This window comes from Monodelphis domestica, chromosome 5, assembly GCF_027887165.1.
Source record: "Monodelphis domestica isolate mMonDom1 chromosome 5, mMonDom1.pri, whole genome shotgun sequence".
Classification (NCBI taxonomy): Eukaryota; Metazoa; Chordata; class Mammalia; order Didelphimorphia; family Didelphidae; genus Monodelphis; species Monodelphis domestica.
In genome coordinates, this window is record NC_077231.1 from 107,437,343 (window position 1) to 107,493,848 (window position 56,506).

Sequence of the window (56,506 nt, forward strand, 5' to 3'; positions counted from 1 at the left end):
TGAAGGACCCGTACTCCTGGAAGTTGTTTCTTTCCATAGTGCCTGATGGTGACATTAGACTAATTAGACATTAGACTGGGGGTAAAATGGTAAGAAAGAGGAGGAAAGATCTCTAGAAGCTGAGGCCGATGGCAAGAGTATCCGGGATTCCTGTACGTCGCTCTCTACTAAGGCGAGTTCTTCTGGATGCTGGCCCAGAAATGCTTTAGGATTAGGAGAGATGGATGAGGAAACTTTGGAAGAGAGGGAGAGGGTGGAGATGTCGCTTTCTCCTTATCTCTACCCAGTTCTACCCAGAGCTAAATCAAAAGCAAAAGTGAAAGTGAATGCCACAGTTCCCCCCACCCCGAGGTCCACCCACCCGCAAGCTGCTCTCTAGCTCTTTATTCCCCTTGCTAGGGCTCTCTGGTCAAGTCCTTTGCTTTGCCCTCCAGCCAGAGAAAGTCGGAGCCCCTGAGATTGCTGCCTCCTAGGAGCGGTGTATGGTGGTGCGTGGGCTAGAGAGGGCACGCAGTTAGCTAACCTGAGGTGGCGCTCTGGCGTTCGGACTCTGGAGACACTGTGTGTATGACGAGGAGGGCAGAGGCGGGAAGCCTCAACTTAATGGCATACTGCAGCCAGTTTCTGCGCTGTTGGGTCATCTCCCTGCCCCTGCTGCGGCTACAGCTCCTCCTCCTATTGCTGCCGCCTCTGCTGCTCCTGCTATCGCCGTCCGGCGCTTTGCGAGGTAAGCAGAGGAGAGTGCAACAAGCCCTTCGGGAGAGATCGTGGAGGGATACTTTCTGGAAAGTGGGGGGGCCGTCCGGTCCCTGGAAATGAAGGGGATTGTAGTTTAAACAGTGAGTTTGGGGAAGGGATTCCTGGGAGCTGCAAGGGGCATCCAGCCTTCCCTGACCCGGGTTCCGGAATGCATTTTGCCAGAGGCGGCTCCACTAGTCCCCCACTCCAACTGCCGGGAAGAGCCTGGGAGGAGTAGCCTCTTTATCTCTAGGAACTCGAGGGCAGGATAAGGTAGGGAGCTCCCGGGAAAGCAAAGAAAGAGAACTAGTCACGGGCTCAGGCAGAGAGCTGTCTGCTCAGCTTAGACCAAGGCAGGTCTAAGATACCTCTTCTAGTCTGTGGCAACTTCTTGGCTGCTCAGATGTTTTGTCTGTTCGACTTTCAGTTTCAGATCCTCCTAATTTCTTGACTGGGGTTTTCATTTCTCGGTCATGTGTGTAATTGTTGGATTAGCTACCAAGTGTTTGAGGAAGTTAGAAAGAACGAAGATCTACCAGCATTGGAAGGGTTGGAAAAATGAGAAACCTCTGCTTGTTGGGAACGGATGAATGGGATCTCGTTCCTTAAGAGAAGAACCTTCCATACTGGATACTGAGGAAGGGAGTATAATCGAGGACATCATAAAAATCAAATCATTAAACATTTATTATGCGCCTACTATGAGCCAGTAGAAAGGAAGAATACTTGCTGTGGAAGCAGGATAACTTGATCCTAGACTCTGTGCACGCCTCTGCATTCATTGGAAACTCATTTCCCTCTTTTATGAATGCTCCTCAGGAACTTAGAGAAAATACAGAAGTAGAACAAATACAGAAGTTGAGGTTCCTGAGGTTCCTGGAAGCCCTTGAGCCTAAAGGAAGTCCCTGGAATTGCAAGATTAAACGCTCAGACTGGAATTGGGGAAGAGGAAAGAGTTGTAGGGAATGAGCCTGGAGATTCCAGTTTCGGTTGGTAGAGATGCCTTGTAAGAGCTTCTCCTCTTGGCAGAAGCAGCCGTTGTGACTGTTGCAAGATGGTGCCCCGTGTTGGGCAATTCAGGGTAAAAGAATGGAGAAGGCTGTATTCCTTTCTTGAGAAAAGAACTGGGGGAGAGAGGTAGGAGGTGTGGCCAGAATTGACCTTTGACTTTGACCAGCCTTTTGAGAGTTGCGAAAGATTTAATTTTCCATTCTACCTTCCTGAGTGCCTCTAACAGTGAAGCATTTTCTACATAATCTGCACTATTTCTTTAAGCAACTTCTGTCTCCTGCTTTTGTCTCCTATTAACTCTGATCATTATTTCATTGTGATTTCACATCTACTATTAATTGCTGGGGAGGAGAGAGTGTAGTGGAAGACACCAGTAACTAGTTTGGTATACACAGAATCAATGAGTCGGAGGTTTTGACCTTTTACTAGAATGCTAAGGATCCCCTAACTGGTCCATGAGCAGGCTATGAGAGAATTTTATGGTTTTTACTATTATTAATAACTTTCAGGAGCTCCCAAATAGCAAAAATAGTTGAACTATTTGACTCAAGTACATGCAAGCCCTGAGTTGCTAACATGGTCTTTGATAAACCAGATTCATTTGATTTAAAACACAGGTGCCTCTGGGGAAATTCCAATTTCCTTAGCTAGTGGGGAGCAGAGAAATAGAGACCTGGGTGTAAGGAAGGGCATGCCTCTTGGGATAACCAATGGGGGGAAAAGGTGTGGTCTAAAAAAGAATCTATCCTGCCCACATTCCTAAGGTGGGAGGGAACCAGAAGAGGAAGTGGCTTTTCCTTTTACTTTCATTTCCTTTTGCTTTCGTTTTACATCTGAAACTTCTAAATAGTGGCATTTGCTGGTTATATATTCAAAAGGGAGAGAGGGAAAGCTTGGGCACATTCTAAGGAAAAACTTCATATTTTTGTTGAGGAAAAATATTGGAGGCAGAGAGGAATGAATAATGGGGAAATGTGTGTCTAGAAAAGGTGAGGAAGCAGTCAGAAATAGGTTGTGTTCTGTTTCAGACCAATATAAGGGTATTCAAGAATATGTGGCTTTCAACTCTTTCAGGGAAGAATAGGTGGAAAAAATAAATGTAGATGACCATGTTTAAAAAAAACAAACTTGTTTATTCTGATATGAAATTGTAGCTAGAAAGACCAAAGCAAAAATAAGTCTTTTCTTCACTGCATAAGCATAAACATTGGGGGTGTGGGGGGAGTGTGTGTTCACAATTGCTCTCAGGGTTTACATAGATTAGCACTCAAGCACTTTGCTTTGAAGGGTGCCCAAAGTCTTTTCTCTGAGGCTGACCACCTATTTCATACTGCTGTTGACTTCCATGATATCTCACCTGTTCCTTTTGCTGGTGATTCTGTTCTAGTCCAGCATTGAAATGAAGGTACACTTACAGGCTTTCTTCTTTTCGTTGTTGTTCATTTGTTCAATGGTGTCCAACTCGTTATGACCCAGGTCCATGGAATTTTCTTGGCAACTGTAAGGATAATTTTAGGGTTGTGACCTAAAATCTAAATTCATTGGTTGACAGAGAAAAATCCCAAATAAAATACCCAAGTCAGTCTGGAAATTTATGGTAATTTTAATTAATATAGAGGGAAGGATTTTTAGGAGAAAGAGGGAAGAGGATATAGGATTTCTCCCGTCTGGCCTGTGCCAGGCAGAGTTCAAGATCTCAGCCACTAGGTCTCTGAAGATTAGAGGCTTCTAAGAGGATAAGAGTTTAGAAAGTAAAGGAGGAAAACTCAGCCAGAAACTCACCACCAAACCGGGCCATAACTGTAGCCATGCCAAGATGCCAAAAGGCCCAACACACTGCCACCAGCCACCTCTCCACCGCCAAAGGTTCCAGAGAGAGGAAGTGATGTGAAATATATAGACCTTTTACTCTTGTGTCCCCTCCTCTAAATTTTCATGTCTACCAATCACATCAGAGGCTTGTCTCCTGGACTGCCCATTCTTTAGTTCTCATCTTCTTTGATTAGATTATATCTTTTGAGTTACTTAACACTTCTTTGTTAAGTTCACCTTTTGTTAGTTACTTAACCTTTTTGTGATTAATTTACCCTTTATAGTTACTTAACACCTTTTTGTATTAAGATCTAAAAATAGACTTAGCCTAAAGTTCTAGCTTCACTATAAAGTAAGAACTAAGTACCTTCATTGTTCAATCAGGAGATTACAATGTCATCTTCACCATAAAGTAAGATCTAAGTAGGGTGGAATAATCTAAATTTCACACAAATATACTGAGGTGTTTTGCCATTTCTTTCTCCAGTGTATCCCAGTTTTACAGATGAGAAACTGAGACAAATAGGGATTCAGTGACTTGCCCAGGGACACACAGCTAGTAAGTGTCTGGGGACAAATTTGAACTAAAGTCTTCATGACTTCAGGCTACCTAGCTGCCTCTTGGTTTTTTTTTTCTATCCATCCTATTGTTGTTCAGGCTCCATGACAAGGAGTTTACCTAATAATAATTGAGTTATATTGCATTAGCTGCATCAGCTCTTTGCTTTATCTTTGTTCATTTAAGTTTAACTTAAAAGAGGTAATCTAATGAGCAGAAAATTGTTATAGGACCTCAACTAGTACCACTGCACAGCTCTGTGAAGGTTCCACAGCTATATGCTCTAACACAGTAGAGATAACCTTTAAGGTGACTATAGGATATATGATGAAGGCTTCGATATTTTTCTCTGTTCCTTGAACTATCCAATAGCTGAAGTAGATTAACTCATTAAACATAAACCTGCATTCCCATGAGAAAGTCAGAGAACTCAGAGGCTGGAATTCAAAATAACATATGGTTAAATGTATGTGAGGAAACGACTCCATGATAACAATGGAGACTTAAATACAGTATAGTTAAATATAATAACAACGGGCTATACTGAACATTCTGCACATAATGCTAATGGCATATCTGCTTCTGTGAGATAAGGCTTGCTTGCTTTTGCCAAGAAAACCCTATAAGAAAAATATACATGGTATTTTTGTAAGCCCATCTGCTTCCTGCATGTCTGTAATCCTACAAAAGCTGCCTGTAACTTCAGCTCAGTGCATCTTTCAGTAGGAAAGACTGTCCTGGCCAGTAGACTAACTTATTAATCAATAGATTAATAAATATATACAGGTTCCATTAAATTGAACTTCTGGGTGTCTGGACTCATTATATGAAGTGCCCCACTTCATAGCTATGAAAGTTTCATAGCAAGTAAAGAAGTAAACATAAGGCCTACAATAGCTACATAGCATTATGATGAATCATGTTATTGTGGGGGACTTGAGGTGAACCCCCTGGGTTTGGGAAGGGTACCTTTTGCAAGAATGCAAGACTCCATGACTTAGCTTAAAAATAAAAAGAGAAATTTATTCATTTAGAACTCATGTTGAATTTGGCTGGGAAGATAGCATAGATGGAAAGCTGTCCCCTAGAGGACTTCAAGTCTGGGATCTGTATACTCCACAACAGTTGATATGTGGGTATGCACTCAAGCACAGTGGAGAGGGAGTGGGGATTGGTCATCTGACCAGGTCTGCCTGAAGACATAGGGGGTGACCCTCATAGTTTAGGGGACAGATAGATGTCCTAGATACAATATGATGGTATTAAGACATAGTCTGGAGGTATATCTCTATGTTGTAAGGGCCAGAATGCAAAGGGTTAAAATTAAAGGGTTGGACAAAATTATTAAGAGTATGGTCACAAGAAATATAATCCTCAAGTCAGAATGAACTTTTATGGTAGTTTATTTACAAAAAGATAAAAAGTAAAAGTAAGAAAACAGAAAGAGGATAGGTTAAGATATCTAACTTAACACATCAAGTATTTTGCTCCGGCCCCTGGTTCAACCCAGGCAGCGCTAATTAGTTCTCAACTGGAGGGGCCTCAGTCTTGAGCAGAGGGCCCAGTGATGAATAAAGCAAGGGCTCCAGCCATGAAGCCTCTCTCAAGAGGGGAGGCCTTTCCTGAGGCTAGTCCCTCCAGAAAATCCAGGAAAGGAGGATTTAAGAACAATCTCACTAACTCCAAGGTCACAGGTCCAGTAAGCAGATTCTTCACTAGCTTCCAATATGAACACAGAACTCCAAAGAACAATGAGCCAGTCCCACTCAGGAAGTTGTAACTCCTTTTAAAGATGCTTCTTTGCATCACTTCCTGTGCCTTCCTCTACTTTTACATGGACCAATTATAGTCTATAGTTTTTCTTAGGACTACCCAGGGGGCAGTCAGTGGGTTCTGATTCGTCACCCACTTTCACACACATGGGTCACAGACCTCTCCCCACTTAAGGATACTTTTATATGCTTCTGGTGATTGAATCTTAAAAGGGGCAGGGGAGAGTTAATCCCCATCTTCACAATCCCCCTTATGATCATTTCAGAGACTAGTCTCCCCAGTTGATAATTTAACATCTTGTTATATATAATCATCTTGTACCTCTAAAAATCTTCTAACTACAGTTGCATACAATAGTGCACCTTCTAAGAGGAAACTACAATAGTTAGAGATAAGAGAGAAATAGAAGAGAGATAATGCAAACCAATGTTTTACTAGGTGCATTGACAAAAAACCAATTGGGGATAGTCCCCTTTGACATAAGAGTGTACATTCAAAATTAATGTTCAACCCCCTTCAGTTCAATCAATTGCACCCCAAAGTTCATTTTAGACCTTTTTGATGCAGTGTAGGTTTCTGCAGGCATCTTTCTCCATCTCAAAACCTAAAGGACCAATCCTCTCAGGGTCTTATCAGATGTTATGGGTTAGTAGTCACAAGGATGTAAGGGAGCAAAGGAATTTTCCTGCTTACAGTTAGGCCTAAAACACTTCTATAATTTGGGGGTACAATGTCCCATTTCAATGTCAAAGTTGACAAAGTTCGGTTCAGTCCCTTCCTGACCACTAGCACAGTGAAGAAAGTTCTAGTTTTGTAAATATTCTTTAATGGAGTTCTGACAAAGGATGGAAACAAAGTTTCTAAAACCCACTAAGACTGTGCTTTCTCATCAAAAGTGCGAGACTTCATAAGAGAAGTCATTATCTCTACCATTTTAGACAAAATTCCATCTCTTCCATTTTTAAGGATCTTCAGGAGAACAGGCTTGTCAAAACATGAACAATCTATCTCAATAGCTGTTTCAGAACTCAACAGTCCTCTTGAGACTCAAGGATAAAGGCCATAAGGCATATTGCTTTTGCTTTTTCCTTCTCTATGCATTTTAAACCACATCCAGTCTTCCTTTCCCCTGCCTTCTCACTTCTTCAAAGGCATGAGCTGTAATCAAGTTACCTAATACATAGGAGAAATGTTTCAAAGCTCTGTTAAGGGAGAAAAAGAAAAGAAGAAAAGAGTTAGTGAGAATGCATAGAAGCATACTTCATTGTCAATGAAACAATATAAAAAACAACACATCCACACCTCTTGTTCTTGTGAATTTCTTTCAGTAAATCCTTGAAAAATGATCTATCTAATGTTCTTTGTGTCTTCCTTTGATTACTTTGGTATTTCATGGATTACTGGCATAGCCTCTGAGAACCTATGCCAGCAAAGCTCTAGAACAGTGATGGAGAACCTTTTAAGGATGGAGTGCCAGGCCCCACCCCCAAAACCAGGTGCCATGCCCATGCCCCACCCAGATCACATTCTATGCCCCTTCCCCCACTGAGCGCTGGGTATGCCCTGCCCCTCCTTACTCCACTGTGATGTAATCAGGCTTGGGGAGAGGGAAAGGGACACAAGCACTCTGCTCCCCTCTAGTTAAGTGAGCTATGATCCCCTGAAACCTAGAAAAAAAAAAAACACAGCTTACCGGAAAACCCCTTATTTATAGGAAAATATAACCCTCAGGTTAAAGGACATCATCCTAACACATTCACCCCATCCTGTTCCAGGGTAGAAGTCAGGTTTTAATCTAGATGCAGGGCTGATTGCTATCTTTGACCAGCCAGTGTACTGTTTTCCAGAACTTCTAGCCCACCTGTTTTCCCTCAGACAGGCACCTCTTTGAAAGCAAAATGAACAGGCTAGTAAGTGAGAGGACTAAGAATGCAAATTAAGCCCAAATTTGCTTGTGAAAGAAACTGGGGAAGGGATCTGTAGAACACAGAAGAAAGAGGCTATTAGCCTAGCCTCAGGTTCATAAAACTTATTCCAAAATCAAAATACAGTTTTGAACATTTTTAAAGTACAAACTCAAAAGACATCCCAAAATCTCCAAAATACTTTGCATAGCAAAGACACTGGTTGCTTCTGATAGTTAAGACTTAAGTTGTTTCTTCCTCACTCAGGCCAAAGGTCATTAAATAGCCCTTGTATTCTGAAGGGGTGGGGCAATCTTGTCTTGAAAGGGATGCTGTCTTGAAAAGACCTTCTTACTAACTCTTACTGGGGAGAGGGGAGGAGAGCAATCCCAGTCCTGCCTGCCTCCAGCTTTCTAGCTAGGAACTCTGTCGAACTCTGCTGCAGGTTCCAGGAGCACTGGGTCCTTGGCATGTGTGCCCACAGAGAGGTCTAGGTGTGCCATCTCTGGCACGTGTGTCATAGGTTTGCCATCATGGCTCTAAGAGGTTCTATCATGCCAAATATGTTTTTTAAAAAAATACTGCAAACAGACTAAATCTATTTTCCAAGGAACAATGCTACCAAGAAAGACTTGATCCTTAGTGGGCTGGTCCACAGATGATCAATTTTTAGACCATGGCAATCTGAAACCTATGAAGTATTCCTCACTTTCACTACCACAGAATTGAACCATCCCTCATTTTCTGATCATGTATCCTTACTCATATAAAGGTATGCTCTGTTTTGATATTAGCAAAATTGAAGATTGTAAGAGGTAAAGGCAGAGGCAATAAAATGTAAATCTTTCAGGTAAAAAAAGAAGCTTTACACTCCTTGCAAAGATGTAACTCAATTGCTTATGAAAAAGCAAGCAAACAATGAACTTGCCCCAGGGCATAAACTGTGTTAGTACCTTTGCCCCAAGATATTCCTTTTATTTTTTTTTTATTTTATATAAGACCCAACAAGTCTCTGGGAAAGCCCTGTGTAGAGGGAGTTTCATCCCCTCCCCCTCCTGGATTGCTAACCTGGTTCATCCCATTTTGCTGGCACTGAGTCCATGAACATGAATAAAAAGGTGTGAGTGTGACCCGAACTGCTGATTTCCCTGAATGCAGCCAGGGAGACAGAGAGAGAATCTTGTGGGATGATCTAGGCATGGTCAGACTGAGAGTAGAAAAGAGACTTTAAATGTATGCCTATCTGCTTTCTCTATTTCAAGTGATTAAAATAAACTCTATGGCAATAAGTATCTGGAGTTTTTAATTTAAATCTAAAAGTCCTATTTCAGGAACTAAGACTAGAAAGATGAGTAAGCCAAAGACACCAACAACCAGTGATAATTATTGCAGATCTAATGATCTTCCAAAAGAATAACTGTAATAAGTGCAGAGACAAAAAAAAGTAGTTTTTTTCAGAACTACATGAATCCTTGAAGAAATAAAGCAAGAGATTAGATAGATAGATAGATAGATAGATAGATAGATAGATAGATAGGAAAGAAGTGGAAGAATAGTGTAGAAGGGAAAGTGGTAAGCATATCCCCCCAAAAGTTGGAAAACCACAATGAACTAAGGAAAAATCAATGGCAATATGAAATATCAAGAACTACTAGATCAAAAACAAAAGATTGAAAAAGTAGAAGAAAATGTAAGATATAAAAAAAATTGAATGAAAACAGTTCAAGCACAGACCATTTAAGAATCTCTGGACTCCCTAAAAGCTATTTCAAAGATACTATGCTGCAAAGAGACAAAAAAGGAACACAAATACCAAGGAACGACAATCAGGACCACATAAGACCTGATATCATCTACTACTAAAAGAAATGCAATCTTGGAATATAATATTCTAATAGACAAAATATGTAGACTTAAGATAAAAAATAACTTACCCTACAAACCTTCAGGAGGTGAAAACTTAAACTTCAGAAGGTGAGAAATCAATCCCACAGACACTGCCTCCTGGGCAGAGCTAGATAATTTGGAAACTGTGATTAGCCCCAGTGAAGAGGGGCAGGGAAAAGAAGTCACCATAAAAGCAAGCCCCAAACTCCCTCAGAGCATATTGCCTTTGAGAAGATAGTCTGAAGAGATTGTCTTCTGGAGATAGTCTTCTGCCTGGGGAAAGTCTTCAAGGGAGCTTTGCTGGAGACTGCAGCTTGGATTGTGGGCTTGGAGCTTGGCTTCAACTCTTAGACTCTGACTCCTGGACTACTTTGTTGGGTGAATGAAAGGCTGACTCCTTTCCTAGTTTCCTAAGAGACTAGCTTCCATCTTGGAGGAGGCTTCAGTGGTTACTCACTACCAGCCTTCCTGGTTGAGAGTTAATTAATCTCTGCCTGGATTAAGCAGACCTGAAGTAAACATGTAAATTGATAGGATAGATAACCTCTCTAACCCCCTCACATTTCTCTTCTTTATTGTTTCTTCTCTATTTGTATATATTTGTAAATAAATTTCTGACTCAAGATATTATAAATACTGGCAACCACATAATTTCATATAATCATTGTCCAACCGTTAATTTTAATCTTTACAACATGAATCATGTAACCATGGAAAAATATTTTAAATTAATTAACTAATTCATTTTTAAAATTCCAATATTGATAGTATTGACATTTTTATTTAAAATCCTAAGCACAGATCCCTGGGACAGTCTACTAGAAACCTTCTGCCAAGCTAATATTAAACCATTAATGAATACTCTGAGTCAGGCATCTAACCATTCATAGTTCTATGTTATTGCCAACATCCCTATATCTTCTCCAAAGGAAAAGTATGAGCTTCTTCACCAAAATCTTTGCTAAAATCTAGGTAAACTAGATCTACAGCAATCATCCTCTATATCCATTTATTAGTATTATCAAAAGAGGAAATAAGGTTAATCTGACAATAACATCTTGATGAAGTCACATAGGATCTTTGTAGATATTCATCAACTGTCTCTTTAATTATCCTTTCTAGAATTTTCCCATGAATAAAAGTCAAATTCACTGGTCTATATTTGCAGATTTTCTTCACTACCTTTAAAAAGGGGGGGGGGGGGGGAAGAAAGCATTTTCCCTTTTCCAGTCTTACTGTTCCTCTCCCATTATCTGCAAACCTTCAAATATAACTGACAGTAGCTAAATAATCACATCTTCCAGTTGTTTTTTTCCAGTTTGAGAGGGTGTTATTCATTTGGATCAGGTGACTCCCATGTCTACTAGATCTTGTTTCACTATCTTCTTCCTGATCTTGGGATTCACTTTCTGTTAGCCATTTTTCATTCAGTCATGTCCAGTGCACTTGTCTTTGGCAGAGAAAATAGCAAGAGCTGAGCAAGAAGAGACCTGCCTTCTCCCTCTTGTCATTTACCACTGTCATACTCACCCCAAGCAAAGGCTTTATCCTGTTTTTTTCTTCCAAGTGAGGATAATGTCTGAGGGAATGTCTCTGTGAATGGCAGAGATTAGTGGAGTATTATGGGGGAAGATGAACTGGAGGAACCTATTAGCCATCAGTGAAGATAGATATGAAGAAGGCAGAAAAGCTTGAAGAGTTAAGTAGGCATAAAATTCCTTTTACAGATTGAAAGAATGTTTCCACACAAAAAAAGGCACTGAATTTAGAGTCAGGGAACTGTGAATCTTAAAAATTCTCAGATCCTACTTCAGAAGATTTGGTTAAGACCATTCCCCATTTTAAACAATGAAGGGACTTAGTCAGGAATGTATGTGAGAACTTTACATTACTCCACCCATACTTAGACAGTGCCTTAGGGGGAGATAAAGTTGTAAACTCCCTACTGAACAATGAAAAAAGTACTTAACCCATACTTATAGTGAGGCAAAAGCCTTAAGCTAAGTCTATTTTTAGGAAGGTGCTAAGTACCTATGAAGGTCAGGCAACTTGCAAACTTGTAAGGGACAAGCCTTAACAAAAGAGGTGTGAGGTTTTAGTCTACTCAGGTGTGAATTACTCAAAAGTTTAGTCTACTCAGGTGCGAATTAAGAATGATCTGTCCTTTGGAAAACGTCTACTGTGATTGGTAGATGTGAGAACTTAGGGGAGGTGATATAGGAGAAAATTTTCTTTAAAAGGAGCTGTCTGAACCAGTTCAAAGGAAGTCAGGAGAATGCAGCCTCGGTGGCTGAACTTAGTTGAGCTTGCCAAAGCTGAACTGGTGAGTCTCTGAACACTAGAGTCTTGCTTGGACAAATCTTGTCATGAGTTGATAAAAGACTGACTGATCTCTCTCTTAAGGCTTAAGCCTTAAGGCTGGCCTAAGCTGGTCTAGCCCTTTTCCTACTATTCCCTCTTACTCTGTTTCTCTCCCTTTCTTTAATTCCTTCATTTGTATTAATTAAAATCCCCATAAAAACCCAGCTGACTTGGGTATATTTCATATTTGGGAATTTTTCCCCGGCAACCACTTTATATTTGATTTAACTCAAGACGCTATCTTGAAACCATATTTCTGCAGTCACAATTTAAGGCAACCACTCTTTTATCTGTAACAGTTTATGCTTAACACTCTTTTAACTGTACAGAACCCAGGTTCAAATCCTGGTTTTTCCACTTATGATCTGAGTGACCTTGAGGAAGTCATCTAACCTCTCCCAGTCTTCATTTTCCTCATCTATAAAAGGGGGCAATTAAGTTAGATGACCTCTCAGGTTCCTTCTGACTCTAGGTCATCTGAGTCCATGCAGTTCACATCTTGATTTCCTACATCACCTCTCTGCAAGAGAGCTGAGTGGGAGGTACAGAGCTTGCCAGAGCTTCCACAGTCTCTTTCTACTCAGATAAAATTCACTTATTGATCTTGCCTGGTTGAATCCAGTAAAAATTTTATCTGTGGCCATGGATACGACCCCATGGCCCAAGAGGATAAGCCAATGATATCAACAGAGACTGTAGAAACAAATGTGTAGGGTTTAGTCATTAAATACTGGGTGCCACTGTTTTGGGTATCTTTGTTTCTTTGGGTATTTGTATTCCCAGCACATAGTAGGTACATAATGTTTACTACTAAGGGAACCGCGTCAGACTTTTCATAACACCAGCTTTCCTACCTTGCATTACTATGATAGAGTATACAAGTTTCGAATATTGCCAAGATCCTACAAATGGCCACTTTGTGGGAACTCGTAGCCATTTCTATTACATAAAATGGGAAGCAATATTAACTTCTTTCATTTTTCTTTACTGTAAGCTCTCTGAGGGCATGGACTTTGTATTCCTCTCAATATCTTGCAATGATAAGTGCTCAGTAAGCATTTCTATAGCACTTTCAAGTTTGCAAAGTGCTTTCCTGTGAGAGGCTCAGTACAATTGTTATTATCCCTATTTTAAAGGTGCAGAAATAGAGACACTTGGAGATCAAGTGATTCTAATTGAAACTAGTGTCTGAACAGGGTTTTAACCTCCATGACTTACTCTCTAGTTTATTGTGCCACAAGAAGAGCAAATATGAAGGGCTTGCCATTACCCCAGCTTTCCCTGTGCTTATGCTTCCAGAAGTGTGAAGTCACCAATGTGCTAAAATGGGGTGGTGAGATACTTGGAAAGACCTTGGTACCATAGAGGTTTTCTCAAAACTAGACCTTCCCGAGCCTGGGGCGCTTGTCTTAATGGGCCAATAGAAACAGTGGCCCAGAGTATTCCATCTTCCTTCTTCTCTGTATTTTTCCAGAAGTGACATGCCCAACTCCAAGATCTGTTGAACATGCGGACATTCAGGTTAAGAGTTACAATGTGAACTCCAGGGAGCGCTATGTGTGTCATTCAGGCTTCAAACGTAAAGCCGGGACATCCAGCCTTACTGAGTGTATTCTTGAGCAGAACTCGAACATTGCCCACTGGACAGAACCCAATCTGAAATGCATCAGTAAGTGGCCCCTCTTCCAACAATTTTCCTGGGTCCGTGGTGGAGGGCATATCAAAAACTATGAATCACTGAATGATGGTTTAGAAAGAATTCTTTCTTTGACCTAGAGGCCTGAATTGACTAATTAAGACTGTGGTCAACATCTTCTCCCCCGCTGCATGCATTACATGTCCTTGCCATGAAGTGTTAATAGCACTGAACTAGGTAGGTAGAATTAAGGAGAAAGAGCAATTGTGTCCCGAAAATGTCAACTAAGACTCATTCTAACCAGTTCAGCCGTCCTCTTGCTATGAGGTCGGAGATAATGCTGTCCCACATCCTGTCCCATTGAGTTTACTTGCACGTTAATGGTTCCAAAGTGCTTAGAACACTTAAACATGGACTAGAAAAAAAAATTAGCCTAGGCACAAAGCCAGGAAGAAACCCACTGCAGACTGTGCATCCCTCTGTGATACAGACTGGATAAGATTTCTTTGAACCCAGATAAAGAAGAGGTTCCTGTTTGGACCAGAAGTGCCAGGAAGGTTTCACAGAGCCAAGAAGCCGTTATCAGAGATATAAGTTGCTAAGGAAAGGGAACAGAGGTAGGATTCTGGATTTTGCTCGGTGTATGAGTCATTATGAAAGCAATTAAGGAACAAATGAAAAGACCTGGTCTTTTCAAACAATAGGAGAATTCAGAGCTTTCTAGTTTCATAGAGTCCCACATGATTTTTTTCTACCCTTTACCTTCCGTCTTAGAATTGATAATATGTATTAGTGGCAAGGCAGAAGAGCAGTAAGGGCTAGGCACTTGGGGAGCTAGGAGTGTCCAAGGCCACATTTGAACCCAGGATCTCCCATCTTCAGATCTAGCTCTCTATCCACTGAACTATCTAGCTGCCCTTGAGTCTTAAAACAATTTGCAGGACACATAGTCTTTACAATGGGTTTTTATGTACTGGTAAAAGAGATCAGATCTTTCTCATTGTTTCTCCTAAATGACTGACAATTGGACAGCTCCCTATTACCATTAGTAGCATTACCATCAAAGGAAATTGCCATCTATATGTTATGGCAGACATCCAAAATAATAAAATTCTATAATCTGAGATAGAGGAATTTCAAGGCAATCTCTAGTTTATTACCTCTAAGGTTGCCAGCCTAAAAAAAAAAGTCACTACCTCTTTCTTAAAAAGAAAAAATAAGCAACAAAAGCATTTACATTTCCAATCTGCCATAAATCCAAACTTCAGCCATAAATTTCATCCAATTATCTTCTCTAGGAGATCCCTCCCTGGTTCACCAAAAGCCACCTTCCTCAACAATGTCAACAAAGGAGCTTCTCACCTCTTCTGAGAAAGGTAGGAATGTCTGAATCAGATGCTGTTGTAGGACTTTTTTTCTCTAGCTACCATCTTTATTCTTAGATCTACAAAATGCATAGATTGTGACTAGGAAACTTAGCAGACTTTTAAAAAGGTAGCTACAACTAAAACCTAAAAGAGAAGTCTAACATCTCAATTTCATTTCCTTAAAACCAAGGGAACTTAACAGATGTTTCATATCTTGATTCTATGTTTCATAAGTGGCATCATTTTTAAGTGACATGCTTAATGACAAATCAAACCCAAGTATCTCAAATCCAACATCAGATTAAAGATAATTGGCTTATTATTATGATGTTGTATGTGGTAACAAATGCTACTGCATTTCAGTTGGGCCTAGGGTAATCTTCCATCTTGGTTTCTTTAGAGCTGTTCATTCTAAGAATAAGTTCTGTTCCGCAATGATGAATTCCTAAATAATACACTCAATTTTTAGCTAGTCAAACTCTTACTTTACAGTGAACTCTAGGTTAGTTAGAAATGAATTATGGTATTTGAGTATCTTCCAGGTGCTTTGTTTCTTCTGCTATCTTTTTTTTTTAGCTATTTTACTATTCATTAGTACATTCACCAAAGAATATATGGGGAAGATGAGAAGAGTTAAGTCTTTTTCAGTTAACAGTAAAGAGTTTTGGGTTGTTTGTTGTTGTTGTTTTTTTAATGAAGAAAGATATTAGCATATAGAATAAAGGTAAATTTGAGAAATAGCCATGGATTTCACTTTTGCTATATCACCTACATTCCCAGCCATATCCTTATGTGTGTTTTTTTTAGTGTTAAAATTTTTTATTTAATTAATTTGGAATATGTTTCCCTGGTTACATGATTCATGTTCTTTCTCTCCCCTCCTCTACCCCCCTCCTGTAGCCAATGTGCAATCCCACTGGGTTTTACATGTGTCATTGCATAGCCTTATGTCTTGTAACAGTTAAAATTTGGGGGGAAACTGAGGCAGGTAGAAATTAGTTTCTCTCTAGAAGTATTATATTTTTAGAGGTTTATTTAAGATAAGGAATTTAGGAAAATACAAGTAAGAAAGGCACGTGCTAGGCCCAGAGAGCCTATTCACGACCACTCACATCTTGCCTGCTAGGTAGAGAGCCATGTGTGCTCTGAAGCGGAAGTAGGAAAAGAGACCCAGTAGCCTTTACAGTCAGGTTAAATAGAGATTTTTGACCTCTCCCATGTGGAAATCTCAGTGGGATTTGAGGGCATTCTGGGAGCTAACAAAGAATCCTGGGGATTGGAGTCCTGGATTCAAAACTCCATTTTTACAGTCTTGATAAAAAATGTGCAGCTTTCTTGGGGCAGTGAGGTAGCTCAATGGATGGAGAGCCAGGCCTAGAGGCAGATCAAAGGGGTGTTGTCTGTGATGGTTCCAAGAACATGACATGGAGGCAGCTGGGTGACTCAGTGGATTGAGAACCAAGCCTAGAGATGGGAGGTCCTAGGTTCAAATCTGGCCTCAGACACTTCCTAGCTGTGTGACCCTGGGAAAGTCACTTGACCCCCCCATTGCCTAACCCTTTCCACTCTTCTGCCTTGGAGCCAATACACAGTATTGACTCCAAGATGGAAGCTAAGGGTTTAAAAAAAAATCCACTTTCATGGTAGGATAAGCAAGCAAATATGAGGCCATCACCATTCGGTGCTATATTATGAAAGTAGTTTATGATGTTGCCATATTAAAAAGTACTTTATGTATTAAAATGCAATTCCTTTTGTGGAAACTGGAAATAAAATAACCCATAATACTGGCATTTTGTAATTGTATGCTACACAAGAATGGTCACGGGAGGTCTTCCAACCCATGGTTATCTCTCTACCACAAGATTATAAAAGGGTTAAAGTACTTAACTCTCTGAGTCTCCTTCTGAATATAGCAGGTAGTCTTGACCTCCTGGCCAGCTAAGGGTTTCCCTTATTTTAAGGTTTTGAACAAAATTTAGAAGTTAAAAACCTGAATCTAAGGCATCTTTTGTAAATATAGTTAAATTTTTTTAAAATACATCTTCCCAGATATTTTGCTTCTTTATGCATACCTAAATCTACTAAAGTCTTTGTTTGGGATATTTTCTTTACATTGTGGTAGTCTAAATAACATCAGATTCTCTCTACTTCCCAGGTTTGTGGTAGTCATTCCTAAAAAGTTATACCTCCAGAGATGTTCCAAAAGGTTATTTTTAAGGACCAACGGTTAATATTAGATTAGTGATCTAACAGGTCTAGACTCTTGATTATTGGATTAAGTTTCTACATCAGGCATCACCTCAATGCCTGATATATACACAGATTAAAAAAAACAAAACTTGTTTTAAAGTATTTATTTTCTCAATATCTCAGGCTTCACTGTAGAACCAGAAGCTTCCACATCACCCAAGTCAGACACCACAGTGACAACAGAGACAGTCATGGTGTCAACCTCTATCTTCTTCTCATCAACCACATATACAGCATCTCCAGCATTAGCAGGTACGATCTTGAAGCCAGTCTCCAAGGAGATATCATCAGAACCACCTTCTGCAACAGTCATAACAACCCGAAACTGGTCCTTCACAGTCTTGGCTCAAACAACAGCACAGACCATGGAACAATCCTCCCCCAGTACCCATGGGATCATAACAGGTTAGCCACTGACTCCTCTCCACTTGAAGAAAGATTAGCTCCACATTTCTTGTCATTTGAGTTTGGTCTGAGAGCTAGGACAATGCAATTTTTGCATGTTGTTGTTATATTCAAGGGTAGAGTCAATGCTGCATTAGCTGTCCCCCTTTGGCACCTGGGTACTCCCACAGTTTACAGTCTTTATTCTAGGTAATAATCCCAGCCAACTCCACTGGAAAGGGAGCATATGTCTTCCCAAACCAAAAAGTCTTTCTTTATTAACCTTCATGGCAAGACTGTTTCTAGAATAAGATTGAGCTGTAAAGTGTAGCATCTACTTAGTGACCCCCCAACTACAGGAGAATAAAAGCTATTTCCCAATGTCTAGGAAAGAACTCTTCATATTTTAGTCATTTGTTACATTTGTATTTGTATTGTTACATTTGCTTTGTATCTCAAATGGGAAGTAGATTTGGAGTCTTAACCCTTTCATGCCATATTGCCACAGCTCTTCTTATCCCAAAGTCTGGCCCCCCTTCCAAGTGAGTCAGATTATTTATCCTTTCAGAATAAATGTGGTGACAACAACCTTACGTTTCCAAAAAATTAAAGAGTTCAATATCTAACTTTGCTTATTCTTTTCCTATGCCTCTTTGGTTAAAGGTCAGTGGAGGGGAAACACTTGCTTTAACAGCCTAAGGGTTGAAGAGTGAACATTTCTCATCCTTTTCCTCTTCCTTTGCAGTTGCCCATTATTCTGTCATGGCGTGTGTCATAGGTAAGTGCCCTTCAGCTGAAGCTCATTGATTGCTCCTTAATAGTGGCTACTCTTTATTTGATAGCATCATTATTGATGTAAACATCTATATCCTCGAAATGGCAGTTTGCTAGCATGGACAGAATGGAAATGAACATCATCCCTGCAAGGACAAAGGATTATCTTAAAGCTTCATCAAAATTTGTCCTTAATAGAAGACAACATTTGCCCAGAACCTGGTGGGAGAAAACTCATTCATTCAACAAATATTTATGTTGTGCTGTGTCCAAAGCATTGTACTAGTTGCTATAGGGAATACAAAATCAAAAACAGATGGTCTTTGCCCTCAAGTTTACACTTTAGTAGGGAATTGGTAAATGGAAACATCAAAACGGGACCAGTAATCAAAATCCTTAGTGGGAAATAAAGGTGAAAGTAAAGCATAGATGATTAAGGTACCTTATACCAGAATCTCCACCTTCCCTTTTTTTTCCTGCAGAAAGACATCTTATCAAACTAAAAATGGTTTTAATGTTTCTCAAAAACCAAAAGTTTCCCAGTAATTTTAGAACTGATTTCTAAAAGTAGGCATAAAAAGTATCAAAAAGAATTGAGGCAGGACAAATATGGAATATCTTCATAGTTTGACCAGAGGAGTAGCTTAATTAAAAAAAAAAAGTTAGACAATGATATTTTGACATAAAATTTGATGATTAGGACAAATGATGACCACAACATTTAAGATATTATTGTTATATTTTGCTATAGTATTCTTTTTGTCCTTCCTATGTATATAGATTGTTTTGGAGGCTGGGGCATTGTTTGTATTTTGAAGTAGATTATTAATATGGGTCATATTTTATCTGATAAAAAATACAGTAGGTCTAGGCATGTGAAAATCTAAAAATGAATTCCAATAAATAATGGATCCAACCTGGTAGAAAGAACATGCCCAAGTTAGAATTCTACTGGTATTGTTTTCAAGAACCAGGGTCACCTCCAAATAACAGTGTAGCATCATAAAAGAAAATTCAGCTACAGATAAAATGGAAAGGTCTAGAAATTCTAAGGGTACAGTAATAAATCAGTTAGCAAGGCCAAGAGGTCTTTAAGTTAAAGGAACTTAAAAGGTTACCTAAAAATGAGAAAATTTAAAGTTAACAAAGTTGTGTCAAAGCCAATATTTTTTAAATTTTCAATTAAAAAGAATTTTTGTATTAAACTAGCCCACCAACTACCTCATTGATCAAATTAAAAAATAAGCCCCCAAATTAGAACCTTCAAAACATTCCTCCATTATGTCTATGCATTAGAAATAAACCACCTCTCTTATCAGGAGGTATGTCTCATTCCAATTGCATTCTTTTGGATTTGTGGTCTATCACTGCTTTGATCAGAGTTCTGAAGTGTTTCAAAGTTCTTTTTCTCTTATTATGTGGTTTTCATTTTCTAAATGGTTCTCTTAGTTCTGCTCACTTTGCTCTGTATCACTTCATAAAGGTCTTCCCAGTTTCCTGTGAAATTGCCCATTTTATAATTTCTTTTGGCATAATGTTCTATCATATTATATGTGACAATGTATTTAGTCATTTCTCAACAGGAGAATATCTTCTTAGTTTCCAGTTTAGGATTACTTGCGTACATATATAATATGAGTATGTATACACACATATATAAATGTAGAGAGATGGGGAACTGCAATAAATATTTTTACATATAGATTTTTTCCTCTTTCTTTGAACTCTTTGGGGGATAGGTTCATTATTGGTATAGGTAAGGTCAAAGGGCGTGCACAGTTTGGTAACTTTCTAGACCAAATTCCAAATACTTCTACTAACTAGTTCTACTAACTAATCTATCTATTACATGCATAACTGTGTCCTCCTTGTCATCTTTGTCAGACTGATTGGCAGAACCTCAAAATTACTCTATTTGCATATCTAATTATTTGTGACTTAGAACATTTTTTTGTGATCATTGATAACTTTTTTTAACTTTCTTTGAAAACTGTCTGATTACATCCTTTCACATTTTATCCATTAGGAAAGACTCTAGTCTTATAAATTTGAATAAATTCTTCATGTTTAAATCAGATATGAGACCTTTAACAGAGAAATATTGCAAAAAAATTTTCTCAGGTATCTGGTTTCCACGTAATATGTACTACATTAGGTTTGCTTGTGCAAAACCTTTTTAATTTTACATAACCAGAACTGTTCTCTCTATCACTGGTTTAATCATGAACTCTATGATCTATATTGTGAGATTTAAAATAGTGAAGCCCATAAACTGTAGTGAGTTAAAATGGTGGAAGATATAAATTGTGATAGATATAAGAGAGGGTGAGTAAATTTGACTGCAGAAATATGTTTCACTACAGTGTCTTGGTTTTTAAATCAAATATAAGGTAGTCGCCAGGGAAATATTCCCAATTATTCAAATACCCAAGTCAACTGGGTTTTATAGAGATTTTAATTAACAATATAATGAGTAATCAAAGAAAGAGAGAGTAAGAAAGGAATAAGTATGAAGGGCCTCAAGCCAATATGGCCTAGACCTGAGTCTTAAGAGAGAAATCAGTCAGTTTTTTAACACTCACCACAAGGTCTGACTAAACAAGGATTCTAGTAACACCAGGCCAGCTCCATCTCAGCTGACTTCACCAGAGAGAGATCCAGCGAGACCTCCTTAGAGATTGTCCTCCAAGAGCTTCCCTTCTCCAGAGCCTCTCTCAAGAGATTCTTCCCAAGCGATCCTCATCAGAGATTCTCCAAAAGGATTTCTCCAAAAGGATATCTCCTCAAGAGATTCTGCTTTTTCTTATATAGGGGTTTTTCTCCCATGTCACCTCCCCTAAGTCCCTACATCTACCAATCACTGTAGACGCTTTCCAAAGGACTGCCCATCTAAATTCCTGCTAAGTCGACCAATCTCCTCAGTAAGTCTGAATCAGAAAAAATGCTGCTGTGTCGACCAAATCTCCTCAGTAAGTCTGAACGAGAGAAAATGCAGCTGAGTCAACTAATCTCATCAAGAGAAAACTTGCTTGACCCTTTTAGGTACCTAGCATCTCATTGTATCAATTCTAAAAACAGGCCTGGCTCAAAGAACTCCTTGCCCCACCATATGCATGGATTCCAAGTACTTTCTTTGTTTAGCAAGGAGTTTTCTGCCCTAAAGCAGTCTTAAGTATGGGTGGAATAGAGGTCCTCCCATTTCTGATCCTGGAGAGTTCTCACATCAAAATGGGGAATGTTTCTCAGTAGGGAATTTGTTCCAATTAAGAATTCCCCGATGGGGAAATGTTTAACATTCACAAGTCTGAGAGATTTCAAGATTTACAATCCCCCCTGATGACCATTGGGAGACTAGTCTCCCCATTGATCATTTAACATAATCAATTTGTAATCCTAAATGAACTTCTAACTATAGATATACACGATATTCAAATTTTCTAAGAGAAATTAGAATAGTGAACTTTGTGGTCGCCATGTATTAAGATTAAAATTTAGGAATATGGGGAGAGACTGAGGCAGGTAGAAATTAGTTTCTCTCTGCAAGGAGTATTATATTTTTTTAGAGGTTTATTAAAGGTTAAAGATTAAAGAAAATACAGAATAAGAAAAAACACGTGCCTAGGCCAGAGGCCTAGGCCAGATAACCTCACATCACAGAAGAGATGCATCTGCTCCAAAACGGAAGTCCAAAAGACCACACAAAAACCTTTGCCACCAGCTTAAATCCTTCCTCAATCTCTACCCACCTCAGAATTCCCATGAGATTACAAAGTATTTTGGGGAAGTGGAGCAAAGGCTTGTGGGGATTGTAGTCCTGTATTCGAGTCTATTTTTTACAATATCCATAGATCTAAAAGGTGATTTTTTTCCTTGCTCCTCTAAATTGTTTATGATATGACTTCTGTGAAGATTAAATTAACTCTCCCCTGCCCATTTTTAGATTTAATCACCAGAAGTGTAAGCACCCCACTCCCACTTGAGTGGGGGAGGTCTGTGACCCGCATGTGCAGTAGTGGGTGATGAATCAGAATCAACTATCTGCCTCCTGGGCAGTCCTAAGCAAACTTTTAAGTGTAATTGGTACATGTAAAATGGAAGGAACTCACAGGAAGTGATGAAAAGAAATGGTCTTTAAAAATGCCAAGAACTTCCTGTGAGATCTTGAGGTCTTTTCACCTTCCAACTTGAGCTTGGAGGAGCTCTGACTGAGGACCTTGGACTGATTCTAATTTTCCCTTAGAACTACCACCCAAAGTGAATGAAAAAGGTCGACTCCTTTCCTGGATTTTCTGAAGGGACTAGCCTCAGGAGAGGCCTACCCTCTTGAGAGAGGCTCCCTGTATCCCCAGGTCCTGGCTCAAGGCCAAGACCCCTTTGGCTAAGGACTAATTAGCCCTGCCTGGGCAGAACAAACTACTTAGTGCTTAGGCTAGATATCTTTCCCTATCCTCTCTTTGATTCTCTTACTTAAGGGTTAAATAAATCTCTTTGGAATTTCATAAAATTCCTGGTGACCCTACTCTGAGAGAATCCAGTCCAACCTTTTACATAAACCCCCTCAATTTCTACCCCTTACATTTCTTTTTACATGTCTTTTTTTTTAAACTCTTACCTTCCTTCTTGGAATCAATACTGTGTATTGGCTCCAAGGCAGAAGAGTGGTAAAGGCTAGGCAATAGGGGTCAAGTGACTTGCCCAGGGTCACACAGCTGGGAAGTGTCTGAGGTCTTTTTACATGTCTTATAGATCAATCTGGAGCTCAAGTTGTTATATGGTGTGAGTTGTCCACCTAAACCTAATTTCTGCATGGATTTGAAACTCAGTGTCATAGCTGAGAGCCACTGGGAGTACTGCTTCTTTTTAAGGGACAAGTCAAGTTGAATCAGTGAGATCCTACCTGTCACTAACAGAAAGCCCTCTCCTTAGTCACTACTGTACTCGTTTCTGAAATATGTTGTTTTGGTTGGAGAGGGAGAAACTTGTTCACTACGTCCAATACACGCATATAGAAAAATGTCAATAGAGCATGAACCTCCTGACAAGGCTGGCTCTAATGCCCTCTGTTTATTACCTCAGATAGACATGTTGTCAGAGGTGGCTTTAAGGCTAGCTCCCTCTTAGTTCAAATTTGATGTTTAGACAAAATAAATACCCAAAATAAATTGAACAGTTAAAGAAAGGAAGTTCAAATTTGACCTCTGAGACTTGTTAGTTGTGTGACTCTGGGCAAGTCACTTCACCCTGTTTGCCTCAGTTTCCTCACCTGTAAAATGAGCTGGAGAAGGAAATGGCAAACCACTACAAAACCTTTGCCAAGAAAACCTTAAGCAGCGTTACAGAGTCAGACATAATAAGTGTTGAGGGACAAGAAACAAATGAAACAAATCTCATATACACACAAATTGGAAAAAAAATATAAGATATATAGTCATTTTCTGTGGGAGGGGGATTATTATAGACCTTAAGTAGACAATGGCATTTGTGCTGACATCTGAAGAAATCTAGGCAGTTTGTGAGGCAGAGGTGAGCAAGAGGGTATATTCTAGGCATGGCAGACAGTGTCTGTTCAAAGGCACCCAAACAAGAAATGGAATGTCCCATACAGGAAACGGAAAGAAATTTCTCTTAAGTGGGTTAAATAAAAAGACCAGCTTTAGTTTGCTTGCCATAAAAAAGACCAAGTTTCTTTGATTCAAGGAATCAAAAGCCCTACCTGAAATTGTTTTTCTTCTGTTAAAGGAAAATTGATTAGATTTTTGATTTGGGTCTTCAGGATAAAACATTGTCATAATTTTCTTATTAATATTTTATAACACAACTGAGATGGATCTATAAATGTTGTAATCCATTGATATAGTTCTATATTTGCACATTTTTTGGTATGAACATAAACTCATCTTAAGCATAAACTCTCTTCATTAATTCAAGGATCCTATTTTACATCTGTTCTCCTTGGTTAAAGGCTGCTTTTGATCATTCGCAAGGTTACAACCAGCTCATTGGTTCAGGATAACTATGGAGCTTTCTATTCTTTGTTTTAATACAGCAGATATGGCAAAACAATGAACTGAAGGGAACTATTCCAGATAGCATAAACAGCATGCCATATGGCATAATATTGTTGAAACACTGCCCTGAATATGACAGGTTATATCAATTGGGATATAGAAAGCTATGGAGCTGGCGGAGACAAAAGTTCAACAGCTAAACATAATTGAATCTCTGCGTCTTTTAATCTCGTGAATAGTAGCCAGAAGTCTATGAAGAGAAAGAGAGCTCTCTGGGCTCAGAGTGGCCCGATTCAAGGGCAATTGGAACTTAAAAATAACTTTATTGGATTGATGAGCTGACAAGTTGTTTGATCCCTTTAAGCTATGGCTATTAAATTAGATATTCTAAATTTATATATTGATTATATCACTATAGAATATCTTAATAATGCATCTAAAGAATGTACTTCCTATTCTTCATTCAATCCAAAAAAAAAACCTTAGCATGCCCTGCAACTACATCTTCATCTCAAATTGTGTAAGCCGCAACTGAATAGTTTTAAAGATCAGAAAATGCCCTGATTCCCTTTTTCTTACCAAATATACAACATTATTTCATGAGCACTTATGAATCAATTAGACTATATTGGGGTCTTGATCTCCCACACACCACTGGAGACTACCCATCCAACATGTATCCTCCCCAGAAGCTCTGTAAGCACTGTAAGTCAGGGTCCAGATTCCCTTAATAACAGTATAGGCATGAAAGGTACATTATGGCCAGCTAGACTGCCAACCTGAGAACCTCTAGGCCAGTAATGGCAAACCTTTTAGAGATGGAGTGCCAGGCCCCACTCCACCCCCTATACTGAGTGCCATGCTCTCCCCACCAAGTGCTACCAAGTGCTACCCCCTAATCCCCCCCTTATCCCAGACAGGGGAGGGAGGAAGCTCTCCTACTGGGCTTCTGGGCAGAGGGACGGGTGATGAGAGGCATGTATGGGGAGGATGAGCAGAGTGGCCTAAGCACTATGTTCCCCTCTAGCTCTGACCACCTGTGAGCTACCCCCTTACCCACTGCCTTCTCATTGGGCTGCTGGGCAGAGGGGCAGGGAATATGAAAAAATGTCATCAGGCACAATGCAAAGGGAGAAGCTCTGCCCAATTCCCTCTGCCTTTCTAGTAACAAATTTAGGGGAAAGGGGAGGAGGCCCATGTGCCCACAAAGAGCACTCTGCATGCCATCTTTGGCACCCATGCCATAGGTTCACCATCACTGCTCCAGGCAATCTTCCTTGACCTTCAGACAAAGGGATCGCTTATTTGTTATGTATATTGCCTGCCAGTGTTGATGAGGATGACAAAATTTACTGTCTATACCTGGAGATTCCAGAAATCCTAGTCCTCAAAGAATGTTCTTTTCAACTAAAGGGTCTCAACCTATTGGACAACCATCAGTGAATAAAGGAGCATTATCCTACAATTTCCTAATGCAAAAATGAGATGAAGCTCTCTCAAATTTACTTGGAGTTAATTCTGTTGAACTCTAGTCATAAAGACAGTAATTTGTTCTGATTGTTCCTTTCTAGACATTTATATATCTAGACTGAAACTGCAGTATTAGCCATCCAATTAAATTTAATTTGCCTTTCCAAGACAAGCAGTAGGGAAACTCAGATGCAAGTCAGGGCTCTGAGATATGCCATTTGGGTAGTTGTCCCCTAGGAATAATGTGAGTTTGAGGAAATAATGAATTGTTAAAGAAATGATAATTTTTGTAATACTTATCACCATTCATCTTTTTCAATTTGAGATTCTATAGTAAGATAATAAGATTATATCATTCTACTTAGATGGTTAGTTCCAGGAACCATGGCTATATCTAGTTCCTTACAAAAGACAGTACTGTCATTACATATTTCATTTTATTTCTTCATTTTTTAAAATTTGAGGTTTTTTCCACAAAAGAATTAATATAGGAAAATGTTTTGCATGATTTCCCATGTAAAAATCTATATGAGAATGCTTACCATCTCAGGAAAGAGAGGGAGAAATTCAGGCCTCAAAAATTTTTTTAAAGAATGCCAAAAATTGTTTTAACACATAACTGAAGAAAAATTTAAATTTAAATAATTTTTAAAGTAAAATTCTCTAATGTTCACCTATCCTGGACCTACTGTAGCAATGCTGTTCAGCCACATACTGCCAAATCCAGAACAAAGCTAATGCTAGTGACCCTGATCTGAGTCCAAGCGAAAAAACAATAGTAGCTTAGGGCAAGATATATTTTGACAAGGATATTTTGAATCTTTGCATCAACATCATATCAAACTGTTTGCCCTTTCCCCCCACAATATAAATATTCTGAATACCTAGATGCTCAGAGACCCCACTGTCATAGTACATGGCAAATAGAATATTGTCAGGCGTCAGGAAAAGAGAGTTGCTGGTCTCTTTTACCTTCTGTCCAGTGCGGATCTCCTGGCCTCTTCAACTCTTTGTACATCTTTTCTAGGTCACATATACCCATCTAATGAACTCAGTAGGTAGGGCACTTTGGCAGCTGGTGTGCAAATTCATGAGCTTATTTCTTCTCCTCTGAATTTTTTCCCAAGAGGATGGAGCATGAGTAATGGAAGAAGCTGTAAGAGACTATAGGTTTGTGTTTCAGTCATAGAATATAGCCAAGGAGTGTCTCCCCTATCCTTCCCTCCACCATTTTTCACTTTTAGTCATTTTATTTTTAGTAATTGTACATTTTTCTCTTTCACTTTTAGTCATCTTCAATTATTTTTAGTAACTGAACAAAAACAGGAAGCAAATAGTGCAGAAGAGAAACTAGATTACTGGTATCCATTTGTTTTTTCTAATAAATTTTACCAGCTACAGTAAATGACATGCTAATCTTATTAGCCAATGTGAAGCGCATATATATATATACATATATACAAGAGGGACCAAATAGCTAGTCCAGGCTTTCTTTTTTAGCTTCTGTGACAAAATAGCCGATGTTTCATCCAAGTATGAAAATTCATGTCGCTTCTAAGCAATGTTGCCCCGCCTCACTGCCTCCTTCTTCATGATTTATTTTCTCTACGATCCAATTTACCACTAAGAGTCACAAGAATTAATCATAATTGCCTAAACTTGTCGATTGTCCTCTTTGAGCTTATCTGTCTCCATGCCTGCACACCTGAAGGCAACTTCTTTGGATATTTAGGTGATTTCTATAGCTATTGTTGTGATGATCTTACTACGTGGTTTCATGCTTTTGTGGGTTGACTTAATAATTTTAAGCCAGACTGATTGAATGAATTTGCAGCTTGTTATTATTACACAATGACTCTTAAAGCCATTCCCTTTGATCGCTGGCCTGTTCCTTCTCTCTCCTACCTATGGATTGCATTCTTACTGCTACATCTAAAAGATGGTTTAGGACTCGTGAGGCAGAAATGCCTCACTGAGATTAACACAGGTCTGGTCCTCAGCTTTGCCTGCTTGAGGACTTGGATTTTATCAGTACACCCAGAGTTTGTTTGACTCTGAGTTTATGTTAACCAAAATTAACAATACTGATTTTTTTTAATGAAATACCAACCTAAGATACAGCTGGCAAGACAATTCCATATACAATCATTGCACAAGCACTAGCTCGGCATATTCTACTCAGATGACCAAACTGTAGGTCAGAAAACTTGGGTGAACAGAGAATTAGAACAAAAAGAGTTAAAAGTTCTTAAGTGAGATTTCCATGGACATATTAGCTAGTGAATCAGCCTTCTTTCTTCTAGGATGTTTGTCTTATGTAATTATTACTGCTCATTAGAACACTGTGGACAATATTAAATAAACACTAACCAAATTTTACTTTTTGATTCTCTTTTTTACTTCATCTTCCTAACTCACTAGAACTTCTGTCTGTCATGATCTTGGATATTTTACAGTTAACTATTTTATATTAATTACATGTTATGTTCTTCCATCGAAGTCTGATATGTCATTGTGGAATGAAGGTAAATCTTCAGTTCTTCTTTTAAAAAGAGTTTTATTGCTATATTTTGTTTTTACACCATAGATCATTGAGCCATTTCTGAGAATACCCCTCTACTCCCTCCCTAAATGGAACCAATAATTTTACCAAAGAAAAACTTAATGGTTTGGTTTCTTTAATCATATATATATATATGTGTGTGTGTATATATATATATTATTATTATTATATATATTATAGTCACTATGTAAGTGAATAACAGAATATGAAGCATCCAGCTCTAGTAGTCCCGAAGCTTTCTGCTGAGAGGAGGGAGCAACATTTCATTATCTTTTTCAGGGACCATTATTGGTTTTTAAAAGGCTTAGAATTGGGGGTAAGCTGAGTTCATAAACATGATTCCAGCAGATGAAAAGCTTTGGGTATAGGCTCTGTAGTAGCCCAAGATGAGTCGAGTTAACATAATGATAATGCTTATCCAAGAAAGCTAGCTTTAAATTTTTTTTCAGGCACAAAAACTCATAAAAGACCCCAAAAATTAACAGATTTTGTCTTCTGCTTCAGTAGTGTGACTGTACCCATTAATTCACAGTTTCTTAAAGTCTCCAACTAAGTACACTTTTGTTTGATGTGCTGAAAGAATTTCACCTGCAGATTTTGAGAGTATACCCCTACAAGTCTAGTGTTTATGGAAACTTATGCCCTATCAATACCTCCCATCTCACCTAAAAAGTCATGAATATACATTTTATGTCTCTAATATTCCTTTCCCTTCTCCTTGAGATGTCTGCTTCTTCTTCACTATCCCACTCTTATGCCTATCCCACAGAGAGCAGATGCTCACCCTTCAGCTCTACTTCTTCCTTTTCCATTTCAATAATTTATTCTCTCTGAATACTTTGTTCACTTTCTCTTATTCCCTCAACCAAAACAAAGTAAAAGCAATAATGGAAGAATAGGAAATGATGTCTCTATGCATCTATGTTGATATTTGTTCTTTTTCTGTGGGGCTCATGAAAAGAGCCTTAGACTGAGAGACTAAGCCTAGTTACTAACTTCAGTCTCTGTCTCCTTTTCTCTATCTATGAAATGTGGCAATTGGACTAAATGATCTTTCTACACCCCTTCCAACTCTGATGTCCTAATATTCTAATGATTATGTTTTTTTATGGAATTTTATTTTTTCAATTATACATTGAAACCATTTTTGGCAATTGTTTTCTGATATTTTGAGATTCACTTTTCTCTCCCTCTCTCTCCCTCTCCCTCTCCCTCTCCCTCTCTCTCTCTCTCTCTCTCTCTCTCTGTCTCTCTGTCTCTCTCTCTCTCTGTTCTCTGTCTCTCTGTCTCTGTCTCTGTCTCTGTCTCTCTCTCTCTCTCTCTCTCTCTGTCTCTCTGTCTCTCTGTCTCTCTCTCTGTCTCTCTCTCCCTCCCTCTCTGTCTCTGTCTCTCTCTGTCTCTCTCTGTCTCTGTCTCTCTGTCTCTGTCTCTGTCTCTGTCTCTCTCTCTCTCTCTCTCTGTCTCTCCCCTTCTGCCCCCCTCCCCGAGGGTGGCAAGATGGCAAATTGATTGATATAGATTATATCAGAGCCTAATGTAATATATATTTCTATATTCCCATGTCAAGAATAAAGACATCACATAAAATAAAAAACTCATAAAGGAAATAAAGTGAAAGATGACATGCTTTTCAAAGAGTTCCTTCTTTGGCTGTGGATAGCATTTTTTATAATGAATCTCTTGGGCTATCTTTGAACTTGTTTTGCTGATGATAATTTAGTCCTTCACAGTTGATCTCGTATAATATTTTCAGTACTATACAAAATGTTCTGGTTCTGCTCACCTCATTTTGTATCACTTCATATAAGTCTTTCTAGTTCTAGATCCTGTTCATCATTTCATATGGTGCAAGTTTTTCATTACAACTATGTACTAGATTGTTCAACCATTCCCCAATTAATGGATACCACCTTAGTTTGCAATTCTTTGCCACTACAAAAAGAGTTGCTAAAAATATTTTTGTACAAATAGATACTTTTCACCTATCTTTGACCTCTTCAAAATATAAAGCCAGTAGTAGTATTGCTGAGTTTAAAGGTATATATAGTTTTATGGTCCTTTGGTTATGGTTCCATATTGCTATCCAGAATGGTAGTATCAGTTCCACCAACAATGCATTAGTGTCCCAATTTTCCCACATAATAATTCTCTTTTTAGATAGTAATCTCTCATTAAGCATTCTTTAGGTGTGGGTTCAGACAGACATTTATACTGAGCAACATCAGACAACTATAAATTACTGTCTTTCTGACTGGTTAGTAAATCAGCCTTCTCCATTCTAGAAGAATTGAATCTCCATTCCATTCTTCTAGAATGGAGAAGGCTGATTCACTATATATATAAGTTAACCTCAGAAGGAAGGAACTATCCTAGGAGATAGGGAAGCCAACTTCCACTTTTCCAAAAACCTAATGGAGAAGAATCTTCCTTAGAAAGTGGTCAGGTTGTATCAATATTCATTAAGGTCTATAGTTTTGTTTCTCTGGTTTTTCTCTCCCTGGTTTAATTATTAAAACTATATTTCTATCATAAAAAGAATTGGGTAGAAATCTTTTACCTATTTTTTCAAATAATTTGTTTAGTACTGGGATTACTTGTTCCCTAAACGTTTGGTAGAATTCACTTATAAATTCAACTGGTTCCAGTGATTTTTTCTTGGAGAAATCATGTATAGTTTGTTCAATTTTTTTTCTGAAATAGGGTTATTTGAGTATTCGGTTTCCTCTTTTGTTATTCTTAGCAATTTATATTGTGAAGGAAGCATCCAACTGGGGAGTGGAAGAAGAGATATGTATAAGAGGGATCAGGACTAGGGTGACTGGGATAGGGTGAGTGAGATGTATGAGATTATATACAACTCTTGATTTTTTATTTCACTGACACTGTAGACACTTTGAAGAAAAATTAAATGCTAAGAATAAGTTGGTTGCAAGAGGCATTTATGGCCCCAGGAAGCAATGCAAATTGTTAAGGATTCTCATGTTCTTAGACATAAATTAGATTTTTTGATTCAACATGACACAAATTTTGCTTTGTGTTTCTCTTCCAGGAGTTATCTTATTTTTGTCAGGTGCAGCATATTGTTTCTATAGAAGAAGAAGGTAAGTAACACAAGGGAATAATAGCAGAATTCATTCTTCATTCCATATAAGATAAATTAATTCCCTTATGAGGAAAAGGAGAGTTGCTCTCTCCTGTAATTTCTCTCAAAAAAAGAAAACCTTTCCCACTGCCAGCCACGAAGATGGCCCCAGGCTATGACCTTGCTATCACTCCTTTGGTCCAGTATAGCTCCAGAGTGGAGGTCATACCCTTCTCTGCTCTCATCATCCCCAGATGGGGTCACATGAGTACAGAGGAGCTATTTGTTCCATTTCTCTCCTAAACATACTGACAAATTCACAGATCAAAAACTGTATCCAATATAGCTTGGCATCTTCCAGCTTTCCTCTAAAGAAGTCAAAATGCATTCACAAATATTATTAATTTATATCTTCAAGTAATCTTGAAGGGAAAAGGATATCATGCCTATTAGCCCAAATATTCAGAGCTAAAGGAATCAAGATGTCAATGACACATGTACAACCCAGTAGAATCACTCATTGGCTACAGAAAGGGTGAGGGAGGAGGGAAAGGAGGAAGGAAGAAAAGGAACATGAATCATGTAACCATGAAAAAAATATTCTAAATTAATTAATTAAATAAAATTTTTCAAATAAAAATACATAAATAAAGGAATCAAGATAGGCTACTAAAAACCAAGGAGTAGACTAACTAGGTTTTCTATGCTCTAATACTTCAAAATAGCAATATTATTATATAATACTTTTGACTTCCTTTCAGTACCCAGAATAATGTTTTGCACATACAAAAATCTCAGGGGATATTTCCCTTTCTGACACTAATGAATTTTCTGCTTTACAGGAATCCAATTGAAGAAAACCCTGTTGAGATGGAAAGAATACCAATGTCAGGGGGAGCTGACAACAGAGAAGAAGGTGTAGACAGCTAACTACAGACGCCATATTGCAAAAATGGAAAAACAAATTCCTTTTACCCATCACTCCTTTGTAGTAATAGGACAAAGAAGCCTCCCTTGCTTTAGCAGAAAAGAGCTTTCTTTTGTCTAAACAAATAGGGAGAAGCGAAATGAAATTTAAAGAATCTAAGCACTGTAGTAAGGAGGGATGCAGAGCTCTTAAGTTTAAGTGCCTTAGGCATCTATTGAGTACCTTAAAAAAAAAAAACTAGATGGAATTTGAATGCAACAGGTGCTCTCTGAGCATACAGGCGCACTTATAAGAAGTAGACCGCTTGAGGGGGCAGCTGGGTAGCTCAGTGGATTAAGAGCCAGCCCTGGAGACTGGAGGTCCTAGGTTCAAATGTGGCCTCAGACACTTCCCAGCTGTGTGACCCTGGGCAAGTCACTTGACCCCCATTGCCTAGCCCTTGCCACTCTTCTGCCTTGGAGCCAATACTCAGTATTGACTCCAAGACGGAAGGTAAGGGTTTAAAAAAAAGAAGAAGAAGTAGACCGCTTGAGAAGTGAATTGTGGGAAAGTTTGCCAGGCAAAAGCTCAGCTCTTCAGATGCTCATTATTAGGTACTTACTTACTTCATTTGGTTGTGTCTGGAGATTAAAAGGAACCTGAGCATTTTTTCCCCACAAAACCTAACCTACAAATGACAAAGAGAAAATATACCTATGGCAGTAATTACCTCTATGTCTTCCCTGTGAAATATCAGATCAAAAGGTTTGTGACTTTTGAATAAATAGCATGAACATTTCAATGCTTTAAAAAGCATCTCTAGTTAGATTTGTCTCTTAAAACACACTGAAAGCAAGTCATTGATCAGGCAGAAGAGAAAAATGCCAATTTAGGCATCACTTAATCCTTTTAACTGATGACTTTAGGATTAAGAATTCAAAATAGATGATATTCTTATTTTGTATGTGTATATGTTTAGTTTATATACTTGTTTATATGTATATAATACTACATAAGATAAAATAAAAATTGTTTTAATTTTTTAATGTAAAAGTGAACAGAATAATGTTGAAGAATAAAAAGTATATTATAAGTGAAGGAAAGAAAAAGGAAAAAGAATGAAGACAGTATAAGATAACTGTGCTGAGTGCTTCCTTGGTCTAATATAGGAAAAGAGGAGTGGAGTCAGGAGGAACCAGAGTGTCCTTCCTTCACATTGGTGTTCTCCTCTGTGACTTCTTATACGTCTGCTTTTTTAGGGGGTGGGGGGGAAAGCATTCCTAGCAATGTTATTTGTTTTTCCCATAAGTACTTACATACTTCCTATGTCTACACTATAAATTTCTCTCTCCTCCTTACCTGGTTGTCCAGGGTTGCCAGTTACCATGTCCTGAGTGTCCATTGTTCTTTCCTGATTCCCTATAAAAACTTCTACTACCTCACTATCAAATTTCTTAGCTAATTATCATAAAAGAAAGTAGATAAATTCAATTAAGCATTAATGATAAATGTCAGCTGTGTACTTTATATCTTCATAATTCATTTGTAGGGAAAAGAATTTTAATATTTTTTATGATTCTGTCCCTTCAGAAAAAATGTCAGCTCATTGGTCCCTCAACAAGGATCTCACAGGGTACTGACAGTGAAATAATGTTATGTATAGTCTACAAATGAATAGTTAGTGTCTCCCTTTCCCACCATTATGCCCCTAATACCACAGAAGAAGAAGAGTGATGCACAGGATTGAGGATCATTTTGAAATGTTCTATTTCCTGAGTTACCATGGCCAAAGAATTCATCACTTAATCAAAGACTTGAACATAAGCAATTAACAGGATAAATATTAACCAAAGGAATATAACTTCTAGATCTAGTAAACAAGTTTAGGCATCTATGAATACTGCAGAACAAAGGAAAATGATCCTACCCTTGATGAGCCAGCTGTGGAATTGGAGGAGACCGTGGAACAACAACATGCTGTGTCATAGTGGTTGAAAAAAGAAATGCAAACAGAATGTATGGCCTGCATAGCAAAAATAATTGGCAGAATATAAATACTTGAATCTGCATTGGCAAATTGGCAAAGAAACAAACTAGTGAACAATCAATTGGGAAAACCAATACACAAAAATGAAGAACAATTTAGAAGAGAAGAAAAAAACAATAACATTCAAAGAAACCATGCTCTCTCTCCAAGCAAAATATGCTGATCTCTAAGATGATGCAGAGAGGTAGCCCAACCATCATAGGTTTACATCCTAATATGGGGAGATGACATATGTTAAGAAATATGCAAACTGAGAAAAGGTCATTAGGACTTAGCTATTAAGAGATCCTCAGTTACTCTGGGGAGAATAATTTCAGTACATTGATGGGGTTGGAAGTTAGCCTGAAAAAGTTTAGAAGAGAACAAGAAGTGAAAAAGAGGAGACACCAATTATAAAGGGCTTTCTCAAGGGGTTTAGCCTCCAAAAAAAAAAAAAGACATATGGTGATAGCTTTTAAGATCAGGTTAATTATCCTGATAATATTGTGGTTGGTACAGAAGTGGGAAATTTAATAAAGAAGACACTTAAGCCAGCTGTAGCGGGAGACGTTATAAAGTGCACAGAAACTGCAAAGAATTGATTGACAGCCCTCAAGCCTTAGAATTCTCTAAGAGTTGGCTGGGTGAGAGTTCCAAGCTGTTGAAAGGACAAGTTTCCAACTGGCTGTCTGGAGCTGAAAGTCAAGCCTGAAGGGTATGAATCTGGACTCTTCCCTAATCTTGTGAGCTGACTGCCTTCGAATAAAATCAACAAGGCTGAGAGGAAGATTCCCCATCTATTCTGGTGGACAGAGTGATTTTGGAGGAGCCTTTCTCTCTTTCCTGGAACATCTGAGGACTCAACAGCTGGATTCCTGCTACCTGACCTACCAAGGACTGTGTGTGTGAGATTCTGGGTTCCCTGTTGGATTTATCTTTAGTAATCTTTAATTTAGTTCGTTAGACAGGTTAGCTGAGGAAATTAACTATAGTGGGTTAAATATCTTGGGGGAATAGAGAGATGCAAACCTTTCCCCTCTTCCTTCCCCATCATTCCTTTCTTTGTTAATAAACTCATTTTATTAAATTGTGATTTTTCCCTTTGTATAAACCCTTCCCCCTTCCTAAATTCCCCATAACCCAGCAGGCTTCTAACAGTCCTGACTTATTCCGTCATGTTTATCCTCTATCAAGCTTCTGTCTCGGTGGAGCCAGAAGCAAAGAGTATATCTCCCTTCGACTGTCGGATCAGAGTTAGCTCATTAAGGGAACCAAGCTAACTCAAACAGTCAACAAAAACTTTTGACTGGAGCCTGACAGCTGGAGCCAGGGATGGAATTTCTCCCTGCCTTTGTATCATTATCTTCAAGGTTGTGGGGTTTTTTCCCACAGCTTCGCCCTCTTTCTGACCTTTTCAAGAATGTCAGGAGAGGAGGGGAAAGTATTTGGGGGGATATAACCCCTTGGCTCCCCACAATTACGTGAGGGCTTTTTAAGGGTGCAAGAGGTGTGACCACTTTTACAGACAACAGAAAAACAGCCAGTTGATGGGAAGAGTTGAAGATTAGTGAGAATTGGGACCATAAAAGGGGCAATCTGTTGGAATTGAAAGGATATAATGGCATCAAGGGTACATAAACACAGGTTAGTCTGGGTTAAAAGAAGAGCTACCTCTTCACATGAGATAGGAGTGAAGGAGGAGCTGGTGAGAAAGTCATCTGAATGATTTGCAAGATAAGAAATAGAGAAAATCAAGCTCTCCGTTTTTTCAAGGTCCTTGGCTGAAAGGATGGGGTGCAGGACTGCCATGAGGAGAGAAAATGTTCTTGAAAATCCGCTGTTAGAAGGGGAATAGTGAACCAATGAGGGAGGCATAAAAGCTTTTCCTTTCTGCTATGATGGCCCAGATGATATTATATAACAAAATTTGTAGTGGACCCAGTCAAGTTGCATGGTTTTCTCCAGTTCAATTCAGCAGATCACAAATAAGAGTATAGAAAACAAGTGAGGAAAGTCACTGAAGGTCATGGCTTGGTGAGGCATAATCGACATTAGGCTAAGAGGGAAAACATGAATATAAAGTATAAAGTTGAACTGATTCACTAAAAGGCTGAGCTGGGGAAGAGAGGAGAGTATAGCCAGTATAGGGGTGAAAGATAACCTGGGAAAGAAATGAGGGGTCAGGGGATTGAAGATTATGATGAGAGTAAAGAACAGTCAGAATTCATAAAGCACATGGAAAGATGGAATGTGAAAACATTAGTGGAAGACCTGTGGGTGGTGGTAAGATGAGGGGGATGATTATCTCTGCATGTCCCCAAGAAGTAATGGAGTAAATTCTGGGAAATTAGTAAACTGAGGAACGTGGACATGATAATGTTTAAAGAAGTGAGTATTTATCCAAGAGTCCCCTAATGTTGTTCAACCCGGTTCTGGTTTCCCAAATTAGGAGGCACATAGGATAATGTAAAAGCAAGAGGTACTGCTTTATTACAAGCTCGAGCTTGGGTCCCACCATCTTCAAGGCAGATGGGACCCTGAACAAAGGGGAAATAAGGATTATATAGGGTAGGTTTGAGTTGCAGAAGAGGATATCTTATCGGAATACTGGGTAGGGTTAGGTCCTTAGGGTTAAGGGTCGTTATCAGTTCCTGGAAAGGGGTGTATGACAGGAACTCCTGGGGTTGGGGTCCCTATCAGTTCCTAGCACATTCTAGGGTATGGTAACTGGTTCTTCATTAACTTGACCGCAGGGGCTCTAGGGGCAAGGGGGCCAGGGAAAAAATAGGTTCCAGGGCTGGTCCTTCATTCTGTACTTCTTTTACTGTACATGAGGAATCTTCCTCATACTGTTAGAGTCCAATACATCGCCCACCACCAAGGAAAGACCCACAGACAATGCAATCAAGCAGAAGGGTCCTTTATTCTGGTACGTGCCAGGGGAAGCTCAGCACAAGAGTTCTGCCTGCAGTTGTGAGTACAGAGTCTTTTATACCTGAAGCCTGTCAGCATATCACTAACCACCATACGTGGCCCACAAATTCTCCTGGAATCTATGTTTTGGGTGTTGGTACTAGTTTCTCCTAGAATCTACGTTTTGGGTTTTGACACGTTCGTGTTCCCTGACAGGGTTCTGTTGGCCAGATGTTCTACAGTGATACATGTACTGAGTAGCTCCCTGCTTGGGGCTCCCTCATTCCCTACTCTTTTTCTCTCAAGGGTCAGAGGGAAGGCTTGTCTGTGGGGGCATCTCGCAGCCCTCGGCTTGGGGCTCGGTAGTGACTAGGGGTTGGTACTGTTGTCGGAGGGCCAACACCTGGACAGCATCCAGACGATCCTTCACAAACCGGACAAGGCGGTTGAGGATACAGGGGCCAAATGTTAAGAGTAGGATTAGGATGGTGAGGGGTCCTATGATGGACGAGACCAGGGTAGTGAGCCAGGGAGAGGTGTTAAAAAGGTTGGCATACCGGGGGCCAATAGCTGCTCTCTCCCTCCATCGGGCTTCTAGCCCCTCCCGCAGTTTGCTCAGGGAGTCCCTGATGATCCCTGAATGGTTAACATAGAAGCAGCATTCCTCACCTAAGGCTGCACAGAGTCCTCCTTCCTTAAGGAAGACGAGGTCCAAACCTCACCGATTTTGGAGGGCTACTTCGGCTAGGGAGGCATGAGACTTCTCAAGGAAACTGATAGAGGATTCAAGCCTGGCTATATCCTAGTCCACTGCCTTGCGTAGTAGTTTACTCGGGGTACTATTGTGACAGGGGTGCAGAACTCACAGTGGTCATTAAGAGCATGAAGGGAGAGGCAGGGTTGCAAGCCAGAACGGGAACATAGCCAGTGCACTCCTGGGGGGTGGGGGGGATAAGGTATTTCCCAGTTGAGGGATAGGTCCTGGCTGCACAAAGGCGGGGTCGGAGCGGCTGGCTCTCCCCGCTACACAGTGGCCACGCCCAATCACTGCAGAAATGGTTATGCCATGGCCGGGGTTCCCAGGGCCTGCCTCACTCCAGCGGCACTGCGGCGGGTTTTCTTCCTGTGAGATGTTGTGGGAGACATTTAGGCTGAAAGCCTCATAATAGGGCGGGGATGCGACTAGGCAGAGCCAGCAGTGCTTGGTGAGGCTGGGGGAGGAATGGTTAAGGGCTGAAAAGGAGGCTCGTAGCAAAGGAAGATAGGGGTTGGTAGTCCCTGGCTTGGGGGGAGTTGGAGGGTTCGGGTTAACGGGGATGGGGTCCGCAGGGGCAGGGGGGTTTGGTTTGGCAGGGATGGGGGCTGCAGGGGCAGGGGGGTTTGGTTTGGCAGGGATGGGGGCTGCAGGGGCAGGGGGGTTTGGTTTGGCAGGGATGGGGGCTGCAGGGGCAGGGGGGTTTGGTTTGGCGGGGATGGGGGCTTCAGGGGCAGGGGGGTTTGGTTTATGGGGACTATTCGGTAGGGGAGGCGCAGGGGGGTTCGGGTTAAGTATGAGGTTGGGCCCCAAGGCCACTGGGGTGGTGGCCGGTTCTTTACGGATGGTAAAAAACCCCCCCTGATCATATCCAGACTCATGTCTGCGGACTCCCCAGGTGCGTCCCAAGAGCCACCCCTGATCGTCTGGGCGTAGGACGGTTAGGTCTAGCTGGGTACAGCGGGCCGTTTAGAAGAGGGGGAGTGAAGAAGCCAGTCCCATGTACATCCTGTGCTGATGGTCAATTTCAACTCCGGGAACTGGTCCTTTTTCACGGTCCAGGGAACAGACTGTCCTTCACAAGAGTCACACAGTCCCAATAGGCGCAGAAGTATGACCTGGCTGGTTGCAATATGACTTCCCGGGGTTAGAACTGGGGCAAATGTAGTGACCCATTAAGGCCATCTCCTTTAGTTCCTTTGATGAGACTGGTCCCGAGGTGAGTCCCGTGCTCTTCCCACCCCGGCGCAATGCTCGCCTATTATCAGCGTGCAGCTGGGGACTGAGAAGGTGGGTCCTCGGCTACCCAACACAGTTCGTGCTGCTTGCGGGGATTCCACGGGTGTCAGGGTCCATTTCCACGGCTGGTGGGGGGTTCCGCCCTGGAGAACAGAGAGGAGCCAGACAAGGGAGGGGGAGAATAAGAAGCAGGGGAAGGGGTGAGGTGAGTGGGTCATGGCGCCTTCCATTGGAGTTTGAGCTTCAAGGGAGTGTCAGGATGGGAAGCGGCTGTCCAAACTTCAGTGGCCTTTGGCGGTTCTGTGGCTCTCGCGTGGGAGTGGTGGATCCAAGGGCCAATTCCGTCGACCTTAAGGGCTGAAGGGGTGACAAAGAGGGTTACACAGGGCCCCTTCCACCACGGCTGAAGGTTGGCCTTGCGGTGTTGCTTAACCCAGACCCAGTCCCCAGGTTTGAAGGGGTGAGGGTCATGGGGAGGAGGTTGGAACCATGCCTGGAGCCTCGGCCAGAGGTCAGACTGGATCTGAGAGAGAAAGAGGACAAAGTCCTGCAGTGGGGGGCTACTGGGGGTCGCATCTGGGAAGGCAGAGAGGACAGGGGAATGGAACCATAAAGGATTTCATAAGGGTGAGGGAGAGGGGCCCAGGGGTATCGCAGGCTTTAAAAAGGGCTAGGGGAAGGAGCGTCACTCAGTCCCGGCCAGTCTCCAAAGAGAGTTTAGTAAGGGTCTCTTTTAGGGTCCGATTCAATCTCTCTACCTGCCCTGAACTCTGAGGGTTATACTCACAGTGTAATTTCCATTTGACCCCGAGACCCCCTGCCAGTGCCTGTAAGGTCTTGGCCACAAATGCAGGGCCATTGTCCAAGCCTAGAGAGAAGGGCACCCCGAACCGAGGGATTATTTCTTCCAGCAAGATTTTAGCGACTGCCTGGGCGGTCTCAGTCTTTGTTGCAAAGGCTTCAGGCTACCCTGTGAAGGTGACTACAAGAACTAGGAGGTACCGGAATCCAAATTTGCCAGGCCATACTTCAGTGAAATCGAGTTCCCAGTGTTCACAGGGTTGGGTGCCGTGGAGGCGGGTTCTGGAGTGCGAATTCGGGTTTGCTGACCCGGTCAGCTGGCAGGTGGTGCACTTGTCAACCAATTCTGTTAGGAAGGACTGAGAGCCTTGGAAGTGAATCCGTCCTTTCTGGAGTAGTTCATGGAGTTTGTTAGCGCCCAGGTGCGTGAGATGGTGGAGGTGGGTGGTCAAAAGTTGGCCAGCGATTCTAGGTAAAAGCAGGTTACCAGCAAGGTCCTGGAAGAAAGACCCAACCGGCCGTCCTTCCTTCCCTTTTATCCATCAGTGGTCACTGTCCGAATATTGTGGAGGGTCCAGTGGGGGGTTTGGGATGAGGGATGGGGGGCTCTGGGTCGGCCTGGATGGGCAGCACTAGGGTATGGGCCCGATCCCATGTTGCCGCTGCCTTAGCCGCCTCGTCTGCCCAGCGGTTTCCCACGGCGGGGAGGGACGAGCCACTTTGGTGTCCAGGAGTGTGGACAACGGCAACTGCACGGGCCTCCCAGACGGCTGCGAGGAGATCTTGGATGTCCTCGAGGTGGGCCACCGACTTCCCAGCTGAAGTGACAAACCCCCTTTCCTGGTATCTTGGTGCATGCGCACGCAGGGTTGCGAAGGCGTAGCGACTGTCTGTGTATATAGTGACTTGCTTGTCCTTTGCTGCCCCCAAGGCTGCTGCCAAGGCAACCAGTTCAGCTTTCTGTGCCAACGTCCCCTCGGGGAGGGAAGCGTCCCAAATGACCTGGCCAGTATGGTCTACTACCGCGGCTCCAGCTCTCCTACCTTGTGGGGACATGAAGCTGCTGCCATCGGTGAAGAGGACGAGGTCCGGATTAGCCAGAGGGACGTCCTTGAGGTCAGGGCGTGCAGATATCGATTCCACAAGGATCTCTTGGCAGGAGTGCGTCTCGGTGTTGTCATCCCTGGTGGGGAGAAGCGTGGCAGGATTCAGGGTGGACACTACCTGGAAGGACAGCCGAGCCTCATTCAGGAGGAGTGACTGGTAGTGGGTCAGCCGAGCGTGAGACAGCCAGCTCACCTGAGGTTGATGGAGGACACTCTCAATGGCGTGCGAGGTGACGATGAGAAGCGGCTGGCCATGTGTGAGTTTGTCAGCATCCTTGACCAGAAGGGCCACTGCTGTGATGATGCGGAGACAGGAAGGCCATCCCGCCAAGACAGGGTCTAATCGTTTGGAAAGGTAGGCCACCGGCCGGCCCCGGGGTCCTAGTTTCTGAATAAGGACCCCTTTCGCCACCCCCTGACGTTCGTCAACGAACAGCTGATAGGGTTTCTCTGGGTCAGGAAGGGCTAGGGCCGGCACTTGCAGCATAGCCTTTCAGAGGTCTTGGAAGGCTATTTCCATGTCCTTCGTCCAAACCCAGTTTGAGGTTTCCCGGGTGGCAGCTTAGAGGGGTTTTGCTGTTTCTGCAAAGTTGGGCACCCAAAGGCGACAGCATCCCACAGATCCCAGGAATTCCCATACCTGCCGAGGCGAAGAGGGGTTGGGGATGGAAAGGATGGCCTGGGTCATGGCTGGGGTGAGCCAGCGGAGGCCATCGTGCAGGCGATAGCCAAGAAAGGTGACCTCTCGGCGGGCTATGTGTGCTTTCTTGGCACTGACACGGTAGCCAGCAGCCTTGAGGCAGAGCAAGAGGTCCTTTGTAGCCTCCTTGCAGGATTCCTCTGTAGGAGAGGCGATCAGCAAGTCGTCTACATACTGCAAAAGAGTCACAGCGGGGTGTAGCTGGCAAAAAGGTTTCAAATCTTCCGCCAAAGTGTTGCTAAAGATGGTCAGGCTCAGTTTTAACCCTTGGGGAAGTCGAGTCCAGGTGAGTTCAATAGTCGAGTGGGTTTCAGGGGAGAACCACTCAAAGGTAAAGATGGGCTGACTAACAGCGGCCAGTGGGAGAGTGAAGAAGGCATCCTTCAAGTCTAAAGTAGTATACCAGGTCAGGGAAGGGTGTAGATTGCTAAGGAGAGTATACGGGTTCGGGATGGTGGGGTGGACGTCCTCAATACGCTTGTTGACTTCCCGTAGGACTTGAACAGGTCTGTAATCCCCTGTGCCTGGTTTACGGATGGGGAGGAGTGGGGTGTTCCATGGAGATTTGCAAGGTGTAAGGATCCCAGAGGCCAGAAGGCGCTTAATGTGAGGTTGAATGCCGTTTCTGGCCTCGGCTGACATCGGGTATTGTTTAACCCATATAGGGGTGGCCCCACTCTTGAGGGGGATGATAATGGGTGGTTGGTTTATGGCCAGCCCAACTCCGGAAAGTTTCACCCAGACCTTAGGAATGGAATCCACCCATGGTCGCATATGGGGGGGAATGTCCAGGGGGGCTGGGTCAGAATATAAAAGGTGTTCATCTTGTAGGGCTAGGGTAAGGACTGTGAGGAGGTCCCCCGAACCATCTGTAAGGGACACAGTCCCGCGAGACACATCCCATCTCAGGGATGATGAGGAAGGAATGGGAAACTTGGCAGGTTCCTAGGTTGACGGTCCATGCTGTGGTCCAGGGGTATTGGCTGGACCCCATCACCCCTTGGACCAAGGAGGTTTTGGAGCTGGTCTTCCCCAAGGGTGACAGGAGGACCGAATGTTTGGCTCCGGTATCCACAAGCATGGGAAGGGGTTTCCCCTCAATATAAGCCATTACCCAGGACTCAGGGAGGGGGCCTGAGACCAGTCCCCTTCAGTCATCCTCAGCAAAGGTGATAACATTCCTATTGGGCCGTCCCCCGTCTATGTTGGAGGGGCCACCCCAGCGCCTTGAGGGAGGGGGGCCCTGCCGGCCTTGCCTCATTCCGCCTTGCATCTTCTGGGGGCAGGTACACTGCCAATGGTCAATTTTCCCACAGAGGAAACAAGGGCCCCGTGGGCACCGGTCAGGGGGTTGCTCACCGAGGGGAGGGGGTTGGGATTGGGTTAGAGCTGCCACGAGGACCCGGGCTGTTTGTTGTTGGGTCCGCATTAGCTGCTTTCTAGCCCTCTCTTCCCTGGACTGGAGGCCACTCAGTGGGGAACGCCGCGGTGAGGCGCACAGGATGGGTGGTGGGTCTCCCATCGTCCCCCAGGACCAGCCTTTTCCCTTCCGCAAAGATCCGATCTCGCTCTTCACTAGTGAAAAGCGTACAGAGTAATTGCTGGCAGTCATCCCAAGTGGGACTATGGGTGAGAAAAATGGACTCAACCAGGTCTATTAGTTTCTGGGGCTGCTCAGAGAAAGGGGGGTTTTGATGTTTCCAATTATACAAGTCAGAAGAAGTGAAAGGCCAATATTGAAAAACAAGGGGACCTCCTTCCACCATAGGTCCGACGGTGCAAACTGGTAGGACGGTGGTAGAGGAGGGGGCTTCCACTGGATTGGGAGGCGGCAGTTGCATTGTAGGTACTCAACCTCTGGTGCGATGGGCTGGGGGAGGGCTGGGTAAGCCTGCTCCCTGTACTGCTGCTGCCTCGTTTCCATCAAGGAGGAGGGGAGGGTATAACTGGGGGTTATAGGGAGGGGGCGGTATAGGTGGGTCAGGGAGGGGTTCCTCGGGTGGCGGGAGGATTGGAGGCGGACAGGGCTTTTCAAGATCAGGTTTCTCAGGCTGTTCCCTGGACTTGTTCTTATTGTCTAGTGAAGCCACTAGGATGTGGACAGCCTCCGTATAAGGTTTCAGCCAAGGTGGGGGATCTAGGGCTAAGTCTTGCCAGGTCAAAATATAAGGGACTTGATCTGGGTGCCCTTCTGGTCCAGGGAGGAGGATCCGCCCCCAGATGGCAGAGATGATACTGTTCTGCCAAGTACCTCCTCGGGGCCACCTGCACCCAAAAGTGGGCCACTCTACGTTGCAGAGAGTCTGCAACCTTCCCCTATGAACTCTCAGGCTTAGGTTTTCGGCTCGTGACTTAAAGTCATCATAATGTTGGAGGACCAGGTACAGGGGGGTGGACTGGCTTTGACCCATATTGGGTCCTGCAGTTAAGGAGAGGATGAGGAGATAGGTCAAGGAGAATAGGACGAGGAGTGGGGTGATGCCGGAGAGGGAAAAAAATTCCGATACCAGCGACCACTTGTCAGAGGCTGGCTGCCCAGTCTCTCCCGTGCGGCCAAAAAGACCCAGTGTGTTTATGAGGGTCTCCTGGGGCTGTAAAAAATCACCTAGAGATTGCGGGGCATCCCCCGGTCTCCCTTAGGGGTGCAGTATCTTCCCAAAAGAGGACTTGAACCCCTTTCCCTTCAAACCAGTTGAGAGCAGTGTCCACCTGGCAGAGACACGGAGTTCCACGCTTGGGGCTCTCTCAACTTGACGGAGACTTTAACTCCGTATGACGGAGTCAGACCTCTGTCCTCAGGGGCCTCTAACCACCTGGAAGTTCCAATCTCGGCACCTGCCCTGGACCATATCCTTTCCCTCCCCGCTGATCACAGACACTTCCTTAGTTTCCCGACTGGCTTTCTCACGAAGGACACAGAACTGCAGTACTCCCAAGTCCGCACTCAGAAACAGGTGGGAGGGTCAGACTGATGCCGCGGGGGTGAGCCCCCTCACCCCAGAAAGGGATGGGCCTCAGAGCTTGGCATAGAATGTCCTGTTTAAATCGCAGGCACGTGTCATTCACTAAGCCATATGCTCATTGAGGGTCCTCTTCTCCCCCATACACATCCGGTCACCACACTCACACACACTCTCACACCCCACCCGGCTCACCTGAAGGTCCGGTCCAAGGCAGTGCCTTTTGCCCTTTTGTCCAGGGGTTCCAAGGTGGGGATGAGGCAGATGGACAAGCCCCCAAATGTTAGGGTCCAGTACATAGCCCACCACCAAGGAAAGACCCACAGACAATGCAATCAAGCAGAAGGGTCCTTTATTCTGGTACACACCAGGGGAAGCTCAGCACAAGAGTTCTGCCTGCAGTTGTGAGTGCAGAGTCTTTTATACCCGAAGCCTGTCAGCATATCACTAACCACCATATGTGGCCCACAAATTCTCCTGGAATCTATGTTTTGGGCATTGGTACTAATTTCTCCTGGAATCTACATTTTGGGTGTTGACATGTTTGTGTTCCCTGACAGGGGTCTGTTGGACAGATGTTCTACAGTGATACATGTTGTACTGAGTAGCTCCCTGCTTGGGGCTCCCTCAATACTACCATATCCTCATAAGGGGATTCGGTAGGAATCAGAGTTTGATATTGCTGGTGAAAGACCATAGCTGGACAGTATTAATGAGTTCCTTGAAAAAGGTTACTAGGCGAACTAGCCCCGTATGATCAGCATAAAAGCAAAGAACAACATAGGGTCCTTTCCAGTGAGGCTGAAGGTTCCCCTTCCTATACCTAGAGTAGTAAACCCTCAGGCATTTGGTCAGGGGTTTGGTCATCTGCCTGGGGTCTGCCTGGAGATATAGGGAATGACCCTCATAAAAGATTCTTTGGTTTTAGGGAACAGACAGATGTGTGAGATAGAGCCTGATAGAATCAAGGTGTAGCCTGGAGATACATCTCTCTGTTCATATTAAATCTAAAGGAGGATCAAAGGAGCACAATCATCTCAGGGTCCTATAGGGGTCATTAGATGTTTTTAGGTTAGGAGTCACGAGGATTTAAGGGAGCAAAGGAATTTCCCTGAAAATAGTTTGCCTGAGTTTCTGGGGGTACAATGCCCATGTCATCTCACCCCTCTCCAAATATCTAAGGGAAAAGGGGCAATGGTCTCAATATTCTGTAGCTTCTTCAGAGCTGAGAATGGTTTTAGAGCTGTCCCTGACTATTGTCAGGAGAGAGGTATTGACTGTAGGCAATGTCCAGGGCTTCAGGCTGGGATGGTTGCCGAGGTTACAGTGGCATCGGTGACTCCCATGAGTGCTTTTACCCTAGAAGCAACTAGAGAAGCAACAAGGTTACAAATGCAAAGTCCAAATATCCCACAGGGGAGTAGCCAAAACTTGAGCAGGGAGGGAAAAGCTGTATACAAGGGTCTTTAGGGACATGTCCTCAGTGAATGCCTAGGTCCTAGGTAGGTGGGGACCTGCTTGGAGATCTGAAGGATGTCCAGTGACTGCTTCCCCCGATTGGCAGACAAGTCACATGGGGGAGAGTCATGCCCTAAGTTAGAAGTGTAGAAACCAGGTCTGGGGCAAAAACTAGAACATCCAAATAGAAACAGAGAAAATTAGTACAATAGTAACTGATATTACAATACATTTGCATTTGGGTATCTTAGCCACCAGACTTTTTCAGAAATCATCTTCTGACAGGAATAAATCCCTTCAGGAAATCGGATTCCTGAGTTGTTTGCAGGGTTGGTATGTGAGGTTTCTGTTAAAGAATATCCTTTTGCAAACATTTGCATTCATATGGCATTTATAAACACTTGCATAACAATATTTTACAGATGAATTTCTTTACCCCAGGTTCTGGGGGAAATTCAAGAAAGCTTTGAGCTATATTTCCAAGTTCAAGATCCAAACTTTAACTGTGGTAAATTAAGGCTACAAATACAAGCCATCTATTAATAAACTTCACCTAATTCTCAAAGTATGTTCCCTAATAATTTAAGAATTTTCAATTATTAACCTAATAGGTTGTTTGGGGAAATGGGAACTTTAATTTTACAATTTGTATTATGTGCTGGTTATGGGAATTTGTCACAAAGGAAAAGACAGACAGGGAAAAATTTCTTCATGTCCCAAATGACACAGTGAGTGGCTTCATGTACAAGCCAAGGCTGTCACTGGCTCATGCCATTATTGTTTCACTCAAGGATTAGCAGCCAAAATGGTCAGGAAAGTCCAGTCCAAGGTGATCCTTGGGTTGCCATCTCCAACCATCCTAGGACTTTCTCTCTCCTTAGAGTACTTTGTCACCATTTGATCCCAGAAGCCTTTTTGCCTTAAAAGATAAGTCTTACCCATTTCAGCTGAGAGAAGTTCTGCTTATCAGCAGTCCAGAAACAAATTTCCATACCCTCAACCAAGCCTTTCACATCCCTACAAGGCTGATCACTCAGTTATTCTTATGTATTTTAGCAATAATTTACATATCACACTTTGGTCAGAAAACCTGAAATAAAGAACATGAGTGCTGAATTGAGTAGCTCCATAGTAATATAAATCAGGGCTGTATCATCTCCTGGATCTAGGCCATCTGAAAGACTAAGACAAGGCCATACAGGAATCACTTCAGGGTAACTGTACAGAGAAATTAAAGAATCATATGTGATTTTCCAACAACACATATATTAATTTTAGAAATTATCCCTAGGTCAAGGATCCAATCATAAGAGTAAGACATCTATCTGTTTCACCTCCCTATGTGTCTTCTTTTCTCTCTCTCTCTCTCTCTCTCTCTCTCTCTCTCTCTCTCTCTCCCTCCCTCCCTCCCTCCCTCCCTCCCTCCCTTCAAAACCCTCTGCTTAAAAAGCAGAGCAAGACTTCCATTCTCCCTTCACAAATCTGCATACTCAAGCTTTATGGACTTTAGATCAATGTCCCTTTCTTCCAAATTCAAATCCAACATACCTTCTCCACTTTCTCTGACTTGCTTTTACCATCATAAGTCAAACAAACATTCTGTTGGTATCACTTCAATTGCTAATCGGTAACCCAAAAGAATTCTGATTTAAAGGATTACATCATTGAACCACTGCATCTTTAGCATAGTTCTCATCAATTATAAGTTTTTGATCACTTTAGCATCAAATCACATAACAATCATAAAATTCTGAGCAAGCATTTTTCACATATATGCCATTTTTAACGTCCTACCCACTCCTTGGCTACTGTTTGCAACATATATCTTTATACAGATCAAAATGTAATCAAAATATCAACCAACATATTCCCAAAGTTCGTGTGAGGAAACTTATCAATTACATATTACTCAACTCATTTTATCATTCTGGACATGGAATGCTTGCATTAAGATTCCACAGCTTCAAACAAGCTTCTTGATCAGACAGGGCTGGCAACATTTGCTTGCTTGAGCATCTTAAAACCTCTGAAATATACAATTAAAATATACTCATCTTTAAGTTCTATCACACAGTGGTTGTCAACTCTTTGAGGTCCCTATTTCAGTCCCTAAGTATCAGTGTGGAACAATTATAAGCACTTCTTTCTCCTTCCTTCTCTTCTCTTCATAGTACAAATGCATACATATTTTGTATTCACTCATCATTACTTTCCTGCAATTTGTATCTGAATACATGTTCATCTCTAGATCACAAATTCCTTCCTATACATTGTGTACATTTAAAAAACCAATTCATATAACCTTAGTCAAAGACAACATAGTTTAGAAATTCTCTCTTTTGCAAAATACCAAATTCTTAGTACGTGTATTATTAAATTCCATGCATAGATTAGCCACTTTAAAAACTTCTTGTGTGTCATATGATTTCTTGTTGCTAGTTCTGACAGCACATACATTAAAATAACATCTGGTTTGAAGAAATCCCAAGTTTAAATTCTAGAATAAGTTCTTCTCAACAACATAACAACTTTTTCTGGATGACTTTTACATCTATAAAGTAGCCAGTACAATTTCTGTCCCTATAGAATAAAACATTCCCTCTCTGTGCCAGGCTGGCTATCAATCACATTTAGACAATTCTCAAATTCACTGAAACCATTATGCATTGCAAGATCTAACAAAACAAACTTCTAACCATGAGTTTTGTTGTGCTCAATAAAATCTGGCTAACATTTCACATTTAACTGACAAAAATACATGAAATTACATTTGTACCATATCAAAATCATTAGCAATCCTCCCAAGTTGCATGCATCTACCCTTAGAATTAATCTTAAGTGAAAGGTGCCTCTAACTGTGGAGTAAAAATCTCCCTTTTCTGCTCTGAATTTTTCTCTTTTTCTCTCCTTCAGGGACCCATCCAAAGGAAGAAAGAGAAAGAAACCATTGAATAGACAGACATTTGCTTCCATCCTCTGATGAGGATTTTTGATTGTGGGAAGTTCAATCTTGCAACTCCCCCATTTTCCTTTTTGTGAGTGTCCAATTTAAGAATACATAGAGACGAGACTATGACAACGACAGCAATAAACAGAAACATACAACTTTGTGACAAGCATGCTTTGAAAGGAAAAAAAATCAGGGTTTCAGGATTCATTCTTAAAAAAATATTTGCAGGGAGAAAATTAATATAAGGGACTTGATCAGAATGGCCCAGAAGGGGTCAAGGATTTTGGTAAGGTCACTAACTTCCCTCTTTTGACTTGCAAAGAAAGATTGTGAGTGCGGGCCTTGAAAATTTGGAAATGGGAGAGAATAAAAGCCAATGGAGGAGACTCTGTCTGCCCCATAGTTTCTAAATGGAAATGCCAAGAAATCAGAGGCCCTAATAAAAATAACAATACCAACAATAGGACAAAGGCACAAACAGAAATGCAAACAGGATTGGACAGTAATAACCCAAAGGCACTAAAACTATTCTTTACAAAATTTCCAGAGGACAATATAACACACCCTCCCCCTAAGTTCCCAAAGAGTGATTTCCACTCTTGGAAATCCCTTGGCGCATCCACCAGTGCTACCTTTCAGGCCCCATGGCCTCAGAGGACTCTAACCTCTGCTGCAGAGACCTAGTCTCTGTCCCAGGTCCCCAGGACTCTGGTTGAAGGAATTCCAACCCATTGAAGTGAGCTGTCCCAGGTTCCCAAGACTAGGATGCTCTGACACCCTTGATCCCAATTGCAAGATTCTATTTATCCTAGAGTCTTCTCTAGTGGTTGAAAAACTGTTCCTAGACCAGATTTTACATCTAATTGCTAGTTCCTGCTGCCTTCCCACTCCCTATACCTTTAGCTGCACCTACTTATTTATGGTCCAACCTCCTAGACCTACAGGATTTAATGTTAATACCTGTTTCAAGGTTGAGAGAGCTTTGAACTCCTAAATCATCTGCCTCCCTCAATTAGACTTCTCGCTAGGTGAAGATAATTTCTTTTTTAATCCTTACCTTCCATCTTGGAATCTCAAGATCAAGGAATCTCTCTGGCTATTGGGCTGAATCTGGAGTGATGCCACATTCCCTGAGAAGTCAGGAGTAAGGTCACAGGTAAACTTATGCAATAAATTCAACGTGCAACTTTCAAAGCCATTCTGATTGTCTTTGTTTCCTTGTGGCAGTTCCTTTTGTACATTAAAAAATGTGTATGTAGCTATTACTTTAGATATCAGCCTATATCTCTCCCTCAATGTTCTAGGGGCATCCTGAGAAGTGATGGAGTGCCTCTTCCCTAAAGGTACTGGCTTGAGCCAATGTTATCCTACACTACTTTAACATTAACATCTGTACCATCTAACCAAAAAGCATCCATTAGCTTTTATAAAGGTTAATTTAATAAAAATAAAGAGCACGAGCATAAGTGGAAATATTCTCAATCTCACCCCATTATTTGACAGAACTTTCTTCTAAAGCCCTTCAGTCTCCAGTTAGAATAGGCTTAGACTTATAGAGGGTTTTTTTTATAACATTGATTCTACCAAATTCATTTCCAAATGGTCAATCAAGGAGGCTCTTGTTCACTACATGGTTGGTAAACTGGAACTAGTTGCAAAATATCTAATAATACTCCAAAGCCAATTTGAAGATTACATTATTAGACAAACATTCTGGACAACTTTGTAAGTACCAAGTTCGTTGGCCAATTCCTTTGTTGCAAATGATTTAATGGTCTTTTCTTTCTTATCTTTTGCTTTCTTTGAGGGGAGCAGGGGGAGCAAGTAAAGAATTTTTCCTTATACCAAGGGACTTCAGTGTACATGTTGGTACTCCCCTCACATACCCTAATCTCCTAATTCCTGGTCCTTCTTACATCCCACCTTACATCTTCCTTCAATCTGATCTCATCACCAACGACAAGCTTTCTGCATCTTTAATGCTGTCAAAAACTGACATTCCTCTCTCTAACCCTAACTTCCTACCATCATTTCATCACTTCATATACCTACATACATTTATACCTAACCCTCAAGGTTCTGTCCTGAATCTTTCCTATACTACCTAAGTTACCTAATTTGGTCATCTCATCAGCTCCCATAGATTTAATAACCTCCTCTCTGCTGATAATTGTCACATTTGCCCCAAACTTTGCTGACCTCTAATCTCACATCTCCAATTGCCTTTTAGACATCTCAAACTAGATGTCCAGTAGTTATCTTAAACTTAATATTTCTAAAATGGAAGCCATTATTTCCCCCCTAACCTTCCCTGGTACTGGAGAAGAAAACATGGTACCCCTTAGTCCTTCAGTGGAAAGTGGAAACAAGAGCATGGGGATGTAACCTTGGTACCATGGTAAATGTAAACTGCAAAAACTACTCTATTCCATGGGAAAACTTACATGTGACTGACCACAGGCCATCTTTTGGCACTGAATCTTCTTTGTTTTGTTCCTAACTAACATCTTACCTGACCTGGGAGTGATGTAGAGTTCTACAATTTTCCTGTCTCTGTAAATACACATCTAGCTATCTATGTATAGATCCATATATCTATATCTATATATGTATATAAATATACATATATCACCACACTGGATGGACTGCTTCTTTCTTCTGCATCTTGGTACTTTCTCCTTAGGGTAGGACTGTCATCCCTCTTAGTCTTCACTCAGGTTTACAGCCTGTTATCATTAATTACCTTCTCTATGCTGATGAATCCTATCTCTTCTGCCCATTGTGGCTACACTCCTCAAAAAGGCTAAACTAGGCGCCTTACTTTCTCTCCTCTCATTTTCTTCTTCACCCTTTATAATCCGGCTTCCAATATTATCATCCCACCGAAACTACTGTCTCCAAAGTTACTGTTATCTCTTAGTTGCCAATCCAATGCCTTTTTCTCCATCCTACTTCTTCCTGACCTCTCTAAAGCTTTTGACACTGTTGCTCACCCTCTCCTCTAAACAGTCTCTTCTCTCTAGGTTTTTGGGATACTGTTCTCTCCTAGTTCTCTTCTTACCTACCATAATGTCCCTTCTCTGCCTCCTAGAGAGCACCCTCCTGCAGTTCACACCTTCTAACTATAGGGGTCCCTCAGTGTTCTCTCCTGCTCCCTTTTCTCCCTCTGGAGGATTTCTCTGGGAGATCTCATCAGATCCAATAGATTTAATTACTATTTTTATGCTAATCTCTCTCAAATCTATCTTTCCTGCCCCAATCTCTGCTGATCTCTAATCTCACATCTCCAACTGCCTGTCAGACTTCTTGAACTAAATATTCTGTATGCACGTTTAATGTAATTTGTCCAATACAGATCTCATTATCTTTCCCTCTAAGCTCTCCCCCCTCTCCCACCTTGTGTTACTGGAGAGTGCAACGCCATGTCCCAGTCTCTCAGGTTTACAACCTAGGAGTCACCCCGGACTTCTCCCTATTCCTGGCCTCCCATTTTCAATCTGTGTCCAAAGCCTGCTCACTTTTACAATATCTCTGAAATATAGCCCTTTCTTTCCTCGGACACTGCCACCACTCGATAGAATGCAAGTTCTCATCACCTCACAATAACTTGCTGGTGGATCTATCTGCCTCAAGTCTCTCCCCACTCCAGTCCATCCTCCATTCAGCCACTACCATAATTTTACTAGAATTCAGGTCTAATCAATAAACTCAATTAACTATAATGACTTCCTATTGCCTATACTAACAAATACAAAATTCTCTAGCATTCGAAGCACTTTATGACCTAGCCCTCTCCTACCTTTCCTATCTTCTCTATATCTTACTCCCTAACACAAACTCTTTGATTCAATGACACTGTTTGTTCCTAGAACCAGATACTTCCTCTCTTGTCTCTGGACATTTTCTATAGTTTCTCTCCATTTCTGGAATGCTCTCCCTCCTCTCCAACGAATTAACTCCCTGGCCTGTTGGATAGAATTAGGGTGGTGACTGGAACAAGGTCAAGAGGCCCTTGATTGATCCAGTTTAAACAGCTGGTTCTCTTTTTCCACGCCTTGACACAATTAGGGAAGTGATTAAGCTAAGAAAAAGAAGTCTTTTATTGCTCGTCAGTGGAAGTATCTTGAGATCTTTGACCAGGAAGAAAGGATAATCCTTAAAGGGAGTGGCCAAAAACAGTTTGAATTGTTTTTAAAAAATTATTCTCTAAATTTTGCTGAAACTTAAGTGATTATTCTGGTTAATGAAGTAAATTACTTATGAACTTTTGCCTCTGAACCTATTCAGTTTTCATTTTAATTTTGTACCTTTTTTGTTCACCTTAATCCTCGGATGACAGAAACAATTAGCATTAAAATTCCAAAAAATAGAAATAATGACATAATTTTATGACTGTACGTGACATAAATTTATAAATTTATCTTTACTTTTTTTTTCTTTTTAAAAAACCCTTACCTTCCATCAAAGAGTGGTAAGGGCTAGGCAATGGAAGAAACGACTTGCCCTGGGTCACTCAGCTAGGAAGCATGTGAGGTCATATTTGAACCTAGGATCTCTCATTTGCAGGTCTGTACCTTTTTAATATTTTTATTCTCACCTCTTGAGGCTGAGAGAAGAGCACAATAAAGAATGGTTACCAAATAGGTAAGGAACCTGTCAAAGCAAATGTTTATTGAATTGGGAATCTGTGATCCAACTTTTTGTCCAGGAGAGGCACCTTGGTGAATGGAATTTATCAAAGATTTGAATTGAGATCAGGGAGGTAATTAGCCTTTCCTAAGATATGGGGTGGGACAGCTAGGTGTGGAAGTCTGAGAAGCCAGCTTCCAAGGGAGAGCAATAATAATGTATAATGGAAATGCCTTGGAGAGACCTTAGGGCATATATAGACATTCAGAATTCCAGTACAACTGTACCATGAATGGTAACTTCCTGATTGGCTGCAGAAATGAAATTAGGGACTCATTCAAAAGATCTTAAACCGTTTCAGCCATTCTTTTCAAGCTGCTTCCTCTTGGTTTGATTCCTTTGTCGATAGTCTGGTGAGAAATAATACTAAATGGGAAGAAGACTTGGGCCCTCTCCCTTTTGAAGTTGAAAGGTGGCCCTCTTATTATGATCTTTGGTCTTTTTGGCTCACAATTTGTTTTTGTTTTAAATATTTTAGGCAAAGGAGATTAATCTAGGAACTGACTCTTTGTGAGTTGTAAAATGTCAGAGGTTTTGCAGTCACTCGAGTCCTCAGGGAGCAAAGAATGACTTTTAGGAGCAAAAAGAAGAAATTGTGCTATGTTTGAGCCCACTCTTCCTAAAGACCAAGGTGGCATAGAAGTGTGCTCCAAGGTGTTCAGGGAAAATAATTGTTCTTTTGTTACTACTGACAGTTGAAGTAAATATCCCTTATGACAAACTAATTGATATTAAATGGCTAAATGAGTTCTATTCACTGGCAACTGGAGGCTCAGCCTCAATGCCTCAAAGTACCTCTAGAACTCGTAGAAGTACATGTAACTAGCCTGGATCTGAGATAGTGAGGCCAGAACACTAACTATATTAATATTTCCAAAGTATGGAGGGAGACAATCTGAACCCACAAACCCTAATCTCTCCAAAACAAAAAACCATATTTTTGACATCAATATTTTCCCAAAGATGTCAAATAACTATAAGTCACAGAACACCAAAAATCTCTTAAGGATCAAAATTGTAGGTGACCCAAAGGGAAATGTTTCCATGCACAGTAGACATGATGTGAAATGTTAAGGGTGAACAAGTTTCTAATGGCTTTTGTGGTGCCTATAATTCCTTTGGAGCATCAAGATTATAGAATGATGACATTGCAATGTGACTCTGCAATGCTTCCCCAAAAGTCAATGTGCCCTGAACAGGGTCTATGATTTCCTTTATTTTATCAAATCCTGGTATATTCCAAAAGATTAAAGGTGTTTTTCTTGAGTTGGCCAGGTTTCCCACATTGCCCCATCTCTCCCATCTTCTCTTTCTTTTTTTTTTAAACCCTTACCTTCTGTCTTAGAATCAATATTGTTTATTGATTCCAAAGGAGAAGAGTGGTAAGGGCTAGGCAATGGGGGTAAAGTGACTTGCCCAGGGTCACACAACTAGGAAGTGTCTGAGGCTAGATTTGAACCTAGAACCTCTGGTCTCTAGGCCTGGTTCTCAATCCACTGAGCCACCCAGCTGCTCCACCTTCCTCTTTTTCTTGAAACTTTATATAAGCCTGAATGTTCCTCCAGACCTGTTGGAGGAAGGCCTTGGCTGCCTGTGTTTTTGAACTCTCAAAGGAAATAAACAGTCCTATTGTTAAGGTCCGGGATTTTACCCACCACCAAGGAAGACCGTGGACAATGTCAACAGACAAAGGGTCCTTTATTATGGGACTGGTGCACACCAGTGGGAACTTCTGCCTTCAGAGTTCCGAGTTCCCTCCTGAAGATTGTCTTAAATACTTTTCAGCATGAAGAGCCCCCCTCCCTTCCTCCTTCCAGTCCATTATCTGTTGCATGCCCTTGTTGGAAAGTTGCCGGGTCTTTTTGCACCTGGGACCTTGGAGTTGAAGTTTATCTGGGACCTTGGATAGGTCCCAAGTTTATCTGTCTGTAGCTGGGACCTTAGACAGGTCCCAAAGTTTATCTGTCTGTAGTGCAAGGTCCGAAGTTTATCTGTCTGTAGTGGGGCCTTGGCATTTTTCCTGGCTGAATTTCTCAAGGCTTGGGCAATTTTCAACTCAGATCTCCCTCACTATGTCTCATGGGTTTATTAGAGCTGTGTAAGTGTTGTTTGTTTGGTTTGAAGGGCAACAATGAATAAACTGTGGCAGTGATGGCAAGCCTATGGCACAGGTGCCAAAGATGGCACACAGAGCACTCTTTGTGAGCACATGGCTGCCCCCCCCAGTTTGTTACTAGAAAGGTAGAGGGACTAGGGGGAGCTGCTCCCCTTACCCTCTCCACTGAGCCTGAGGTCATTTTTTCACATCACCTTCCCCCACCCCCACCAGCAGCCCAGTGGAAGTCCTTTCTAGAAACTGAAGAAATTTTACCTAATACCCCTATGAGCACAATCCCTGTGTCTTCAATCTTTGCAGAATAA

General features: G+C 41.5%; 1 protein-coding gene and 1 long non-coding RNA gene across 3 annotated transcripts; one reads left to right on the forward strand and one right to left on the reverse strand.

Annotated features, from left to right (window-relative positions):
• Window positions 1-346: 346 nt before the first annotated feature.
• IL15RA (interleukin 15 receptor subunit alpha) lies at window positions 347-35,608 on the forward strand. 2 transcript variants are annotated; one of them, XM_007503872.3, is made up of 7 exons: window positions 347-727; window positions 13,520-13,714; window positions 14,980-15,057; window positions 17,425-17,706; window positions 18,431-18,463; window positions 31,550-31,601; window positions 32,425-35,608. In XM_007503872.3, the coding sequence occupies exons 1-7, from the start codon at window positions 568-570 to the stop codon at window positions 32,510-32,512; spliced, it is 888 nt and encodes a 295-aa protein (XP_007503934.1). In that variant the 5' UTR covers window positions 347-567; the 3' UTR covers window positions 32,513-35,608. The 2 variants fall into 2 exon arrangements, with proteins under 2 accessions (XP_007503934.1, XP_007503935.1); XM_007503873.3 differs by having other exon boundaries at window positions 17,425-17,553.
• LOC130454546 (uncharacterized) lies at window positions 6,703-7,405 on the reverse strand. The gene is made up of 2 exons (XR_008912167.1): window positions 7,196-7,405; window positions 6,703-7,095 (listed from the first exon to the last, which is right to left on the reverse strand). It is a non-coding gene; the product is annotated as an uncharacterized LOC130454546 (long non-coding RNA).
• Window positions 35,609-56,506: the final 20,898 nt, after the last annotated feature.

What these genes read in the sequence shown, in the direction of transcription:
- IL15RA (XM_007503872.3), top strand. Translation starts at nt 568, where the DNA reads ATGACGAGGAGGGCAGAGGCGGGAAGCCTCAACTTAATGGCATACTGC. An exon ending in TACCCATGGGATCATAACAG is followed by an intron (nt 17,707 to 18,430) that starts GTTAGCCACTGA and finishes CTTCCTTTGCAG; the next exon opens with TTGCCCATTATTCTGTCATG. An exon ending in TGTTTCTATAGAAGAAGAAG is followed by an intron (nt 31,602 to 32,424) that starts GTAAGTAACACA and finishes TCTGCTTTACAG; the next exon opens with GAATCCAATTGAAGAAAACC.